The sequence below is a fragment of the Pezoporus wallicus genome, unplaced genomic scaffold, assembly GCF_028554395.1.
Source record: "Pezoporus wallicus isolate ANWC-B61680 ecotype Strahan unplaced genomic scaffold, APGP_CSIRO_Pwel_v1 scaffold_8224, whole genome shotgun sequence".
Taxonomy (NCBI): Eukaryota; Metazoa; Chordata; class Aves; order Psittaciformes; family Psittacidae; genus Pezoporus; species Pezoporus wallicus.
Window position 1 is genome coordinate 1,001,308 of NW_026641935.1, and position 71,747 is coordinate 1,073,054.

General features: G+C 39.0%; 1 protein-coding gene and 1 long non-coding RNA gene across 9 annotated transcripts; one reads left to right on the forward strand and one right to left on the reverse strand.

Moving 5' to 3' along the window:
• Positions 1-9,940: 9,940 nt before the first annotated feature.
• On the reverse strand, positions 9,941-11,863 carry LOC130608250 (uncharacterized). The gene is made up of 2 exons (XR_008974484.1): positions 11,771-11,863; positions 9,941-10,438 (listed from the first exon to the last, which is right to left on the reverse strand). It is a non-coding gene; the product is annotated as an uncharacterized LOC130608250 (long non-coding RNA).
• A 561-nt stretch (positions 11,864-12,424) lies between these two features.
• On the forward strand, positions 12,425-56,071 carry SUSD1 (sushi domain containing 1). 8 transcript variants are annotated; one of them, XM_057426042.1, is made up of 16 exons: positions 12,425-12,647; positions 14,343-14,474; positions 15,626-15,781; positions 16,417-16,569; positions 17,865-18,041; positions 20,131-20,310; positions 22,315-22,494; positions 32,006-32,100; positions 33,506-33,695; positions 34,660-34,754; positions 35,856-36,042; positions 47,078-47,171; positions 48,257-48,512; positions 50,575-50,614; positions 52,959-53,055; positions 55,669-56,071. In XM_057426042.1, exons 1-16 carry the CDS (start codon positions 12,569-12,571, stop codon positions 55,805-55,807), a joined length of 2,250 nt encoding a protein of 749 aa, XP_057282025.1. In that variant the 5' UTR covers positions 12,425-12,568; the 3' UTR covers positions 55,808-56,071. The 8 variants fall into 8 exon arrangements, with proteins under 8 accessions (XP_057282025.1, XP_057282018.1, XP_057282019.1 ...); XM_057426035.1 differs by lacking the exons at positions 50,575-50,614; positions 52,959-53,055; XM_057426036.1 differs by lacking the exons at positions 50,575-50,614; positions 52,959-53,055 and having other exon boundaries at positions 14,346-14,474.
• Positions 56,072-71,747: the final 15,676 nt, after the last annotated feature.

The window sequence follows — 71,747 nt, forward strand, 5'->3', positions numbered from 1 at the left end:
TCACCAGGATACTTAATTCTAATTCATGTCTATGTTTTACCTTGTTAGCAGTCACACTGATATAGAGAATTTTGCTGGACTGGGAACATTCCTTGTTTATTGCACATAAATTGCTTTGATAATACCACACCATTATCCATAAAATATGGTTTGTCACTTTTCTCAAGAATTACAGCTACATCGGAGAGGAATCGTATTAGATATGAATGTAACTCTAAAGCAGGAAAAATGGAACATTAAGTTTGAGATCTAATACTGACATGTGCAATATCAGGAGTGGTACAGGGATACTGATAATATGTGTATACAAACATGTGAATCATGCATTTTAATTAATTGACTGACAGCAAAAGATGGGAAAGCTTAAGCATAAAGGGATGAGGGCTTCTGACTTTCTCTGAAAAAGAGAAAGGATTAATTTCTCTTTTAACTTAGTGTTAGAATACAGCTAATATCAGCTCTGGACTCTTTGCTGTTTGAAATGTAGACACCTGTAGTTTAAATTAGAAGACATTTATGGTTTTTTAGTGTAAGATAACTCTGAGTGTGTTAAAAATTAAAAAACAATAAAGGATTTTTGGTTTTGTTACAAATTTATTGTGTGTCTTGTTTTCATTCTCCTTTGTTGTACTTCTGTATTTGAGCTATTTCTGTCAACTTAATTTTAGATTTGTGTATATTTTAAAGATGCTGCTTCTTAGGGAGATTTGCTTTTACAGGAAGTGCAGACAAGCTTCAAAACTAACAGTGCATCTTAGTGTTTGGTTTGCAGAAAGAAGGCACTAGTTAAGGCTAGTTTATCTCAATCAGTAGTCTGCCTTAAATAATTTAAAGCAAACCCATAACCCCTTGTTTATCATAATGAATTGTTAGTGAAGGATCAGGAAAAAAGGAGTAATTCTTAGACTTTTGTGTTTGGCTCTTTAGTACCTGGCTGTTAAAGCACAGTTGCATCTCATGTCTTGGTTCTCTGAAGCATATATGAGCAGTGATACCTATGGGGGGAAAAAAAAAGAAAAAAAGCAAGATATGGGAAAGAATGGGATTATTCTACAGATTCTTAGTGATGTAGGTTGGAAAGGATCCTCTGGAGGCCTTAATATTGACTCAAAGTTGGATTAGGGCCAACTTTGAGCAGTTGCTCAGGGAATTGTCCAGTTAAGTTTTCAGTTATTTCCAAGAATTGAGATTTTACAAATTCCTTATTCTCCTCACTGTTCCAGTGCTGGACTGCCCTCATTTTTTATCTAATATGCAAATAGGCTTTAAACATACTGCATCCTATGACTGTTGCCTTTTGTCCTGTCGTTGTGCAAACTTCTTGTGTAACAAGAAGATTCTGGCCCCATTTTCTCTATACAGTGGCCTTAAGTTGTTGAAGGTAGGTTCATGATTTCTTTAATGTAAGTTCTCAATTTCTGTTTAAATTATTTGTGAATCATAGTGTAACCCAGAACTTGTACTCTAAGCCACTAGTGGTTATATCCTGACTACAATTACTGGAATGGTTGAGGGCAGAGTTCTCTGCCTATGTATGTATTAAATCCACCAATCGGCTTTGGATTACCTCTAGCTCTGTATTTTTTTTGCGAATTCACCCTCAGTTCAAAGCGTACAATAGCCTTTTTAACAACCTAGGACCAGCTTAGTGCCTTTCAAATGACCTGTGATTTGTTGCATAATGTTAGAACTTTTGGTTCTTTGAATTTTTTCAAAGGTCTTTGAACATCAGAAGAATTTCTGAAACTTCGGTTTGTGATTTGACATGGTTGCCTTGTCTGCTGGTCCTGTCAGCTGTACTTATTTTTTGTGCACTGATTTTATGCCCAAGATATTTCACATACCTGAGATGATTTGCCTACATATGACACTTTACGATTATAGACGGCAAACTTGTCTGCATGTTGAGAAGACTATTCACCTCTCTGATAATACTGCCAGTGTGGTTTGTGAAATCAAGTATCTTGCCATCCTCTGATTCACATCAGTAGGAAAGTGATGAGTTTTTTTCTTATAAGGGGTATGGACCTACTTCTTGTATACTGTTTGGTCATACTGCTGTTTTCAAATGAGAGGTCAACTGCTTACAAAATGAATTGTTTTCGCTTTACCTTTTGTCCTGTATGTTGTTATCTACAGCAGAACTACCTTTTCTTTGTATTAACTTTATCTTCTGTCTTCTGAAGATTTGTTTGCTATATGCAAGATGGTTTGCCTGCTCTTTTCAAAGCAAATCTGAACAGTTAGGGATTGTGAATTATTTCAAGAAAGAATGGAGAATTTCAGACGTATTTACATTCAGGGTTTATTGCGGGGAGGGGGAGTGATGGTACGCAAAATTGGACCAAAATTTATGTGCCTTCAGTAGTTTTAGATGTAGAGTTTTTTCGTATCTATTGCTGGCTTAAGTCTAACACATTATCTTCCCCTATAAGTTGTATATTTACATTGTTAAAAATGAATGTTGTCTACTGACTATACAAGAAGTGAATTACAGCTGTTTCAGCTTTTTTTACCATTGCAGTTTTATCTTTCGTACCACAATATGCAGGAATCCAAGCATAACCCACCTATTTCTAACTTTGGATAGTAATAACATGTTGTCCCAAATAAATTAAATGCCTACACACAGATGAAGAAAGATTTTACCTTAGCAGGGTTATTTTGTTGCTGTAAGCAGTTTTTCAGTTCTTGGAAACTGCACGTTGTTTATGAGTGGGAAGCTATCACCTATGTACTTAGTTGATTTTAAGTGCTTTCCAATTATTTTTGAATATGTTACCCACTTTCTGCAAAGGTTCACCCTAGAACTGCAGCAGCACAAGACAAAGGTTGCTAGCCACTTCGATTCTTGCATCAGAACATCACCTCATTCTCTGACCAAAGACTGATGGTTCTGGTTTTACTGAGACATCTTCTGGAAAACCTGTGTTCTATCTCATGCTCATTTCTGATGGGAAGACCCAATGCAAAGTGGCCTTTACCTGAGATCACTATTGGTGGATGAAACCCAGTGGAAAATGAGTGTGAGATAAGAAAAAGGTTAATGGACTACTTTTAGTGCAGTATTAAAGACATGTAAAGCATGGCTAAGAATTGCTGACATGCCCTCATTTTACATGATCTGTTCATAGATGTTCCCTTTCAGTTTATAAAAATGTTCATCTAACAAAAGAAAATGCTGTAAATACTTGTAACATCACATTTTGTGTTTTTTTTAAACCTGGCAAAAGTGTTCCGGAGAACAAATGGAAGTGTAAAGTGTTTTATATAAAAAAATAACGTGTAAGTTAATAAGCAACAGCTTTAATTTCTAAAGCATCTTTGTGTCATTGCATAAAAAGTATTCCATGTCTGTTGATATGACTTAGAACTGAAAAGAAGATGTAGTATTAAAGAAATCTATTTTCTGACCAGGTAGTGCATGTTTAATTAGTTTTTTTTTTTTTAATGCTGTTTCTTTTAGTTTAGTGTATTTGCTGATTGCTTGGTATCAATACTTTTTTCCTAACTCTAGTTGTAGTAGCATACCTTTTAATAAATCTCATTACAACTGTACTCTCCTAAATTTTCCTGTGTTCTTGTCTATTGCTATGGGGTTTGGTGTTTTTGGGGGGTTGTGTGTGTTTTTTGGTTTTTTTTTTGTTTTTTTTTGCCTTATAATTATGCAGCTAATAATCTCTTATTTTCTGGTTGTTTTTTTGTTGTTGTTTTTTTTCTTTTAGCATACACAGCCATGTAAGCAAAAGCTATTTATCAAAAGTATTTTAAAAGGACTAATGCACATCTTCAGACAGCTGAAGTTCAGCAGCATCTAAACTTTCCCCTGAGCAGGAAAGAAGTTGTAATTTTCAGGAGGATGGAAATCTATTCTACAGCTGTGAGCCAATACAGCAGTTGAAGATTGCTTCATTCTTTGAGACTTTAAGCCTTAGGGCCTCATCAGTTAGAATTCTTTTTTTATATTACTACGCCATACTCCTTTCTAGCCTTAGGATTCAAGTTTGTATCATTTGCACAGACTTTAAAAACCTTAAATAGTGGCTGAAAAAAGATGGTTTGCTGTCAGCATTCTGCTTCTCAATTTTCCTGCTGATTGATTTTCTTTCATATTCTTCTGCTTGTCCTTCTCTGTGTTACACAACACTAATTTAAACGATTTTATTCTTGCACCCAAAATTCAGGATTGATGGTAAACTGGCAGTAGTCTAAAGCAATAGAGGTATATCGGGAGCGCAGTGCCTCTTACTGACCTAAAAATCTGAGTCAGTCTGGCAAGAATTTGTTTATCACTAAGTACAAGCCCAGCAGATCTTGAAGCCTCTGAAGTCTTGTATATGTCTCAAGGCTAGGACTAGAGCAGTGAGCAAATCTAGTGAAAACTATGCTGCTACCAATCACTGAATGCAGATGCTTTTGTAGGGAGAAAAATCTAATTCAGTTTAGACTGGACTGAAGCTTTCAGCAAAATGCATATTCTCCAAATGTTAGGTACATAGTCCCCAAGTGCAACTCCTGATTTTCCAGAGGAAGTGTGGTAGGAGAGTGGAATTCCTACTTCTTTTCCTCCTCAACCAAAAAGTAAATCCCATCTCAAATTATTGCCTGCTGTACCCCTGTAATACAATCACAGGTAATTATTTTTCCCTAAATAGTTAATATAAGTGTCCATCTTGGAAAATGAAAAATCACTTGTAAAAGCATGAGTATAATTTTTCTGGTACCAGAATTTCTTCTCTTACTTGTACCTGAAATAGAAAGGTCAGTAAGTGGTGGATTTGCCATCAGATAAAATCTCATATGTTTTTTATCAGTGCCGAAAGATTACTCTGCAGCCTTGGGGCTCACCCATTTACACAGCTGGACACAAGATACGGTATTTTTTTTAAATAAAATAAAACCTTCTTGCATTTTCTTAAGTGCTCTTGGATATTTGGCTCAAGTTCTTCAGAGTGTAGCAGGTGAGTACAAGGCTATGAAACAGAAGATGTGAAAGTGGAAATCATGTGGTAGAATACATAGGTGAGGGGAAGCATGGGAAATAGATGCAGAGGAGAAGAAACCTTGAAGTGAATCCTCTCAGAGACTATTTCCAGATCAATGCTTTCGCTGTTGACCAGAAACTCAGCTCAGATGCTGAAAAAAAAAACAAACAAAAAAAACATAGCAGGAAATGTCCATTGACAATGACGACAAACCTCTTTAGGATACTGTAGGGTAGCAACATGAGTTGCTTGACCCCAAAAGAGCTCTTATAAGGAGAATACTACTTCAGTCTCAAGTTTACTTTAGTTTACTTTATTAGAGAATAATACTTTAGTCTCAGTCCTTAGTATTTGCTGCTTAGACTAAATCAGTTTATCCGGCTAACACTTTTAGGCCCTGTTTTTTATTTTCAACCTGCTTCAAGTACAGCTAGTCACTGTCCATCTGAGAGAATCTTAGCTTTTAACCCAAGTGTTACAAATTATTTGGTTGAAAAGCAATGGCATACCTTCTGTGGCACCTGTATTAAATGTCTTTTGTAACATATTTCTAGCTATGGTTTAACTGGTTCTCTTCTGTGTCCTTCTGTGATGAAGGGTTTATAATAGTTTTTATTGAGGGTTCCATGTGGGTTTTCCTCCCCTCCAGAGCCCATCTTGGTCTGAAAAGCCACATTATTCCATGCTTGGAAACTTCAGAGGACTAACTGAAGGATATTGCATAATGCTGCAGGCTCTGTGGTTGGATGCAGGCTCTATTTCTACTCTGCTATGGTGGTATCTAGTACACCCCGAGAGCACGTATTTGCAAATGTTGTTTGGTGAATAAGTATCGTTGCCTGTAAAAATAGAAAACGACATAAAGTTATTTCAAAAGCTAAGGAAAGAAGGATAAGCCTTCTGCTCAGTTCAATGAATTCTGTTGATCATTTGGGAGGAACTCTCTGCAGCTCCATTATTTTAGTCACTGCAGTGTGGATGGGTGCTTGGATGGAGGACTGTGGGTTATTTTCTCATTAAAACCTTTCAGTTAAGACTTGACAAAAAATGAAATTGTTGGGTTTAGTTCTTACCAAAGAACATAGCAACATTGCTGGTTGATTTTTCAGCATTTCTAAACCATTCTTGCCTTCCCTTCCCTCTTCTTTTCAATTGCCTCCCAAAGCCAAATTGCCCCAAAGCAGTATGAGATCTAACAGCACCAACAGAGCGCGTTCAGCAAAATGTCATTTCTGTATATGCAGATTTGGCTCATCTCAACAGATTTAGAAATACCTTGTGAATTGTGTAATTAAGGTTCCTCATTTTACAAAGCTGTGAAAGCAGTTTCTCTATTTAAGAACACAGTAATTTTCTGGAAAAGGTTTGCTACCTAAGTACTTCTTCTATCACATCTATTAACTGAAAGTTGTTTCTACACCTTCCTTCACAATGAAGTTTGGTTGTGTTACCTTTGGTTACATGGTTATTTTCCTTCTGTATGTATGTTCTCAGTGTGACTGGATAACTTCAAATTCTCTCTTTCTGAGGATTTAATTATCCTGCAGAAAGCATAAAGTGTTCACTCTTTCCCTGTATGTGTTACAAGCAGCTCATCCTTTCTCAGAGACTTCACTCGTCTATCAGATGATGAACTAGTTGAAGATTTTGGAAGGAGACCTATCCCAATTGCTGAGTGCCTTCTGCTTCAACAGTAAATGTCAATATACTCTGCTCTTTGAGTTCTCAAGCTTAAGCATCTCTCAGGATAAGATCTTTCAATGTTAATTCAACCACAGGGATACACAACACTGTGCTTCTTGATGCTAAGATCTGTTAATGGCATAAATGTCTTTTTCCCTCTTTCTACTCTGGGTTGGCAATGTTGGTTACAACCTGCCTGTCACAAGATGGCATGGGCTAATTTCACTTTCAGGGCATGCTATCTGTGCTTGTAAAATTCCCAAAAAACTTCCTGGAACTCTTTATAAAGCCCTTTATTCAGCACTCAGTGCAGGACTGTGGCTGCTGCCTGTGTAAACTGTTTTTCTTTGAGTAATGTGTTCTATTACTATGTATCTTCCGCTGTTATACAAGCTGTTTATTCTGTGGACCTTAGATTCTCCCAAATTTACATCATGGGAAGGTCACAACTGTCACTTAGTTTTTATTTTGATGCACTGCATTAGACTTCAATAAAGGCCCTTAAGAAATACTTTCACAGTCATATTGCTACCCATCAGTAGGAAAATAGACAAGGAAAAAATGGCTTCTTAAGGGTCAGACACAACCACAAGATGTTACCAACAACATCCTCTCTTGCTGGGGTATCTTGGTCACTTAACTGTCTCATTTAATCTAGCAGAAAAATTACATGTTTCTGGACAAATCTGTCCTTCAGAGGCGGTTTAGAAAAGCACAGTTAATATGCATAATATTTTAATCTCATGATAACCTGAAATGAAACATGCAGCCATTGTATTTTTATGGTGCAATAACAAATGTTCAGTACTAGACAGAATTTAACCTTCAGTTACTGTGGTAAGTGGTCTCCTACCGACAATCTATTTCTGAACAGCAGTATTACTGATCGTCTTGGAGAGTCTTGTGGGAATATCGCAAACTGTTTGAAGATAAATAAGGCTGTCAGCCTTGCAATAAATACATAAAAAAAGAAAAAGACCTTCTATTTCCCTAGAAATGTCAGTCTTATGTCTTTACTACAATTTATAATAACATACGAATGTCATCACCCAGGGTCTCTTTCTCTTCTGATTTCCAGTAACTGTAGAAATAATGGTTATATACCTAATTGAATTTTGAGAGACCAGACAAAGCTCTCACTTTTTGTATGCCAAAAATTAATGCATCATGTTATGAATCTGAAATCCAACTTGTCCTGCTGGCCTTGTGCTCCTGGAGTCTAAAACCACAGTAACTCGTGGTACTTTCTAACTGAGGTAACAACAGTTTCTTTAAAACCAGATAAACAACACGTGAAAGCTGGATTGCTTACAAAACAACTCAGGGAGGGAAAGTCAAGGTATTTACTGGGAAATGTTTGGTTATTAGATTCTTCCCATCTTCTTTCCCATTTCAAAGTGTTGATGCAAATATGAGATTGACAGGTGGCAAAATACAGTTTTGGTCTGCAGGGAAAGAAGCTGTGGGTAAAGGATGTCCAGCTGCCTGGACAGCTTGAGGAGAACTGTTTGGTTTAGAGTCTCTAGTCAGTATTTGAGTTTCCCTTCTTATACGATATGTGTATGGATTTTTTTTTTAATAGATAATATACTTTGACAAGTTGCTATGTGTCTCATCTAAGCATTATAGCACATGTACACTGAACTTGTCCCAAAATATAGCAAAGCTAATGGCGAGAGAAGGATAATAGAGTCAGTGGGATTTGGTGTTCTTTCTGTACCTATCAAAGAAATTATCATTAATTGTTGCCTTATCTCTAAGTTGTTATTAAGTTTTGTGCTGCTGCAAGAGTAAGGCCAACACCCCTGTGGACAAGCTTGGGGAATCTGGCAGAGAAAGAAGAATTAATCTTATTGCCAGTTCTTTCTCTTCTGATTTTAGCAGGTACTGGTAGGATCAGAAAGGAAAAGATGGCTGATCATTTATCTGGAGTTAATAAAATCACAGCACTAGGTTGTGTTTTTTGAGTTTGTTTTTTTCTCTTTTTTTTTTTTCTTTTTTACAGTCTATGAAAGGAATGCTGTTACTCTGCCTCTCTCTCTTAACTATTGCCTTCAGTTAGCATAGCTCTCAAAATAATGGCACAGCTTGTATATAAGCATGGAACAATCAGAACCAATGACTAGTCAGCAGCTTTCTCGCATGATATTCCAAGATACAGCAACGTTAGGATACTGCCCCATAAGCTCTCTGATGCTAAGTCTTTGTGGTTTAAAATTGAGGCAGATTGTAGTGACGTCAAAGCTTCTATCAGAGAAGTTTACATTGCATCATCTCAGGCCTGCTTTTATGGTATTATGCCTGAACACACCTATGTAGGAATATTATCCCAGTTTTACAATTAGGTGGGAGGGATAAGCATAGAGAAACACAAAGTGGTTTTCTTATCAAAGATTACAGTGAGTTTGTGGCAAAGCTCAGTTTGGGCTCCTGCTCCTATGCTAAAACCCCCCCGACAGCAGCTCCTTTGCTTTGTAGAATCACTCTTCTGATTAGCAGCAACTGTCAGCAGGCTTTATCACCTACCATGCTCTTGCTATGAGATGTACATGGTATGCTCTCATATCTGTTTCATCCAAAGCCTATTCTTGAGGGAGAAGCATTCAATATTTTAGGTTCAAATTCAGGTATTTCTCAGTTCAGTTCTTTTGCAGAAATCCCATTTCTTTTTTTCATTTGACTTCATTTGTCAGGAGTTGAGACAACTGAGAGTACAGAAATGCTGCAAACAACTCAAGCAGTAACATTTCCTTTGTAGCAAAATTCACTATAAGGGAATGCTTTCTTCTGCACCATATTTACTGAAGCATTTTCATTAGAAGCTAAAGAGGGTCAGCCAATTTTTCTGTTACTTCTGCTTCAACAATTGCTGTTGCTTATTCTGGAAATAAAGAGGATAACCAGAAACCAGTTATTAATCTGTTTCACTTTAAATAGGCAAGAGAGGTAGAACTCAGATGGGAAGAACCTTCTATCAAGTTGCAGTTACTCTTTTCATTGCCAGCTGGGAAGAAGTACCTGCTAGCAAGCTGTTTAAGAATGCAACTTCATTATGAATAGCTGAGAAATCTGTTAACAAGGATGAATTACATTTATTCACTCTGGTTGAAGATGTTTGCTGTATTTTTAAAAATATGTTTGATGAAGGAGTCATTAGTAAAAAATATTTTGCCTTTATGTGTCAGAGTAAGTAGTGAAATCTATGCCAAATATCCTTGCAAAAGAACGTGATTTAGACATTCACTGTCTGTAAAGGAGACAGAACAAATCCAGATGGCTGAGGAGCTGTTTAATTCTATTTGCCTTTCTGATTTTCAATTACCTTCATTTAAACAGCTGCAAGGAAAAACTGCACAGGAAACTTCCAAGTGCGTCTGGATGAATTAAATTACTTTGACCATAACAACTGTTTTCTTATCACAAGAGAAATGGAAGCAAATACTGGTACAGATGTCTTCTGAGTAGTGAAACTGAATGCTAATAGGGACAAAGGAAATATTGTAATTACAAACTAGGTCCTTGAAGTTTGACAGTGAAAAGATTCAAAACCTTTTCCTATCCAGAACAGAGAATCTATGTGGACATTATCCTGTGTTTTCATACTAGGACACTGACCTGTCCTACCCTCCTAAATCTTTAATTGTCTTCCTGAAGGAATGAACTCAGGACTTGTGCAGGTGACTTCAGAGCAGAAGTGACCTGTGACTCATTTCAGTGGCTGATTCAAACCTTTGTCTAGATCTTGAAGGGTGTTGGGAGTCTGTTGTGAACTGAAAAAAAGAGACTTAATTTAACTTAACGTTAAATTGATTTAACTGAAAGTTGAATCTTAGATTACCATTTTCAGATTACAAAGAGAGCAAAGTAGTTGAACAGATTGCTTGGGATTGCTGTGAATTCCACATCACTGCCACTGTAAACAGCAAGTTAGACAAGTATGTCAGGAATCATTTAAGTAGAGCCTACATTGTCATAAAGGAAAAAGAATAGATGACCTCTCAACATCTTTCAACACTTCATATGACTGTGCTTTAAATTTAGATATGCAATTAACATATATGTAATTTGAAGGAGCCATTCTGAGTAGTTTAATTATGCAGTTCTGAAGAATGTCTTTAAGAAGCAACTAATCAGCTGTTGAATACATACTAGACTGGAACAAAGCAAGGAGTTCCACTCTGGGCCTTGTATTTTCTTCAGCTGATACACTTCCTTGTTACTTTCTTTAAAGAACGTTTATAGTATATTTTTTAACTTACTCTATAATATAATGAGGCTTGCTGCCAAAATTATTTTCCTGTTTGCTGTGTGAGGTGTTCATAATTACAAGCAGTTGCTCCCACTACTTTTTTATGAAAGGAACAGCAGAAATTGCAGCTGTTAGTGGCTCTGCAACTTGGTGGGCTGCTATGAGAGAGAAAAAAACCCTCTAAACCACTTTTAATATGTGGTGCAGAATAATTCCTCTCTGAGTTGTTCCTTATTGTAGTAAACTACTTGCCACCACTGAGAATGCATGCCTCCAATTTCAGTGATTTAAGATAGAAATATGCAGTACTGACGTCTATAGACTGTTGTTCCAAAAATAAGGTCAATCGCAATGTAACTGGCGTCTGCTGAAGATGCAGGTCACTTTGTGGCCTGATCGAGGTGAATAAGGATAGCAGAAGCTGGTTTAAAATGTAGGCAGAACAATAATTAAAAACCAGTGGCACAGGGAAGCTTACATAAATCAATAAAACTGGTAGTTTTATGAAACTGTGTTTTGCTTCCAGTAAAATCAGACACAGATTGTTCAGTTTTTGTCATCGTAACTCCACAGATGCAGCGTAAGATGAGGTTATGTCACTTAAATGCAGTGCTGGTGGAGGAACTGACTGTGTTAACATTGAAAGGCATTAATGTAAAGCCAACATAGCACATGAGCAAAGCCTTGTTGGGAAGCTCTTTAGAGTGTATCAAGTATGCCTCAATCTACCTTTGTGTTAGGCTTCCCCCATTCATCTCTTTGGCAGTCCCCTACTGGAGCTGTGATAACTGGTCAACTGCATTTGCAGATAAATACGAGTTTACACAGCTCTCTAAAACTGCGGCTCACAGACCTGAATGAGGATGGTTAGCTTCAGGAGGATCACCTTTCTTCTAGAAAACTCTTCAGGCAGTGTCACTGGTACTCATTAAAAACCAACTTTCTGTGGTGAAGGCCTACAAGGAGAAAGTGTTACTTCATTTCAGTTACAACGGCTGGTGGTTTACAAGGTTTTCATCCATTTGTAGCATGGGGAGCGTGCAGATGGTACCAGCAGCACTGTGCAGTAGTGTAGCAGAATGCTGGCCCTTCCAGATGGTAGGCACAAGGACCTGCTGATGGCCACCTTTCCTCCACACCACGGCCCGGGAGGTGCTGCACAGTCCCATATGCTGCCGGGAGAGGAGGAGCCCACCGCGGCCAGGCCCGTAGCAGCACAGCTGCCACATACGAAGAGGGCTAACCTCCCAGATGCCTTTCCCCCTTTCCCAGGAATCATAAATAGCCCTTCCCTCTGCTTCTTCCCCCTCCCGGGGTGAGGGCCCGCTGCTGCACACACCAACAGCCCTTATCAGCTCTGCCACTCGCCTGGCCGGGGAGAGGCGGTGTCCTGGGGAAGGAAAGGGGTTGTGCCAGGGCTCTGCGGGCAAGGGCTCTTCGGCCGCAGTAGGAAAGGGGCCTCATCGAGGGGAAAGCCGGGGGGGGGGGGGGCGAGGGCTCAGAGACAGTGTTGATAAGGGGTGCCCCCGCCCCACCGGGAGGCAGCGCGACGCCCTCCCTTAGGGCTCCCGTCCCACCCTCCACCCGCGAGGAGGATGCGGAGGCACCGCGGCCGTGCAGCATCGTGGGGCGTGAAGCCGGCGGCGGGGACATGAGCCCGGGGTCCGGTTGGGCCCTGGGGCCGCTCCTGCTGCTGCTGGCACTGCTGCAGTGCGCAGCGCGGCGGAAGGGTAAGTGCCGCCCCGACCCGGCTCTGTTCGCTCTGGGCTGCGGCGGGACCTCGGGCCGTGAGGGCGGTGTCCTGCGGTCGAGGCGCGAAGGAAACGGAGGCCATGGGCTAGGGGAGTTGCGGCGGAAGGGAGGTGGGCAGACCGGGCGGCAGCGGCACCGGGGCGGCGGCGGGGGGGATGCCTCATGCGCCCGCGGGCGAGAGGGCTGGGCTGGACCCGTGAGGTGGCTTTGGTGCCGGGGTGGAAAATGGCGTGTTTCTGAGGAGTCGCCAAGTTTGATACGTAGCAGCGGGGGGGGGGGGGGGGGGGGGGGGGGGCTGAGGGGGTGGAGAGGGGGGTGTTTTATCTTCTGGAGCAGCAATCTGAGGAGGACACTCACATGGCTTATCGGAAGATTGAGGCATCGTGAGAAAATTGTTCCGTTCGCTGTTTTTAAATTTAGTTTTATGATTACGTGGAATGCTGTGGCATGCTGACGGGTTGTATTGTCTGTGCTTACTAGGTGCACACACATAAGTATATAAAAACATGGAGAGTTAGGAGGGGGAATCTGTGATGCTTCCCGCGAGCCTTAACGCACTCAGAAACGTGCTGTGAGGAGAGCCGGGACACTGCATGCAGAGGGGCAGTGTTACCGCACTGATAAATTTTGCCTGTAAAAGAAGCTGGCTAGAGTGTTCATGGGCCTTCTCCTTCCAGTTATGGTTATGTGTTTAAACACCATGTGAAGACAGGCAAAAATTGGTCATATGCACAGGGAGATTTGTATTCTATCAAAACCTCACCCTCTTTATTAATCTGAGCTTAGAAGAGTAAAAGAATTCTGTATTGTTGTGCTCAGCATCATGAGACAACATCAGCTTGTGTACTGTTATTTCTTAAAAAATATACAAAGGGTGTAAGCATATGCATGTTTTGTCTACATTCAAGCTGTCTGTTCTGAGGTTTATCATTTGGAAAGCCAGTGCATGTGTGAAGATAACAAAAAGAGCTTTCAGAAAATGGAGGGAAATGCAAACAGTACGCTGAAAGTATGAATACAAATTAGGCAGTAAGTTCACATTTTGTTCTAGTTTCGTGTATATTTATAGCTGTATCAAATTGCGGTAAATTAGGTTGTGTGTCATATGCTGTAAACTACTTCTAATATAAATTAATTTCTAAAACAATGTTTCTATATAAGTCATTTTCCTCCTGGCAGCATTCTCAACACTGGTTTTACGAATAGCATTTTTACCATATACATGTTGATGATACAGGTTACAAATAGATTGATAAATAGCCCAAATGTCTGTGTGTAAATAATAGAAACAAAATAATAGAATAAATGAAGAAACAGAAATCAAAAATGGGAAATAAAATTAATATGGAGAAAAGATTTGATAATATTGGATAGAACTATTTATTAAATGTCTCACAGGCTTTAGTGACTAGCTGGTTTGCTTATTGTAAAAGGATAGATGAAAAAAAATGTTCAGTGTAGTTATTTTGTTTAATCCTTTCTTTTATTTTTTTTGTCTTTGAATACTATGGCTGTGGTTTTCCTGCAAGTTTGAAAAAGAGATGTGGGGAGATAGGATTTTATTCTATGTGTTTTAACCTGGGTTGTATCTCCAGTTTAAATTCTGTTTCAGTTACCAGTTAGTCTGTTAAAAAAAAAATTTAAAAAGTAATTTTGTCTTTTTGTTCTTAAAGCAGTTGTAAAGAGATCAGTTCCAGATGTCTGTGCAACTTGCCACGTTCATGCTACATGTCATCAAATTGAAGGAAAAAGTGTCTGCATCTGTAACTATGGATTTGTAGGCAATGGAAGAACCCATTGTCAAGGTAGGCTGCCATTTTTTAAAATGGCAAGAAACCGTGTACATTCCTAAAATGTTTTTTTCTCAAGTAATATTACTGAATTGTTCAAAGTGTAGTAAAAGCTTTATCATTTCCTGGCAGAATTTGTGTGGATGCTTTTGACTTTTTTACTTTTTTTCCATCAGCTAACCATGAGCTGTACTGGATACAAATGCTTAACTGTTTTATTCAGTTTCTGCTATATAGTGAAGGATTTTAATTAATTTTGTCTTGATAAATGTAGGGTTGTATCAATTACTTTTAAAATCTGTATTGGAATGGTTTATTATTTTTTATCCTAGCTTCAGGAAAAAAAAAATCAGTATGGTGGCCTTCAGTTTATTATTCTTTTCAACCTATGCATCGTTGAGCTGAAAGCTAGACAATAAAACTTACAATTAAAATTGTAAGCACATCTTTTGCTCATTTTTCCAGTTATCTCAGATTACTGGCTAACTGAAAATTAATCAGTTGAATGTTCTTAATAACAGTGTGCATATATGCACATTTCTTAAGGGCGGATGTCTTGTTACATGGAAAGTGGTGTTTAGCGTTTTTTTATTACTGTAGCTGATGGTGTCCTTTTAATACTATCTTGTACGTGAGAAATCAATATGTGAATTAAAGGGTGATGTCAAACATTGTGTCTGAGTGTATGTAATAGTTTACCCCTTTAAGGGAAAGGTCCTCCACCTCTAATCTCTTCCACAAGCAGTGGCACCCTCTTGGGCCCTGCACAGAGTTCATTTATGTCATTATTGTGGAAGATGACAAGCTGCATATTTTGCCATGTTAATTCTCTGCCAGTTGAGTGAGTTGGTAAGATCAGCACAAGCTCCATCAGGTGCTGCAGACAGTGCATTATGTAAGGAAAAGCAGAAGCAAAGGACACGGCTTTCTGGTTTCAACAGCTCTTAGATCAGCTTAAGCTGTGTCATGAAACTTTATTCACATCTGTTCCACTTAGGAACGGCAGCCTCTGTTGGTTCAAATGGTCTAGCTTACTAGCAGTGTTTACATCACAAATAACTTGGAAAAACGGTAAGGGGAAGTTTGTTTACCCAAGAATGAGTGAGGAGGGGAGGATACCTTACTTTTCTTAATCTCTGTCTGATGTGTTTTAAATGTGCTGACAGATAAAGATGAATGCCAGATTGGAGCCAGCAAGATCTGTGGAAATCATACACTGTGTCATAATACACACGGAAGCTTTTACTGTGTTTGCCTTGATGGATACCGAGCCTCCAACAACAACAAGACATTTATCCCTAATGATGGCACAAACTGTACAGGTAGACATCACAGAGTCTTGAGCACCAGGAATCCAAAACTATTACAACACAGATCTTTTTTCCTGTCACTTTGGAATTTACTTTTTAAAACTGTATCACAGCACTTTCTGTTCTGCCAACACTTACTTGACAATTAGGTTCTAGCAGCTGTGAATCAGTTCTATTTTGCATTCTTTTCTGTGTTACAAATCATTGCTTTGCAGTCACATTCAAGCAAGAATGTTTCCAAAAGAAACTAGGTTAAAGAAAATAAGATGATACTTATCTTTCCCCCAGAATGCCATATTTGTGTTTAGAGCAGAATATTAGCCAGTTCTGTGTTACAGTAATGAACTGTTGTAACTGATTAAGATATTTGCAGATATGGGATTTTTCTGGGATTGTTGTAGCAGGACATTAGAAAATATTTGTCACGTCAAACAGGAAAAAAAAAATTGAAAGATAGCTAGCTACAAAATTGAGAGTCTTCTCCTTCCAGATGCTGGAATGCTAGGTAATAATACGCCATCAGAAGCTACATAGAACCCTTCACAGATTACTGTATTTGTTTAAGCTTGGGTCCTACATTAATTAATTAAAAAAAAAAACAAACAAACCCTATTATGCAGTGCATATATTTTTCTCTGAATTTTTAGATATAGATGAATGTGAGGAGTCTGGGCTGTGTGGTCACAATGCAAAATGTGTGAATACTGAAGGAAGCTACAAGTGTTACTGCAATGATGGTTATAAATTAGAAAATGGAGAGCATTCTTTTCATCCAGATGGGAATACAGTTTCATGCAGAGGTGAGAGTCTCTGGATGCTGTTTTTACTAGCAGATAAAATCAGATCTTCTGTGATATAGTAATACCTGCTCTGACCTGTGCTTTTAAGTCTGCAGAGCGGAAGCCCTCTGCGGGTTTTGCTTGCTGTATGATTTTCTTTCTTCCTGGGTTCAGTTTGTTCTAATGATGTCTGAATGGTAGAGTTGACAGCAGATATGATTTCTACAGGCTCTCAGAAGTTGATCAGATCTGCAGGGTCAAGGAGGCTTAATAATGCCATGAAGGTGATGTAGTTAGTTTCTGAATAGTAAGGAAGTATGGTATAATCCACTGGTTTATAAAACCACACTGCATTATAATCCACTGGTTTATAAAACCACCCTGCATGAAGGGAAAGCGAAGAGAGGATACAGTAACAATAACATAGCAGTTTCACTATTTGTTATGTATTCTGCCAACTGCATAAATAAGCCTTTCTGTTTATCTTGCCATAACAACAACAAAAAAATTATTTTGAAACTTTCTCCTTTCCTCTCTAGTATAGGTTTTCATAGATGCAAAGTGCTAGCAGTGAAAGCTGTAGCTGTCACAGTATTTAATGAAGCTGGGCATCCCAGGCTCACATGCTTCTGTTGTATCCAGCTCTCATTTCTGAATTATTGTAAGAACCATCAGTAAAGCTCACTGTCTGTAGCTTGTCCAGTTTTTCCAGCTGGACTGTTCCACTTAATTTTGGCAAAGGTGCTGACAGCCCTGCTTATCTCACCAACTTCCCCCTCCACATGCTGTGGTAAAGAAGTGCTGACTGTGTTGCTTGCGGAATTGGACAAGGAAGCCCTGTCACAGAGAGGAATGTAGCTTTTTTTTATGCAGGCTGGTTCAGTGAAGTGGATCAATTGAGGGGCAGACTGTTTAATTTCAGCCTGTGTGCAGTGCTTCGCTTTTCCCAGGCACAGGGAAATGAAACTCCACATTGGGGCCTTAAATTTTCATCTGGTGTTGAAGGATTATTTATCCATTGCTGTAGTGAGAGTAGCACACACAGAGCACTGTCTGACTGTAGTGTCTCCTCTTTGGTGTTGTGAATGACACCAGCTGTACGTTAGTAAAGGTGTAGCTGAATACACGGATCACTGTGTTTCTCCAGCTGTGGCCAGTAAAAGTTTTCTGCTCTAATCTTGTACCTCTTTGGCAACCTCTCAGATTCATCTGATGGGGCATATTTTATGACGTGACCATCCAATTCAGCCCATTTTAAAATGGTCATGTGTTGTGATTTTCATACTGTGTGATCTTCTAACACAGTCTCTTTGCAGAAATTGGATGTGGTTCCCCTCCTAAAATGAAGCATGGCTACGTTGTGGGGAACTACAGCTTGCTACCAGGAAGTGCGGTTCATTATGAATGTAAAGAAGGGTTTTACAGCAACGAGGGGAAGTTCTCATATTGCACTGCAAATGAAACTTGGGAACCTGCCACTTTAAGCTGTAAAGGTGAAAAGAGTCTTAAGTCGTTCTTAAATTCTTCATTAAGCTGGTTTATGCATGGGGAAGTGTGTTCGTGAAAGATAGTAGACTGTTTCCTTGGTCCAAAGAATAATTATTTCACAAGATCTCGCTATTTGCAAAAAAAAAAAAAGAAAAGAAAAAGAAAGAAAAGGACAGGTTATAAAACGGTGTTACCTCTTCCTATTAGTGAGTGACATTTTTGTTACTGGTCCTTCCACTTTTACAGACACTGCAGTGTGTCCTTCTACCTGTGAACCAAGGCGTAGAAAACAAGTTGACTTCTGTTCTGTAGCCTTTTCTTTCAGGGAACAAGACAGTGAGTTAGAAGGCATTAGTGACCTCTCATGAAATGATCAATTTTTATGACAGCTTATGAAGTTTTTCCAGAAGGTTGGCTGTAGATACAAAAGAGAGGCATCATACCACCTTTCATCCCTGGGTAGCCTTCATGATTTTAAGAGCATTTGTGCATGAGCAATTGGTTTTACATCTCTGAAGTGTTAAGATTCCTGAGAGTGTCTTTAAAACTTCCACTTGCTTTGGTGTTCTAACTGCCCATTTTGTTGAAATATTTGCTCCTTACATGTGCAGAATTTTATGTTCCTGTGAGGAGTTACTAACTCTGTATATTAGTTAAATGACACTTGGAAGTGCTAGCTAATGGAAGTTACGCAGTGTATAACAGTTCTATAGGGCAGAATGTCATCCTGAAAATCATCACTTAGTGGGGAGAGTTCCTTCTTCCTTTCCTCAAGATACAAAAGCCCTCTTGGTTTCTCATTCTTTCATGATTCTTTTGTTTGTGTGTTTTCTTTGAGAGAGGATAGAAATGTAATGTTTTAATGTGTGTCTGTGGGAAGTGACAAGCTTATTTCTCATTTGTGTTGCAAGCTCTTTTCCTGGATTTCAGTTAGGACTTCTCTTTTCGTAAAACTAGCAAGTCTGAATATTTATTTATTTATTTATTTTAAAATATTAGTAAAGGCACCTTTAAATAATTCTTTAAACTCTGAGAATGTCCCTGGTAAGTCTTTATCACTTATTTTTCTCCTGGCCAAGTGTAACGTCATCCTTTTTTCGAAAATCAGTAAGTGTGTCTTTTGTCTTCCTTCGTATGGTAATTTAGGACTTTATTTTATGTAGTCATGATGAAACTGGCCATTGAAGGTAGGTCAGACTTGGTAAGATGTGTGACCTAACATCAGGGTACTGTAAATGGAGCAGATCCTCTTTTTTTGTTTAAATACAAGTGTATGGCTATACTCTGTCTTTGAAGGTTATAGCTTTCTTTGAATATTAATAAAGGAATTGTTTTGAGATGGTAAGTCAGATAGCTTAATGGGAAGGTGTGATGTATGTGAAGAGGTGGTTAACATGACACAGCCCTCACATTCAAGTTTGACATGAAAGCGTTTTAGATGGTGGCTTACCTTAGAAAATGGATAGCATATCAAACAAGCTGCTTTTTTGTGCTACTTGACTTCTTTGTTTTAGGCACTTGTAAATGACAGCTCTGCATGTTTGTGGGTAGAGCAACTATTACAACACATTTTGAACAGATGTAGACTTTTGGTTTAACAGGAAGCTTTTATGTTGTATGTTGTAAACTTGTGTGGTTTTGCATTTCTCCAGTCCTTGTGCACTTTTAAAAATTTTGTCATCCTAAAGGCAGTTTCTGCTCAACTCCCTCCCTCTGACTGTTGTTCACTGCAAATGGTATAGAACCAGCTTGGCATCTGTAATCAGGTTTGTAAAAGCAGGAGAATCCTAACTTCTTGTTCTTAAAAAAGACGTTTTCAATATACTAGCAGCTAAGCTGAGGAGAGAGTCACAGATTTAGCATGCCATTCTGAGACAAAAGCAGAAGGAAGTTATTTTATATGGAAGCAGCTCTGGAGTAGCTAGGAGTAGCTACAGCACTCTTGGTCACGGGATGTCACAGAGGGCATCTGGGGAGTGTTAGATTAACACAGAACAGGGTTAGTTGGTAACAATGAAAGAAATACAGGAGTGCAGCTGTCACTGCTTCTGCTGCTTGAATTAAGTTTATCTTCCTCTTTCTTCCTCTTTCTAGGTGTGGATTGTGGGATTCCACCCTCTGTTTTAAATGCACATCCAGCATCTGTAAGTGGGACTACATATGGAAGTGAAGTTACTTACAATTGTGCTCATGGTTACTTTATGGCAAGTGGCAATCAGACTGCAGTCTGCAATGCCAAAGGACAGTGGGATGGTACTGATCTGGTGTGCAAAGGTAAATCAAATCTGCCTTCAGATTTACTTAGCATAGATACTGTTTCAGACACCAAAATAAATAGCAGTTGTCAGTTAGAGACATCCTCTTTGGACAGTCAGAAGACAGCTTCTGGCATGTTCAGTCACAAAACAGAAGCCACATATTAAACAGTATGTTTGTTGTTTGTTTTTTTTTTTTAACCTGTGTTGCTAATGAGGTTGCAATAAATTGTTAAAAGTTACCATTCTAGGGACTAAATCCCAGTGCATGTCAGACATCAGGATTAACATGAGATGAAAATCTATCCTAAATTGCTGCCATTTTTTTTAGCTCAGTATCTACTCTGTGGTTGAAGCCGCTACGTGGAAATTGAACCACTATTAGCAGTTATCCCTAAAAAATTCCATATTCAGACAGTTTCCAGTTGCAAACTGTGATTGCTCAAGCAAGCTATTGTTACTTGACATGAGTCCTAAATCCTTCATGTTACTATGATCTAGAAGAATGTAGCCCAACAAGTTTCTTGATGAGAAGAAGCTCAAAGGTACATTTAAAAGTGAGTTATTTTGCCCAACAATATTTTCACTCTATTTTTACTCTGATCTGATACTTTAACTAATGTGACCTCAGGATCGTTAGTCTTTAGTCAGTTTTTATATTGACACAACTTCACTTTTCCATTCACTGGGTGCTTAATATCTTTTCAACTTGATCCAGCAGGGTCAAGTCTTCCATTTATTGCAATCAAATGTAGTGACTTTTTTTGAATGTGCAATGTGTATGTTACAACCGCTCTCTACTTTTAGAATCTTCTCTAATATTCTTATTCTGGGTCACCAGTCCAAATAGAAGGTTCACTGTGTTACACAGAAACACATTTCTGCTTTCCAGTCTAATTAGAGGGTGGCTTTGGGCAGATAGCTGGAGTTAAGCAGCAGTAATCTTTTTATCTCATCACATACTGTCCTAGAATTTAAGCATGCTCTTTGCATGTGCATTAATTATTCTAAAGCTTCTTCTGATGTTTTATAATAGATGCATATGTTCATACATTGGTGTATGAAAAGGGAGGTAGTCATGACGGTGGATGTATTACCTGTTGCAAAACATATGTTTACTTTTAAAGGTTGTACATGTCACAATTATAAAATTTGTTTTTATGTCTTTTTTTCCTCTTTTTTGAGTTAAATTTCAGAATTGCTTACGATTATTTATTAAACATTTTTAAATGCACAGCATATAAGCTATAATGAAGGTAAGATTTCAATTCTTACATTGTTTACTTCTTGTAAGTTAAGTGATGCAGAATCTTTTATTGGGGTGCCATGTTCACTGTGGATTTGGGAATTTGAACCCTAAACAATATTTGTCCATTTGCTTGTTCTTCACTCTTTATTCTTTTTTGTTTCCTCATTTTATTATGAAGGCCTTGGAAACAGTTGAGCAAATTTATTGATTTATAAGTGCATTATCCCAGCTTTCTAGTTACCTCTAAAGTGGTCTGACTAACCCCCCAAATATGCCCCCATAGGTGTTCTTTCTCATGTCCGTAGCAGCTTCTCCTGTTTTCCAATGCTTGAATTAAATCCACTGGCAAAGGATCAGTGGATTCTGTTCTTGATGCAGTTCTTCCATGTTACTGCTTGTGTCATTTTTCAGATTTGTTGTTACTCATGGTAGGTAAAATAAAGGAATAAATAGCATGTGGGGGCTAAAAGAATGTTATAGGATGATAGATGTGTTAGTAAAAATTTTCTTAGAGATCTTTGTTCTCCATTTTTAAACAGGACACTGTTCTATTTTATGGCTTATCTTGAAGGATGAATGCCCCACCCTACTGGAAATTCTCCACTTACAAAATTCAGGGTTCTAAAGGGCTGGCCTGGCTTCTAGAAGTCACTAGAAGTGAAAACAAGTGAAGCGTTACTTGTTGGGACAATTCATCTCTCTTCCTTAAACACTTTGATATGCCATACTTGTTTTAATTTTCTGGTTTTGTTACCCTCTTTTATTCTGTTCCAGAAATAGACTGTGGCAAACCTTTGCTGATTCCACATACAGAAATGACCTGGGACAACTCTACCACCCTAAGGAGCAGAGTGTACTATCAGTGTAAAGAAGGATATTATTCTAATGGAGGCAGGAATTTTTCAGAATGCACAATAGATCAGTCGTGGGAGAATATTACATTCGTATGCAAAGGTACATATTATGTAGGAGGCTGGTGTGGGGTATGCTGTTTATATATTTTCACATTCCTGTTCTGAAGGTAGGAACAGGAGGAAGGATGAAGGCAAGAAATCCCTGCCTAGTTTACCATGTAGGGCATGTGGTGGTACTTTTGTATGGAAAGGTTACAGAAGAGAATGTTAACTGTGCAACATTTTCTAGTAGATGCCACAGATCTTTCTCTAGTTGTCTTCCTTTTTATTTCAAATTGAAAGGGGCTAATGGAATTGGAGTTAGGCTGCTGCACTGAGAATCTTGAACTTTAAAAGCCAGGGGAACTATATGAGCAGAAGACATTTAATAATATTTTGTTGTGGGTCTAATACTGTGAAGTGCACTGTGATGAAAGTAGGGGCAGTGGAATTCAAAACTCCTTTCTTTTTTTTTTTTTCCCCCCCTTCTCTCATAATGTCCTAAGTAAAATTTGCTCAAGGATGTCTTTCCAGCATCCAGTTGTCTGAATTTTCAGCCCAGAAGGATTTTCTTAGAAAAGAATGAGTTCCGAGAAGGGAGATCTGTAATGAAGGTGGTGTCATACTGTGGGCTTGGAAACAGGATATACTAACATTTTAATAACAGCAAAAAAATAGCAGATGTTTTGGACTATGTCTGTTGGGCTCCTTAGTGTTCTTCCCTATCCTTAGAAAGAGATGTCACAGGTCATAGATCACTGTCCATCTCTTGTTCTTAAGTAGCAGTGTTGTCTTTTGCAGATGGCAGTGTTTATGTAGCTTTGTTATAGCCACATGCTTTTCAAAAGGACTGGAAGTGTGTCTTTGACTGCTACAACTTCACAGACAAAGCCTTTACACAAAGATTTGCTGCTTGATACCTCTCTTGCCTCACTTGATGTCTTCAGCATTCACTGCGAATATAACACATGACATCAAATAAAATGGGCATGCAGAAAAGAAGTTCTCTCACTTTTGACAGAGCCCTAATAAAAACGTTACTGCTGTTGTTAGAGGGCAGAATTCGTATTTCATTTAGACAATTTGCATAGCTGTACTTTATGAATTGGCTTTGAAGCCAGCATTGTGTAGAGTGGCTAAGTTGGTCAAGTGTGTCAGTCTTTGTAATGCTGAGAGTTTGGTCTTGAGCACTCTGAAGCTTAGAAGGGCTTCTAAGCAGAGGACTTCTGCAGACTGCATTCACGGGATTTCAGCGAGACCTTTGCCAGAGGCAAAAATGTATACACCAGCTCTAGCTGTTGGATCAAAAGAGTTATGGGCAAAGAGAATGGGAAAAAAAAACCTTTAAAGAGCAGCCTAACTAGTCCAGGCTCCTATTTAAAAAAAAACAAAACACAAACCACGAAATATTATGAATAGGAAATTAGCAGCAAGGTCTTCAGCTTTTTAATTTCTACATTTTTTACACTTACTAGAGGAAAAAAATGACTTTCAAATGAAACGACATTTCTGTTTCAGTAATGATGTGTTTCAGATGTATGTAATCTTAAGGGTGCGTGTAATTAATCAGTAATTCCTATTAAAATAAAAGAAAATCATGTACCATTCCAAAATAACTTAGGATAGAGCTGGAAAACTGTTTGTCTTCCGACTGCCTGAGAAATCTCATTAGAAGCAGAGAAGTTGAGAAATTCCCCTGAGCGTGTTCCCTTTGACAAATAATCACTTCTTTGTTTCTTAGGCAGGGATTGCTATGGAACGCCCTTTATTTGTGTTGTCTGTTGCATTGTCTGTTGAGGTATATAGCATGTGTATATATGTATTCAAGTACATTTAGTAGTATCTGGTTTATATGTTTCAAAATTGCTTAACAAAATTAATTTTACTGAGAGATGCTGACTGGATTAGTGAAGTCTGGCAATAGTCAGCTGAATAGCAATCTTCCTTTCCCAGCCCTTGATCTGTATACGTAAGCTTAAGACACTAAAGTGCAGAGAACATACCAACAGTTAAATGCCTGCTGTGCAGTACGCTCAACATGTGAGTCTGGGCATTCTCTATAGCTTGTCTTGGAAGAACTTCTGTTTCTCCTGTGGAGCAGGAATGTATGGTTTATTTTATTTTCATTTTCAGAAATGGTGTGATATTATTTCAGGCACTTACTGTGTTGACCTCTGGTGGGTTTTCATGGTAAACCTTAGAAGTTTTTTACAGAGTGGAAAAATTATCATCTTATAGGAATAACGTTTCAGTTTGCTTCAAAGGAGGGCTCTGACTATAAAGCACCGTAGCATGAAATGGTGGAATGCAAGGTAGTCTGACACAGTAAGATAGTTTTTCCCATTGTGCATTTCAGAGGAGAAAATGTTAACTTGAGCTTTTTTTGTTAGTAATACTTACCTTACCAAGTGAGATTGTTCTGGATGTGATGTCTCGAAATGAGACATCAGGTAACCCAAGACTTAGAGTTGCTTTTCATAGAAAAGAAAAGTATGAAGTCTTCCCACTCATGTTTTACTTTTTGAGTGAATTCTGGCCATAAGATCGATCAATCAGTCAGTCTGTCTGTCTGTCTAGCTGTCTATGTATCTATTTATTATGGCTGTAAGAAGGCCAGAAAAAAGGTGATCTGTGCCTTGGCTGTCTGATGCTTGTTCCTAACAAGCTGAAGTGAAATATATGTATACTGTGTATGTGCATGCATGTAAACACACACACACACATCTATACAGTTCTTGAGAACTTGTATCTTGGTCATCCAGAGAAAGTTAAGATGAATTATGGTGAATAAGGTGCTTATGAGGTTGCCTTGCTCTTAATACCAGGTACTTTTTCCAATCTTCTTCAGTTACAAAGGTGTCAGTTCCTGCACAAAGGGAACAGTGTGTCTGATGCTTTTTCTATGTTAATTGGACAATTGTTAGGGATATTTTGTAGGGAAACATTCTCTTCACCTACTGCAGCTCTCCTCATCCTGTTCGCAGAGTCCTCCCTTCTACGATTCATCAAGCTTTTTTGAATTTCCCAGTCCCAAGTCCTAGAGATATCCTTGTCCGGAAGAGCATTTTCACTGCATCTTAAACCATGACATCTATCTTTTCTGTAACAATTGGCTGTAGTCCAGCTATAAGCACACAGGCTGGGTTGGCTGCTGCTCATTATTCTGATCCTTGAAGACTCTTTCTCTAGAAAACTCCTCTACATCTCTTGTCTTTGGAGGTTGCTAGTATTCTGTTTGTTCGCCTTATTTTTATCCAAGGAGAAGAAAATACAAGTCTGGATTAAAGAACAACTTTCAGTATTTAAATAAGTCTTCAGTACCACAATTCACTGTTATTAGAAATGCATTCATTAAAGTGGTTTTGATGTGTTAAGTGAAACACTGTCCTTGCAAAAGAAGCAACTATTGCACATGGGTGGAAAAAGTCCATGGGTATGTAAAACAGCTGGAGGGAGGGAGTTAATCTGGCCTGCATAGAAAAGTAACGCACATTATTAGTAAAACATTCCAAAACTCAAGTAGGGGGAAGCAGCTGTTGTAGAGAACAGGGGAAATTGACCTCTGTTTCCCTTTGATGCTGAGTATGACAGCATGGCAATCTTACTGGTAGGTTCTAAGAGCCTTCAAAGTCATGTTAGGCAGTAAGGGCAGTAAGCACTTGAAAACATTGCAGAAGAGGAAAATAATACTGTGAAAATAATTTAAAAAAGGCCTTGAAAAAATCAAAAGTGAAATCTGAATCCAGTCTGGAATAAATGGGGCATATTCATCCATTAGGTGTAATCTAACTGTAGACCTACAGCAAAGGTAATTTCCATGCAGCTGAGAGGGTCTCATTGCTTTCTTTTCAATACACAGTTGTTTTCCCTTTGCTTTCACTTTCCCTTCTTCTGCAGTGCTTTATCCCTGTTCCCAATGGCAGATTTCCTCTCTAGCTGGAATTCTGTGGGATGTCAGTTTTTACTCTCTTGTACAATCATTACCTGTACAATAAGAGATGATACAGAAGGGCAGCTGGAATGTTTCTGGGGGGGCAGTATCAGTAATTTCCTCACAACAATGAATGAGTAACTGTCACTGTCCTAATTTCTATTCCCAGCTGTAGTGTGAGTAATTCATGTCAACAGTTATGAGTTTAATGGAAAAGGTGTCACTTGCATCTGTTGGCACTGATTCAAAACCCATGGTCCTGTAGGAATAAGAACCCCACCAAACAATTAGGATAATTATAGTCATCAGTGAAAAGAATCTTGTAAAGTTCTTGTAAAGGCCTAATTTGATACGTTAAATCCAGACATCTGGTAATCTAGTAATTTCTTTAATTGCCTGGAAAAACAGGTGTATTCTGTGTTATGGGAGGTGCTGCTTCTTAAAGTGATGAAACCAGTGACAGTTAAAACAAATAAAAAAGTATAGCTTTTTGCAGGGCTTATTTAGGCTTTTGTTTATTTGTTTTGTTTGAAACCAGTTTAATAATTACCAAGTTTGTGATGACAAATAGTAATCTTGGGATTCTCCTTCAATTTGGGAGTAAATCATATGCATCTCTAATCCCAGTCTATCTAATCCTGGCTAGTCTGACACCCTTGATTGGTACATCTTTCCTTTGTAAGTGTGCTCACAATTGCATCTCTTGTGTTTTTTGTCAGTCTGGTTCAGTGCATGAATTACTCTGCTCCTGGATGTCTCCTGGTAATATTTTTTGACCAAAGGAAGTAGTAAATTGTTAGCTGTCTGTCTGCTCCTTCCTGAATGACTGTCTGCTTGCAGCTTTGCTGTTTCTTTGTGGATTTCTTCTGTGTAAAGTTTGGGGCTGAAGGTGAAAACCTGCTGAAATTTTACAATCCTAGTTAAAATGGAAGCAAGTATGTTACTCAAAATGTGAAAAAAAAATCATAAAAACTTACCATGCTGCCTTAAAAGGTATGAATACTGAAGATATGTGTTTGTAAAATAAACTCCATGTGTGTTTGCAAAAGCTCCTGTGCAAGAGGAATTTGCCTGTGTGCTATGGAACAGGTGCCTTGAAACAATCTGGACAGAAGTTGTCTTTAAAATATTGTTTGCACTTGTTTCATTTCTCTATCTGAACATAAGTGTGGTACATGTTAATAGCAGATGGCATTTGCAGCATCATTCACAGTTTTCACAGAATTGAACAGGCAAAACATACAAAAAAGCTAATATTTGGATTTTATTTTTTCCTAAATTGCATGTATGTGTGGGGATTGGTGGGAAGAGATTAGTAAATGAATTTGTACATGTGGATGCTCTTTTAGCTACTTGCAGAAGATGAAATGTTAGATTTGAGCTGATTCTATCTGATTTCTGATAAATACCATCTTCCCATGCAAGTCCAGAAATACTTCACTGATAAGATGTATCTCAAGCTGAGGTCAGTTGTAGTTAAGGGCTCTTTCAATTGAGGACTAGTGGATTGTATATGTGAAAGAAGTCATGTGGTTTTAAACATAAAGTTTAAACGTAAAGTTCTCTCTGAGTTAAGGTTTAAACATAAAGTTCTCTCTGAGTTCAGGTTTATTTCTGAATCAGCAAATAATAACACTGAGTACTAGGACCTAAACTTGCAGAGGATAAGTGAAGGATTAAGGTTGGTCTTCCTAGAACAGGGTTAAGGCAGAAGAGCGTAACACTACAGGCATTAATGCACTGGCTGTAATTACTATGATTTTCCCACTTGCTCATGCATAGAGAGACCCCCTCCTTCCTAGCAGAGCTTTTAAAGGTGAAGTAAAGAAGACTGAGATGTCCACTCTGTGTTTTCCTTTTTAGAAATAATCTCTTTGGTATTCTTAACATCAACTTTCTTAACATTGTCGTCCTCTAATGGTCACTGAATCCCTTTGATGCTCACTTTTTGCATTCTCCCATTTGTGTTCTCTTTCCCAGTACCTGTCTTTCCTTGCTATTTGCATCTCTGTACCCTCTCCCAAATTTGCCTTTCAGTATTTGACTCCTCCAGGATCTTTTTACAGCCTTCTGTTCTGGACTCCAGCCATTTGCATGTTGTTTCTAGGACCTTATCCCTTGGCATGTGAAGGAGATTGAGGTTAACGTAGAGGTCTGTGGAGCAGCAGTGACATCCAGTGGTCTTCTCGCTTAATCAAAGGATGAAATTTCTAGTGCTGAAGTATGGGTAAATTGAGGGTCTTCAGTCCTCCCATCTCACTTCTGAGTCTGAGTGAAAGCTTTTGATCAAAATCAGGTATGTTGAAGACTCAACTGCTGAGGCCAGGCAGGTACAGAGAGTTCCTAGGCTCTGTAAGTCCCTGGTACTGTTAGATTTCACAGTAGAATTAAACTGTCAGAAAACCTGGGGCCCTTTAGGTGCGAAAATAGTTCTTTCAGAGATACTTTTGTGCTGTTACTGGGTACTGTGTTTAATCTATTGGGATTAGTATTAAACCAGACACTTACTGTACATTTGATTATCCCTAGTGTATGATCAGTAAGAGGGAGAGAAAGCAGGCTCCTTAGAAAATCCATAATGTTACAGTGTTTGCTCTGTGCATGCTTTTCATCCTCTTTCACTCCTCCCCTTTTAGAGTGGAAACTTCTGAGGAAAAGTCTGCCAGGTATTATTTGGATGTATAGTAATTGCATGGTGGCCTTACCCTTCTGAAAGTTCAGAAGGCATAACAGAAAAAGTGATGTAGATACAGAAAAAATTCTGTTAGTTCTGCCCTCTTCCTTCCAAGGAGACCACTTTGTAAGATTTCTTTCCTTAATACATGCCATAATCACTTTTTTGTTGTTTGCTGCTTTCTTTTTCTTTTTTTTTTTCCCCATGAGTAGTTTATAAACTCATGAATCAAGTGCCTGATTTTCTTGCTGGGCAGTCTCAGAGATTACTTTTCTGGTTATGCATTTTGATTCAGATCTCATGGCTATGCAGACTTCTCCCTCTGGCTGTGGTCTGATGAGTTATTTTTACCATCCAGTCTTTCAATAAAAATGTATCTGATTTAAAGAATACATCTGATGACAGCAGTGAGGAAACTGCCTAAAAAAGAACAGATGAGTTGATCTACCTGGCTGTGCTTTTTCTGTAAGGCATAAGCCAACTCTTCTGAGTGTAAATTAACACAGGTTTGTTGAGGGGTGTATCTCTGGTTGCTACAACTCTACTCCACACAGGCTTAATTCTGTGGACTTCATTCTTTTTATCTAATGTTTGTTCTGAAAAGTTATTTTATAAACTCGTGAATCAAGTGCCTGATTTTCTTGCTGGGCAGTCTCAGAGATTACTTTTCTGGTTATGCATTTTTATTCAGATCTCATGGCTATGCAGACTTCTCTCCCTGGCTGTGCTCTAATGAGTTAATTTTGCCATCCAGTCTCTCAATAAAAATGTATCTGATTTAAGAACACAACAGCTGAACATGCTTTTTTTGCTCTGTGTTGGTACAGAAGTCTTAATACTATGGAGTTTCTAGACATTACTGTGAAACATAATAATAAGTATCATTTAGAGACATCTAATCACACAGCCATGTGTGTGGAAATTTGTTCTGAAGGACATGCAGATTAATCTCTTCTGTTTCTAGAAGAGGAAGGTTTCAATAGCATTTCCATATTTAACCACAGTTTGGCGTTGGGGTAACAACAGGTCTAGGGAGTGGGGCATCTATTTTTTGAATATGTGGAGAGGGAGATATTATTAGAAAACAGTTTATGATGGTTTTTATAAAAAAAAGTGCTGCAAAATACTTAAGCAGTTACACTTTAGTTCTGAATGAACTGCCTGTATGTAGGAATTTTAGAGACTATTGATGTATTGATTTATTTCAGTGTCGGTGTCTTGTCCATGTGCTCCATGTGAAATGGCGATTGAAGTTTACATACAGAGGAACGAGTGCCCTGAACTGTGCTTGCTTTTACAGCAGGACATTACTCCCAAGTATTGAGTGAATGTTTCTCAAGTATCTACCAAGGCTGTCATGTAAAATCCCTTAATTTTTTTCAGCACCTAGTAAGGGCGTTTTAGCTTGGAGTGTGTATGAGGTTAGATTTGTATGACCCTGGTCTTGTACTGGAAATAACAAGAAAATATGGTAGTAGGGCAAAGGAATGAATGTTTGAAGGCTGGTGAAAGAAAGAAGAGGAGCAAATACATTTATTGTCAGTCTGAATTGTGACCAGAAGAAGCTTTGTTCTTAGCTCTGGGGCGATTCTTCATTACCTTGTCATGTGAAGGCAACTGCTCTGTCTGATGACAGCAGTGAGAGAATTGCCTGAAAAAAACATACGAGTTGATCTGCCTGGCTGTGTTTTTTCTGTGAGCCATAAGCCAGCTCTTCAGAGGTTTGTTGAAGGATGTAGCTCTGGTTTCTACAACTATACTCCACACATGCTTAATTCTGTGGGCTTCATTCTTTTAATCTAGCGTTTGTTCTGAAAAGCATTTCACTGTGACTATGTTGTATAATTTTGTTTATAATCAAACAATGAAAAATGTTGACATCTTTTAAAAAAGCAACCCAAACAGATAAGGAACCAAAGACATTAATTCAGCTACAAAAAGCTCTTTTCCAATCTTACATAGAAGCTTTCTTGAATAGCTTTGATGCAGGTTGTTGTATTTAGAAGAGCATTTTTTTTAAGTTTGTTGGCTTATAGGCAGGCTCTTTTTCTTAGACAGCTCTTTTAAATCTACACTACTTTTTTTATTTGCTGTTTAATGAGCCTTTTAATCCATGAGATCCAGTGGTCTACAAAGTCTTCAAGTTGACTTGTGAGTGGTTCATTCTTTAGAAGACAGATCGTTGCATATCAAGAGATCCAGTCTCTGGCACTCAGGTTCAAGGAGAATACAGAATGGGTGGCAGTAGTGGAAGTGGGGTGTTTATTGTTCTTCATTTCAGGTGGTGTAATGCTGTCATAAGCAACATCAGCCAGAACTGTTGGAATACCTGGATGTGGTGCAAGTTCAGTGTATTATGCCTAGGAGGAAAGTATGAAGCAGAGCAAAATGTGTTTTCTCATTGACTATTTTGTCTGCATTGGTCACATGGTATGAAAGATTCTAGTCTTCAGCATATGCTGAAAATCCTTGTGCAAGAAGCAGCACTGTTGTATATGTATGCTTTTATATAACAGAACATATTAGTGGTCTGATAGAGTTAATGAGCTTATTCCTTTGCTAAGAGGAAATTGTAATGTAGTTTTAATGTCCTCTTCAAAGTCATTAGGATTGAAATGTTCTACTAAAATGCAAGCCTAGCAAAATATTTTGTTTTTACTGGTCGGTAGTTTACTTAATGCTCATTCTGTGTTTAAGGACTTTGCAGTCATTTGTTTGGAACATACTTCTTCAGTTAGCCTTGTATTTTAATTTTAGCAGCTGACACACTTAAGGTAAAAATTGCTACCTGCCTTCTGTCTGCGTCATTTTTTTTTTTTTCAAGCGTGAAAAAAGACCCCCACTAAAACAAACCAACAATTTCCCTCCTCCCCCAAACAGAGAAAAAGAAATAAACAATTGCTCCAAACATGTTAAGATTTGCATGAGAAATAACTTTTCATTCCATGTTCATGTTTTTGCTCACAGAGGAGGAATTATTCAGTAATTTGTCCATATTCAATGAAACGTGTGTGAAGTGGGAAAGGAAAACTGGAAGACTAGGAGTGCAGAAAACATACACAGTAAGTGGGGCAGTATTTGAGTTTGGGAGTAGCTTTGTCCTGGTTAATTCTGGTGAGGCAGCAGTGGAGATTAGTTTTGTGGCTTTCTTTAATTGTTTCTCTTGCTCTTCCATAGAAACCTAAAAGTGTTAGGAAAGAAACAAGTAGCTATTCTAAAGTTAGGTGAAAAACTCAAAAGTAAATCACCTAAATATCTTCTTGAAAGTATCTAAGAAGTGTTTCAGCACAACTTGGTTTTAGCAAAATTCTGTTGTAGAGCTCAAGGTCACATTGACATAGAAAACATTGCAAAACTTGGGCTCTGTCCCCCTCTGTGATGCAAACATTTCAAGTAAACAGTGTATCTGTCACTTGCAGATACTGGATGTAAGTTGTTAGAAATGCAGGGTATACTGAAATACCATACTTTGCTCATGAGGTTCAACTATCTTTTATTTGGACGTTTTGGAACTGTTTTCCATGGAAATAGGAAACAACCTTGGTAACTATTTTTTACCCCATTTATAAACATAAGAATAAAAGTTAAGGTATAAATTCTCAGAAACAAATAGTTCAATCATTGTTACCAAAAGCCAGTACAACATAAGAATTAGTATGTTTTGAGAATGACAAGATCCCAAGAAAGGTTGGGTTGGTTTTTTTGTTTTTCTGGTGGGGTTTTTTTGTGTGTTGTTTTGGGGGCTTTGTTTGTTTGTTTGTTTGTAGTTTTGGTGTGGGCTTTTTTTTAGTTTAGTTTTGTTCTGTTTTTTGTTTTTTTTTTTAAATGTACAAGTAGGGGGCAAAAGAAAAAGGATTTCCAGGATAGGGAAAATACTAAGGTTGAGTAATAATTTTGGAAAACAATCTGTCTTTCTCTTCCTGTGTTAAAATTTATTTTTAGTTTCTGTGCCTTTATGAGGGACTGCTGAGATGGAAAAGCCAAATTCCCAATTGACCTAATGGTTCAAAAGTAGAGCTTTTCATATACCAGTGGCAACTGGCAAGCTGTGTATCTCTGATGTAATGTGCTCTGTGCACATGCTTTTTCCTGAATTCGGCTATCTGCAAGATGCTTCACAATAGTGAAAACTGCGTATCAGTTTTTAGGTAGTACAAACTTACTAGTACAAACAAGTATTAGTTTGCATGTAGGTAGGCATAGGATGCATGCAGTAAAGTCCAGAACACAGTCTGGACCTGGACTGCCTTGAGCTCAACTAGATGAGTTAAGGATTAATTTATTAAGCCATCTTGTTGTACCAAAACAGTTAATCACAAGCTTTTTTTTTTTTGGTTTTTTTTTTTAATTGAGCTGATACTCTAAATCGGATGTAATCCTAGGTTCTCAAGGCTTAATTGAACTAGTATTCTGAATTTTGGAAAGCCACAACCACTTGTACCATCGTTTTTGTTAATCCTTCAATAGTTTCACATACTGGGCCAGAGATGGGATGAGAAGATGTTCTCAGAAGATGTGATATTTAACATCACGACAAATGAAGATAATCCAAAGGTGTGTTTAGATCTCGACTCTGGCAGTAACTACGTGGTGAATATTACTACAATTTCTTCCACAGACATCCCTGTCTCAGTTATATTAGCAGTTCAAACAAAGGGTAGGTTGTGTTTTCTATTCTCTGTGCTTATAGAAGAATTTACTGTGCTGCAGAATTGACTGTTTTGAGTCTAGCAGACAGGATAACAGGCTGTCTCCTAGACGATCGCATTCTTTATGCTGGCTACACTCACATAGCCATCAGCAGCATTTTATTTTCCTGCAAGAGGTTTTTCTGCACACTGTGGCCATTGAATCTGTGAGCAAACATAGCAGTGGCAGTAAGTGCCCTTCAGAAAGGTTTGGCAAATTCACTTCTTCAGGATTTGTCTTCCAGCTCAGGCATGATTGGTGCAGTGGCATTCCTGGCTACATGCTGGAATTTCAGTCCGTGGTACAATGCTTACTGGTTTCTCTTCCTTGTCTTGAAAACCTATTCTCTGCCTATGGGGGGATTTGCTGTTGCTGAGCTGTGTGATACTAATCTAAATGTGGGCATTATAGATAATGTTCCTATGTTTAGCAGTGATGAGCAGTGTTCTGGCAATTTTCCAGTAATTGTAGAGAAAACATGTTCTAATAGCAGGTTTCTGTAGCATTTTGGTCATGGAAACTTTAATCTTGCTGTCTGACATATTAATTCTGATGAACAGACCTTGAGAAATGTGTCAAATTGTTCTATGATAACTTTACTTGCATCAGAAGGTCCGAACCCCTGGAACATTCTGTCATTTTAACCTCCCTAAGTCTGGACAAATAAGTCATACCTTGATTTCCTGAACAGCATGCTTGGCTTTTCCAAAAGCCATTTTCCCTGGAAAATGTTTGTGCTTTATTTGCTGTGTTTGTTCATTCAAAAAGGTTCTACCTCCTTCTCAGAACAGAATTAAAATAGCCCCCCTACCCCGTTTTGTTGTTTGTTTGTTGTTTTTTTTTGTTGTTTAGTTTCAGCTGCTCGTATTCAATTAAGTTGAAGAGGTGAAGTTTTTGTAATAAATTGTTCCCATTTTTTATTGTCTTTACAGTAAAGGAAGCTTTCAATAATGTACTAATTTTTAATGATACCTGCTTGAAATGGCAGAGAAATGTCAGGGGAACTGATGTGGAAGACAGATATTCGGTAAGTGTATTTTGAATCTAGAAAACAATTGTAGCGATCACCTATGTGAAAAAAAATTCAGACACTCACTGCTAGCAGTGTTCCTCATTCTAATAACAGCTCATAAAACCTCAGGGAGTAAGCTTGCACAGCAACCTTCAGCAAAGAAAGCAGCCACTATCCTCTTTTGTACTCTCCTATTTCTTGTTTAATTTTTTCCCCGTTCTACTCTATTTTGCCCTTCCTATGTGTACTTTCAGCTTTGTCATGTTCAGGGCTCAGACAGCTTTATTCCAGTTCCACAAAGACAGTCCACTGCCTGGTGACAAGTCTTCAATCTTCTCTCATCCCAGGAGGGCGTTTCTACATGAGCTGTCTCTGACAGGACTCTTGACCATCTGCTGTTGTCTCAGATATCTGTGCTGAGGTGCTCAGAGATAATCTAGAAGCACAAGATCTATTTAGAGGAAAATTAACACATTATTAAAATACAGCAGGCATTTTAGTTTTCATTAACAGTAATGGTCACGAGAGGTCTTAATAATTTCATGATAATTTGGAACATCAACAACAAATACACACAAAATCCAACTGAAACAAAAAAAAAAAACACAACAACCCCATGTCTGTAAGTTTGCCTGGAAACAGAGCTGTCTGTAAGCAGATCCTGGAGAGGGTATTTAGCATTTTGACATAGGTCAGAATGACTTGATTTTGACTTGTTGTTAGGGTCAGGCAAGGTGTTCATGTGAGGTTACTTCTGTAACTTTTCACCATTTGGGTGTACAGTAGTGAAAATACACTATTACTGGAAGCCTGCATGTTAGCAGGAAATCAAGACTTAGAGGAAACCACATTATAATAAAAAAGACTCTAGACTAGGAGGAGAAGAAATGAAAGAACTAGGACAATGTCAGAGATGGTCAAGAGGGACTGCAATTCCTATCAAATTTAGGAAGCATTTGAATTTGAGTAACTGTCAGTGCCAACATTTTTTGCAGTCTCTATGCAGTGGTGTGTTTTTCTGCTCTTTCTTCTAATTTAGAGCATGACATGACTGAATGCAAGTGATTTTTTTTTTTTAAACATTGGAATTTCCATGCTGTGATTGTTTCGTTACAGTTTCATGTGCAAGGCCAGCGTTGGTATCAGAAAGAGTTCTTTCATGAAATGATCTTTGACCTTACTACACACAAGCAGGCTCCAGAAGTTTGTTTTGATTTGCAGCCAGGCACCAATTACTCTGTTAATATTTCCATGGCAGCTTTGAATTTTTCATTGCTTGTTTCCATAACAACACAAATCACAGGTAAGTCCTGCCATTTATTTTATGTATTTATAAAAGCACCTACTGGGTCTGAGAGGCTCAAGTGAAACAGCATGGTTGACTTAGTATTGTATGGTGGGTTGTTAAAGTGCTCTTTCCACGCTCAAAATTTTCATTGCTGTTTGTTTTCACAAATTTCATATTGTTAATAGTCCAGCAGCAGAAGAGGGAGAGAAATGAGGGTGGAGTGTTTGGCACAGCAGAGATAAAGATGGTTTGATGGGTTAGACAGAAGATTGGTATCTAGAGGAGCTATCATTGTAGAGGCTAAGTCACTTTTTCAGTAGAAGTTCTCTCCACTGTGGAGATAGAAGCACAACTACACTTCCTATGGGTATTTTTAACAACAGATTCTCACTAAAGTCTGCAAGGATCCAGAGTGCATAGAGTCCTGCAAGTACCTCAGACAGATACCTTAATCTCTAATTAGTAGAGTACAAAACATGAAAGGCATGTGAGCAAATAACATTCTGTAGGGAGAGTCTCAGCTTCACTATTTAGCAAGATATTCTTATGGCACTGAAATGCTACAATAAAAACTGTGTGTCATTTTTTAGCTCATTTTTTTGTTTAGAACAGTTTTACACAATCCCAGTGCTGTCAGATTTTTTGTATTAGGTTGTGAAGTGTAGTGTTTGGTGCTAGTATCATTCTTCGCACTGGGGCCACAAATTGGAATGGCAAGAAACATGAAAATTCTCTGAATGCCTTTAACTCTGATCAGCCACTAGATGGAACCAATTCTCTTCGATTGCTTACGAAGTCCACCCACCATGGGATTGTGATGGTTTTGAAATGGATAAATGACCATATTTTTAACAGTGAATGTAAAGTTTTTAAGTGTCATGAAAGGCAGAACATCCCTTTAAACATCTTTAAGTTTTTTAAAGCTACTGTTTAGGATATACAATGACTGGGAGTTTTGTGGGGATTTGGCAATGAAATTACGCAATTAGTTTTTGGAAGTTGACTTGCTGCCACTCAGAAGTAGCATCCATGAGTTCATGAGTATATGTAGCTTTGTATAAGCTAATAAGCTGTCTCAGAATTTGGTTGACTGAGGTAATTTTTGAATACATACTCAGAGTAAAGATATAGCTCTTTACTCTTTCATCCTGTGATATTTCCTAAACTCTGCAAGATTGCATCATGTCACTTACTCAGCAGAGCTCTAGAGAGCACTTTGCAGCAGGTGCTATGTGAAGTGGTATTCGTGCAGCTGGCATGTTTCCGTCTCTGCTGACTTAGTGCTTAATAAATGTACATGCATAGCCCCAGAAAATGTCTTCATGTAAAAGTCAGGTCACTTAGAAGATCCTGCTATGCGAGCCATTTTGTATCTGGTAGGTAGTTTTTTCAATAAGCAATAAAAGATAGGTGCTGTTCTGTCATTAGGAATCTTCATCCAAAACTTGTCATGCAGACAATTCATATTGTAGGTTTGTTTTTTTTTTTAATAGAAGCCAAAAAATAAAAATAGGTGGTTTTCTTTTTATGGTGGTTGAAATTGAGTGAAAATTAAAAAGCTAGCAGTGATCATGCTGAAAAGCTCACCAAATAATGAGAATTTTCAAAAGTGTTGAATTTGTTGCTATTTCAGTTTAACCAAGATGAAAATGATAGAGTTAAGATAATTCTTCTGGCAGTGTCCCTTTGACTTCTGTGCCTTATGTTTTGGGAATTGCATTATCTATACAAGCAACTTTATATAAAAGTAGTTTTAATTTTAGAGTAGGCGTATAATTTGCTTCTTCATTTGTCCAATTATTTTGTAATCATGTATGTTGTTATACCAGATGGTTGTGTTTCCATGGTGGGTGGAATGATCTCATCTGCCACCTTAAGCCTGAAACGTGTTTTTTGGCTCTGTTGGGTTTCTGGCTAAATGGTACTGTGTAAGTGTAAGATATTCCTGAAGCAAAGAGGCTCTAAGGAACCTGAGGCTTACAGAAGTGTTTCACTGTTAATGTACTGGAGGTGGCCTCATTTGTTGTCCAAGGTTTCATACAGCATCCTTTAACAAATGCACCATCAGTTGGTCTGTTTCCCCATCTGGGGGCAAATCCAGATGTTGCGCCTCCTTGTCTTCCACATGCTTCCCACATTTTGAGACTTTGGGAAATCTTGACTGTAGAGTTTGAACTGCTGTGAAGAGGCATGTCCCAGGCAGTTGAATGAACACTGCCTAAGAGACTTAATTTCCTGACAAGGATAGACATCTGTAAATTATTAAAGACTGCTGCAGAATACAGTAAGCATGTAAATGTTAGCCATAAGTCTTTGCCTTTTTTCAAAAAGGAAGATTTGAAAATGCATGTTAAGAAAGCTATTTCTATATGCTGAATATCTGTATCTACATTTGTATCTCCTTTGAATGAGGATATATTACATCCATAGTATTTCTAAGGGAAAAAAGCAAACATATGGGACTTAAAAGCCTGCTTTTATCCCTGGCAAGTAGCAGCCTTTAAAAATAGTTCAGTGCTGAATACAAAATTGATGTTGCCCATCATCTTGTGGATGGTAAGTATACTCTAGCAAATGCTTCATGGATCATTGAAATTCTACTCCTTTCATACTTCCAGCAACAGGCATCTTGCACAGTCTTTTATGTTGTCTTAGCTTATTTTAGACAAGCTCTCAGCACCTCTCTACTTGAGATAAGACATTGAGTCAACTATGAAAAATGATTACGCAATGATTATATTGTAGTTGTAAAAAGATGGTAGCAAGATTGTCTTTTAAGCAAGAGCGTTAGTGTCTGTTTCCAAATAAGGAAAAGAGTGTCTTGTGGGTGTACTTTTTCATTCATTACTTCTGTTGGGATTTACTCTACTTACACATGGCTTTGTTCCTTTTCCTTTATGAAGACCATTTGTTAGAGGTTTTCACATATAAATTTAAAAAGACATAATTTTGAAACCACTTTCAAGTGTTTGAAAAAAAACAAATAATAGAGAAAGATGTAATGCTTTTGCTTTTGCTTCTAATATCCTAAAAGAAACTTCTTCAGTTGAGCTGTTTTAAAATACTGTTGATGTTTGAATCTGTTTATATCTGCAGGATATGTATCTGCAGGCCACATACTCTTGTGTGTGTATACTCTCTCTCTTATTATGAACACATAAGTCAGAAAGTGGGCTTGCAAGCAGAGAGTCTAGAAAGTGACTTGAATTAGAATTAATTCTATCATGTACTGAGTATAATCTTATGGAGCCCTGCACTTTCATCTGAGTTTGCAAGAAACGTACTGCATTACAGATCAGGTTGCGATGACTAATTTGTTTGCTTGCCCATAGATGTACACACAAACAGAAAAGATGTTATTGTTCTGCTCTGTTTGTATGATGAAAAAGATTTACCCTCATCCTTTCATAGGAGGACTTCTTTAAAGTCTGGGAAAAGATGGACAAAACAAATTACTCTGCAGTGAGGAAGTGAAAGGCTGTTGGAGAGCTCTTAGCCTGAGATTTACTCTGACAGCATATCATGTTCCTTCAGAGAGACAGTCCATGATAGTGTGCAGCTTCAAAGCACCAGTACTGCAGAGGAGGGAGTTTCTGATTTATGTAATAGCGAACGTGAGGTGATTAAAACCTGAGTCTGGTTTATTTATTTTTATTTTTAATGTAAGGAGAAAATTAGCTGCCAATCCTGTAAACACTTTCATAGGATCATAGAATAGTCAGTGTTGGAAAGGACCTTAAGATCATCAAGTTCCAACCCCCCTGCCATGGACAGGGACACCTCACACTAAACCGTATCACCCAAGGCCTCGTCCAGCCTGGTCTTGAAAACTGCCAGGGATGGAGCATTCACAACCTCCCTGGGCAACCTATTCCAGTGCCTCACCACCCTAACAGGAAAGAATTTCCTCCTTATATCCAATCTAAACTTCCCCTCTTTAAGTTTTAACCTGTTATTCCTTGTCCTGTCACTACAGTCTGTAGTGGAGTCCCTCACCAGCATCCTTACAGGCCTCAGTCAGATACTGGAAGGCTGCTGTGAGGTCTCCATGCAGCCTTCTCTTCTCCAAGCTGAACAACCCCAACTTTCTCAGCCTGTCTTCATATGGGAGGTGTTCCAGTCCCCTGATCATCCTCGTGGCCCTCCTCTGGACTTGTTCCAACAGTTCCATGTCCTTTTCATGTTGAGGACACCAGAACCGCACACAATAATCCAGGTGAGGTCTCACAAGAGCAGAGTAGAGGGGCAGGATCACCTCCTTCAACCTGCTGGTCACCCTCCTTTTGATGCAGCCCAAGATACAGTTGGCTTTCTGGGCTGCAAGTGCACACTGCCGGCTCATGCTCATTTTCTCATCGACCAGCACTCCCAAGCCCTTCTCCGCAGGGCTGCTCTGAATCTCTTCTTTGCCCAACCTGTAGCTGTGCCTGGGATTGCTCCGACCCAGGTGTAGGACTTTGCACTTGGCATTGTTAAACTTCTTAGGGTTGGCATCAACCCACCTCACAAGCGTGTCCAGGTCCCTCTGGATGGCATTCCTTCCCTCCAGCATATCAACCAAACCACACAGCTTGGTGTCATTGGCAAAATTGCTGAGGGCGCATACATTTCATATGTATGTTCATGCGTGCACTTTGTATTCCTATGCAGGCTGTACAAATGCATGATACTTAAGTTCATATCCATGCCTCCGTTATCTAGTCCAGTCCCTCCTACAGTGAGCTGGGACATCTTCAACTAGACCAGGTGGCTCAGAGCCCTGTGAATACAACTTTGAACACTTCCGGGGATGGGGCACCTACCACCTCTGTGGGCAATCTGTGCCAGTGTTTCTTTACCCTCATAATAAAAAATTTATTCTAATACCTAGTCTGAATCTCCCCTTTTTCAGTTTAAAACCATTACCCCTTGTCCTTTTGTAACAAGCCCTGCTAAGAAGTGTCTCCCCATCTTTCTTACAAGCCCCTTTTAAGGCCACAATAATATCTCCCTGAAGTCTTTGCTTCTCCAGGCTGAAAAAGCTCAACTCTCTCAGGCTTTCATGATAAGAGAGGTGTTCCAGTCCTCTGATCACTTCTGTGGCCCCCTCTGGACCATCTCCAACAGAACCATGTCTTTCCTGTACTAAGGAGTCCAGAACTGAATTCAGTATCTATGTGGGTTCTCACGAAAGCGGAATAGAGGGGGATAATTACTTCCCTTGACCTGCTGGTCATGCTCCTTTGGGTGCAGCCCAACATACATTTGGCTTAATGGGCTGCAAGACCACGTTGCAGGCTCATGTCCAATCTCTCATCCACAAGCACCCCCAAATCCTCATCCCTCAGCCTGTATAGATACCAGGTTGCCCTGACCCAGGTGCAGGACCTTGCACCTTGGCATTGTTAAACCTGATGGCGTTTGCAGGGGGCCACTTCTCAAACCTGTCCAGGTCCCTCTGGATGAAACCCCTTCCCCTCAGGTGTTTCAGCTGCAAGAACTCAGCTTGGAGTCATCAGACCCAGGGCTTAGATCCCAACAGTTTACTAAAGCTCAGTTGTTCGCAGCTCCACTTCCTGTTTTGCTGAGCTGCTGACAGTGCTACCTTTCACTGACTTCAGCGTTACCTGTGTAAGACAGCAAGGCTTACTGAAGCAGTTAAACACATCTGAAAACGCGTACCCCATCTCCTTTGTGAGGAAGCAAGGAAACGCTTTCTGTTTATGCTCTGCCTGGCTCTAAAAAGTCACTCAGGAAGCCTTGAAGTTGGTTGTTTCTGGGCACAGATGAGCTTTGGATCCTCAGCAGGGAGAGGGCACAGCAGCTGGGCAGCTGTTGCAGTTCCCATATCCTGGATCTTACCAGCCTGCTTGCCTTCCCATCCTGCCCACCCCGGTGTGGAGCAGTGCAGCGTGGGCTTTCCTGCTGCGGCTTACTCCCAGGTTTGCTCCTTGGCCCAGCATTGCTGTGATAGGAGCTGCAGGTCCTGCAGCTCTTGCTGCAATAAGGGGGCAGTGCCGGTGAGTGCCTCTGTCAGCGTGAAAGCTGCAACCAGCAAACTCTTCCCCAGCCTGCCGCTACAAGGAACTGAGTTGATTTCCATACTGTTTGCTTTTGGGTGGACGTTTCACAGATGAGAAGGAAGAAAAAGTGCATTTCCTCATGCCTCTTAGCTGAACAGGCCCCTTGCTGCGTGTTCTCTGGGCAGAGTTTCCTGCTCTCGCATGGCCAGTGCTGTTTCAGTGCCTTCCCCTTTGTGTGTCTGAAGAGCTGCTCATCCCAGTGTCACATGTCCTGTCCAGCCAGGGACAGGACTTTTTGCAAAGCAGAGCTCAGTGTCACACAATGCAGGAGCCAAACCTGCAGGAGGCCAAACAGCAGCACAGCCAGCAGAGCTTTGCCTGGCTGGTGGCATGGCAGTGGGCAGTAGTTCCCTTCCTGGTTTTACTGTCACCCTCACTGAATTCGTACCTTTCCTATGAGGAACGGGAGAGTGTGACGTTTAGCACAGATCAGGAGAACAAAGGTCACAGTCAGCAGAAGAAATCACATGAGTGATATTTCCACAGATGACCAGTCTTTGAAGAAGGTTTATATGGTCATTTTGTGTTAGATGTGGTCTTGGTTTTTTCAAGCTTCTTCCTTTTGTCCCTTCTTTAAGTAATGTCTTTCTCCAAATTAAAAACGTCTTCTCACTCTTGTTAAAACAAGTGTGCTTAATATGTACAGTAAACTTTATTGGCTCTTCAGACAGTAATACATATGAACCTTTTCTATTTATCTGTATCTCCTTTTTTTTAATTTATTTTGTATTTTACAGTGCTGTTTTTTACTTAGTTGGTTAAAATTTAGTATTTTGGTCGTTAAGTCCTGAAATAACCATTAAAAAAAAATCACTTGTTTGAAGGAAGTGATTGTCACCGAAACTGTGTTACTTCAGCTAGTACTTGGCCTTAAGAGGAATCTTTGATTTGATTTCCCTGATCTTGGGAAGAACTCTCTTGTTCATTTCTATTTGTATTTTTAAAGCTTTATCATCAACACAAAATAATGAAGGCAGTCTGTGAGGAGGGCGGTGCCGGCACCAAGCTGGCACCTTATTTTAATATGCTACAAATCATTCAGTTTAACAGGTTTTGTACATATCAATGTATAGGGTAGGATAAAAATAGATCTGTGCATTCATTTTTCTCCTTACTGTGTATAGGAAACTTACAACCTTTCTTGCATGCATTGTGTATTCAAAGCTAAGTAGTGTTGTCCCAGAGTTACAGGTTCAGAGCTGTACAAGTGGTCAGATGATGGGAAAGGCGTTAAATATTCTTGTTATCACTACTGGAGAATGTCACAGAACTGCCCGTGTTCCTTGTATTGCAGCTGTTTGCCTGTGAAGTCTTCAGACTGCCATAGTAAATCATATTGGCAACAAACAGGAATTTAAAACGAGAAGTAAACAGTTCATTTCCAGGATTAAATGAAGAAATGCAGCTGTTCCATTGCTTTTACAGCAGCTAATAGGGAACTGCTAGGTTTTTCTGAAGGGCATGATTACAGTGAAGCTGGCTTTTCCTCCAGCTTTGAGTCATGTGCTGTATCCCAGGGCTGTTGCAATGAAATTCTTGGTGTGTACCTTCTTTCCTGTTGTCTGCCTTCACATTTAGAGACAAACTCAGCAAGTGCACTCTGACTGTGGAAGACAAGCCAGTATATGAAATGTCCAGGTGTTAGTAACATAGCATTGCTATGACAAGGAGGTGCTTAGAGTAGGGCTATCTTAGGACATATTTGCATTTCTTTCTATGTTCTTCTGTATTTACCTGGTGCTGCTACAGTTATGTTAGTCTGTTCTGCTGGTGAAGAGTTAAAAAGTCCCAAAACCTTTAACGAAGACAGCACTAGAACAGACTGAAAGATCTTGCTTGCTTCTTACAGTTCACTTAGTGCAAACACCCCTTCTTCGTAGCATTCCCCTTTTCCCTCCCACTGTTCTAGATGATGTTAAGTCAGTATTTTTTCCATTGGATTTTTAAATCTGGAATTTATGATGACCTCAGAGCAGACATTTTAAAAAAATGTTAAATTGCTGGAAAGGTGCTTTATTAAAAGTTCGCAGTGGACAAATACTTTGTAGGGAATAGCTCCTTCAGTTTCTTTTCTGGTTACTGAAACAAAAATTAAATTAATTCCTTTCATTCTTTCTCTTATTTCATCTGTTCACTTTTCTTACTAAAAGAGGCAGATTGCCTTTTGATATTTGTAGTCGTTTGTATTTCTTACCAAGAAGTAAAAATGGTAAAAGACTCCCAAGTGTTAAGAGCACTCTGTGTGTGTGTGTGTGATGTAACATTTTGCTCTCTTTTGCCCACTTACTAGCACTGGCAGTACTGGATGGCTGCTTATTTTCATGTTCTGCATTTTTCCTATCAAATTACAGAAAATAAAAAGATGAAATTGTTACTAACTTAGCAGTCTTTTTGCCCTATGTTCACCCTTGCACTGCTTATCTGGAAAAAAGGATTCAAAACTCTTGCATACAGTGCACAAAATGTTTGTCATTAAAGAGGAAATTCTCAAGTTTTTCTTACAAATTGGAACATTCTCAAGACAAATTAGTAACAGTGTCTCCTGCTGGTATTGGATGCCAAAAGAGAGGAAGGTAGGAGTAATGTACTAGATGAATCTACTTGGACAGATGTATTTGCCTTTCACACCATCCTCTGGCAATGTATGTGCTGAGGAATGACCGAAATTATAGGCAGGGTTTACAGTTCTTAAGTTCTATTTGCTTATGTTTGCAAGGTGCAAAGGACAAAAAGGTTGCCAGACAAATATTATTTGTTTGTTCATTTTGTTCTGATAGAAATACTGACTATATATTTTTCAATATAAGCAGTTGCAGAAGTGTTGAAAAGACCCTCTGAAGTAAATACCATTTTCTGTTCTTGCAGGCAGCCATGCAATACACTTCATTAACTCAGACAACTATCTGAAAGAGTTTTCTGTCGTATCTCTGCTAGGGGAAGGCCACTGTAGAACATTAAGGCTTTCCTAGATATAAATCTTACTCTGATTTCAACCTTAAACTTTCCTAGCTGTTTACAGGAATTGAACTACTGGTAGTTCAGCTATAGCATGTTTTTGAAGAGGACCTGTTAAAGGCAGCTACCAGAGCAATTCAGTTGGCTAGGTAGGCTTTCAGGAGGTTCTCTTAAGAATGGTTTTTGCCAAGGGCAAAGTGGGTTTTTTTTCTTTTAGGGATGCTTCATATGGACTGTTGTATTTATTTTGGGCATACTGTGCTTAAGTTGTTCCTGTCCCATGTTTTACCTGTTCAAAGCAAAGATCATGTAGGCCTTATTTCTCATAGGATACAAAGACCAGGTTTTGGTTCCCTTATACATGACAATTTCTCTTTTGTTTGTCTCTTTCTTGCCATCCTCTGCACTGGTTTCACTTAGCTCTGTTGAACTGATGATTGGAACTTCAGACACTGTGAAACGACACACCTGGGCCCTCTGTGCCTCTAGTGTACTATTCTAGTGTTAGAGAAATCTCTTTCTTGTACTTTTTAGAGCAGTCTTTTTTCTTTTTTTTTTTTTTTTTCCCTGTGATCATTTTGGTTATAAACATTCATTCTGAGATGTACTGATACACTCTTCCTGCTACTCAAAGAAGCTTAGAATAGATAGGAATATATAGAGAGAATATATAGAATATATTTATAGTCCCAACTACTTCACCATTATGTACTTCATACTGGTGAATTTCATCCCATTTCTGCAAAACAGATGTAAAGGTGATTCAGCTCTTCTTGCATAATGTCTCCATTCTGCTTTTGTTTTACACTAACATTGTTTAAGCAGCAAAATGCATCTGTATGCACAAGGATTTTGCACGATGATTGTTAGCAGAATGGCAGACTTGGCACTTACTTTAGTCTTGGAGGAACTCTTCTAGCAACTTTCCTGCATCCCAGTACTTCTGCTTCCAACATGGTGTATTTTGACAGCTCTTTATTTACCAGTTATTTACCCACTTAACATTTTTTCTAATGCTGAACTAATGATTTCCTATATTTCAATATATATGTGCAGCAATCCATATTCCAGCTGTTTGAAAACTCCATGTGTCTCAGCAAGACATCATTTTGTCTGATGTGTCTTAGCTTTGGCAGATCTTCATTTATTTACTTTTGTTTGCCTCCATGACATTGATTATTCTTTCTAACGGTGCTCTGAAGCTTTGTTTTTGTACATAAGCACTGCATTTGTTACTCTTTAGTCAGATACCACATCAGTAGCTTGATAGAGCAGTTTTCAAACAGCCTAGCCATACCTGTAAATATCTGTGCTAGTTCTTTCAGACTTCTGGGGTAAATAGTATCCATGCTTCACACTCTTGCCCCCTTGGTTGTACATACTGAATCTCTTTTCATTTTTGCTGCCAGGCTGATAGTGGTAATTTCCATATCAGTGTGCAGCTGTCATCATTGCCATTGAAATTAGGGGAAGAAGCATTTGTTCCATTTTGGCCTTGATGCAAATTCCACTAGACCAAATTGGAGCTGTGTGTGTATCCATACTGAAATCCAGTTTAAGGCACGGGATATTGCCAGCTGACTGTGAGTACTAACTGGGAAAGTTGCTTTCTTGAAAGCACATTTGGCACGAACAGATACTCCTTTATTTCTTGTAGTGGGCTGTGTGCCTGGAGTTTCAACTTTTTCTTGTCCTTGACCATTTCAGTTAGTTTAATAAATGATACTGCTTCCTCCAGCTGTTTCCTGTCTCAGTTGTCCATAGTCTACCATCATTTTGGGGCATCTCTGTTATTCCCAGTTAGCAGATACATATGTCAGTACAGAGGTTTGAGTTAGGGCTGCCATGCCATCATGCTCATATTCACTTTGTGTTTTCCTTGACCAGACTGTTCATGTTGCCTGCAGATTTCAGCTGTCAGGGGTTTGAGGCTCAGTTAACGTAGGAGTTTGGGGGGAAGAAATAGCTAGGAACCCTCATGCTGAAGTATTTCTAAAATCTCTCTGAAGTGCTGGTATTTTTTTATTTTCTAGATCCCCCTTTCCCAGCTGTAGAATTTGTTTCAGTAACAGGTTCTGCACCTTTGCTCAGACTTCGGAAAGCAGAAGATCAAAATGGACCAGTCAGGTTTGTCTCTGTGCACTCTTCACCCTTTCAAAAAATATTCTGCAGATTTATGTTACTTACATATTGAAACTTTCTGTGGGAGTTAGATTGGTTTTGTTAGCAATGGGAGAAAACTTAAGCTGTAACTCCCAGTTTCTTTTCCCTTAGCAGAGTAGTATTTGGTTTCAGACTCTTCCCTGCTTTCTGAAGCAAAATTCTATGGTTTATAATTATGTGTTTTCACTGTTGTTTTGTGGAATTTTTTTGTGGGTTTTTTTTTTTTTTTTCACCTTTATCTGCAGTGAAACCACAGTAGATTTTTGTTGATGGATCCAAGCACAGGTCTACCCATGTGATTTTTTTTTTCCAGCAAACTCATGCAGCAGTACATTTGTTTTTTCTAGGAGCCAGAGAAAATGAACAATATCTGTATTTTGGCATATTCTGAAGTAGTGTTTTACTATTAGTGTATTACTGCCAAAATATGATTTACACCTTTCTAAGTGGTGCTGTCGGTGATAAAAGGAAAAGGTAATTGTAATTCAACATTGCACTAGAACAGAAAATACTTGAAAGCTAATAACATTTCAGGATAGCATTGGTGTAACAACCTGGTACTTAAATCTTTCTATGGTTGGATACTATAGATAAAACACTGTTTTGAGATGTCTGAAGACAAATTTGATCTTGTTTTTTTTTTTTTTTTTGCAAATGATATCTGTCCTCTCATGCTTTAAACAGTATAACTTGTTTCAGGGGCTCATTTTGTATGTATTGTTTCGTAGGTGAACTTATGCATTAGATGAGAGGAGCAAAAGATAGCCTGCAATAACTCATTTCGATGCTCTTCTGAACATGAATGAACATGTAAAGTTAACATGTTTGTCGGGAGAACAAGCTCTGATCTGTTCATGCATTGCTTTTGTTCAAAATGTGATGGTACACACAGAGAAATATTTTAGTATGAAAATCATTTGTATTGGACATCGACAATAGAAGGCAGTTAAGATGCTACAAATATGTGTGAAAAGACATTGTGAATTAATGTATTGTGAATTAGTACATTGAAGTGAGAGCTAATGTTTACTTTTTTTGTTTCACTCTAGTTTTTATCAAGTCATTGTGCTTCCTCTGGATTTGCAGAGCACCTTTATTTGTGACTCCTTTGCTGCTGCAACTTTCTTTAGTAACACCACTGATGTTAAAGGATATGTGGCAGCTGAATTTCTGGCGAAGGATGTTGCCGATAACATGCCAGTTTCTCTTGGAGACAGACATTACTACGGAAAATTCTATAATGCTCCTTTAAAGCTGGGAGAAGAGTATTGCGTGTTTTTAAGGGTAATAAGTGAATGGAATAAGGTAATGCATGTTTTAAAACCTTTCCTTTACACCTGTTGAATGAAATGTTGCTGGGAGAAGAAGAGGAAGATGTTAGCTTTGTGTTAAATTTTTTCGTGATGTTGCAGGGATCGTAGTTGACAGATTAAATCTGAAGGTCTTTAACACTTGTAATTCCTTACAGATATTACTGTAATGGTGGAGCAACTCTGAATGCCAAAAGGCAAAAATGGAAAAACCTAAAAATAAAGGGCCATCATAAATACTAGGATTGCAAATACCAAAAAGCTTTGGTTCCAAGCACTGCTTCTTTGAAATGGAACTTAAACCTGTGGCTCAAAGTACTGGTTTATCTTCAATTCTTACGCTCTTGTTTTTTGTACAGATGTTGGTATTAAGGAGTTAAGAAGTTCAGAATTATAAATTGAGGGTTGTTGGGTTTTGAGAATTTCTGAAAATCTGATTACTTAAGTAACTGAATTTTGATTCAAAAGGTAGTATTTAGAAGTCTGCTTTTTAAAAATATCTGCTCTTTAATTGGCCCTCAATTATTAATACATGTGAAATCAGCATTTCTCTAATGGATTTTACTTGTGAATATATTCCCATTTGACACATTTCACATACAGACACATTTCTAATGTGTCTGTATCATAGACTCCTAACTAATCTTCTCATTTTATACTTCTATTTTCTGGCATCCTCCAGAGTCCCCTCTGGCTCCAGACCCTTTCATGCTGATAATGGTACAATTCGTACCATACTGCTTCAAAATCATGGCTTGGTTGTGACTTTTTATTGCCGTTATTTCTTAATATACCTTATGTATTTTCTTTGTGGTAAGGGTGGGAAAATCAGTTCAGATAAAATTTTGTGGACACAGTTAAAGCAAGCTGTTCCCTTCCACTGAGTCCACATTCATTTATCCCTTGCTGAGATTTGGAGGCCCTCAGAAAGGTGTCTGCTGTGCAGTATTTATTTTTCAAGATTTAAAATGCATATTTCAGTTGTGCAGAACAATAAAATGTGTTAAAAGGCTGGTCAGATGATCTGAGGAGATCATTGGGAAATTGGAGGATAATGAAAATTCGAAGATGATAGAAATTACTATTTTTCGTATTGATTAATTTGGCGATTGGAATACAGGGATAATAGAGACCAGGGGAGGATTTGGGAACAAATTGTAGAATCACAGAATGGTTAGGATTGGAAAGGACCTTAAGATCATCTAGTTCCAACCCTCCTGACATGGGCAGGAACACCTCATACTAAACTATGTCACCCAAGGTTTTGTCCAACCTGGCAATGAATTCTTAAATGGGAATTTACTGTCATTATGATGAAAGCCTTACTTCAGTGGAACAACTTGTCCTTTGTATGAAAGTGTCCTTCTCCATGAGGGACTACTTAAATAACTCCGATCCATTGGTTATCTGTTTTAATCTCTAGTGATTACTTTATAGATTCCATGCTGTGCAGAGAGTCCAGGCTCATAGTGAAGGGCAAGAACTAAAAAACATGTTTGGAGTTTAAATTTATTTGAGAATAATTTAACATAGCTTTTTTTCAGTCTCAGCATCAGTTTTTTTTTATCAAACAATTTATGCCTGTAACAGAAGTAAAAGCAGGACTGCGGAAGGTGGAGATGACATGCAGTCTTTTCAGGAAAAAAGCTGTGAGCTCTTTTGAAAATTGGAATCAAAGTGACTCCTGCTGTGAGAAAAGCCTGCTAAAATTAGCCTAATAAAAAGTCATCTGAGAAAAGTGTATATGCCTGGCAAAATGTTTTCTTGTTTCTGCAGAACTCTTTCAAGTGTACAGATGTGGAAGGAAAGGTTCTATCTCCAATTTAGATAACTGCGAATATCCAGACACTAGAGCCAGCCTTTCATCAAAGCTCTATTTCTAATTCTGTCTTTGTAATCTTTACAGACAAGCTAGAGGCTGTTATCAGGGGAATAATAAATTCTACTCCAAATAGCAATAAAATACAGTATGTTGTGGATGGCTACTCTTGCAGAGGGTGTTAATGATAATAAATTCTTTTTATGCAAAACAGTGATTTTTATGTTTTCATTTTCAGGTGAGAACACAGTCCTGTGCTATTTGGGCACAAATTAAAAGTAAGTCGATTTTTCCTTCAAAGAGAAAACAGAAGTTGTCATGGCTGTGCTTAACAGCATGATCTAATAGTTGCTGTGGCTGTTTCTAAATTTGCCATTAATTTTTGGTTGACTGTGAGGAGTGGAAAGGTTAGTGGCAGAAAATGTGTAAACATTCGCCTCACCTAACAAAGGAAATGGCACCACTCCCTAAAGACTAAATTGTGCTTTTGAGTTGGAAGACTTGCAAATTGGTGTTTGGAAATGCAGTGACATTGAAGAGTGAGACAGTACTTTGGAGTGAGACTGAATTATGTGGTGCATGGAGGGCTTGAGGTTCATCTCCTCCCCTGTTCACAAAACCCATGTCTGACTGTTGCTATTACTGTTCTGGTGACGGTCGTGTTTTTATTTCTAGGTTGCCTTTGGCTGTTTATTCTTGTTGCTTAGTTCATTTACCACCGCACTTAGAATATAATCTAGGCAGTTTGGTTGTGGAGACTTGGCTGTAATAAAGGATTCCCTAGGTTTCAGGGCTCTATTGCTAGAACAGTATAGGCAAGAGGTCTGGAAAGACAGAAAACTGACCTCTTCTGAATTTGTCATTTTTCTGCTTACAGAGCATCATCAGAGACTGCCTTATGTGTAGGTGGATTTTGGGTTTGGGATTAAAAGAATGGCCATTAGAAGATGGGAGTAGGCCAGACCAGGCCTTTGCCTTTCTATTGTAAATCTGTTTGCCTTTATATTGAATATACTTCTAGACAGTGTCCTTGGCCTAATGTAATTCTGGAGCTGGAGAGCATGAGAGGGTTTTTTTGGTTCACTGAATTCTTTGACGAGTATTTCTTAATTCACATTGTGTGGAAGGAAAATGTGTACATAAATCTAAACCAAATGGGCGTGTTTCAGATGGTGTCTAGACAAAGCTACGTTGTATGATAAATCATTGTCATAGACAGTGGTAGGAAGCTGTTAGAAGCACACTTCTGTCACAAATAAGTAAAATGCATTTTGAGGATTTTTCACCACATACATAATAATGTTTAGGGAAGACAGTTTTGTCATTTTTGTAGACATCTGACATCTGCTCTAGAGATGCATAACTTCTGTATGGAAACCTGTGTTACAGTGATACGAGGACAAGTATAACTTTTACCAAAAGTGAACATGCCTTCAGGATGAGCATAGTCTCCTTGTAGGGTCCTTGTCTGAAATTCTTTATTTTACTGTACTTACAGTAAGTTTATAGGTGTGGTGCTACACAGATACAAGCCTTGCTTCACTGAGCAGTGCTAGAGAAGGATGGTAAACTGGTCAGGTCCTCCTTAACGCTTTGTGTGACATTTTGTGCTTCATATCGGTTGTTGAGGGTGTTTTGGGTGCATGCCCAATCAGTTTTGTGCCTGTACATTCAGATGAGCCAAAAAATAATTCAAGTAACAGAAGTTACTTTCCTGATATTCAGGTGCTTAGATTCTTATTTCGACATACACAGCAATTTCACTGAAAAAATGCTGCTCTTTTGAGAATTCAAATTTTTGATAAAATATTAAATACCTGTGGTTGCAAGATTTAACAGCATGTGGAGTTATGGAATCTTGCAGAAATAAGATCCAGCATCCTAGATGTCTGTGGGAAGCCCAGTAAGGAATAGGTAACCTTTGACTAATGCTGAAAATGGAATAGAGGTGACTGGAAGGGATTGATTGAGTTCCTGTCTTCTCAAGTTACCTTTAACAGTACTTCTGAGTAATTCTGGTTTTGACAGCAAATCACTGTTAGCCTTCTGTTCTATCCCTGCATGACTTCTGATATTATGGGCTTGGGTAAAGTTGTTGATGCCAGTTTTATTTCTATTCTGTCACTTGGAAAAAAGTATAAATAAATAAAAGAATGGGGAGGAGAAGTCTTGCCTAGATTGCACAATTTTTAAAGGAAATGCGTTGAGCCATTTCATAAAGCACTAGGATTTTCTGGCACCAGAGACCACTTTAGAATATGATTTAGACTGAAATTGACAGTGATGAGAGGGAAAAATGTTGGCATTGAGTATCTGAAATTTAAAAAAAGAAAAAGGAAAGAAAGGAAAAGACAGGAAACTGAGGAATGGAGAATCATAGAATCACAGAATAGTTAGGGTAGAGTAGTTAGAAGTGTAATTACTTTTGAGAAATACAGCATTTAATCCTACTTCCTCAACTGGATGGTAACTACTAGATAGTCAGCTCCATTACTACTTGACTGAGCAGTCAGTCCAGCATCTGGGTTTTGTTAAGAGTACTGTAGCTTTGAGCAGACTCAGTTACCGGGCAGAAGCTACACTATTTGATATTTGTTTGAATTGTTTGATATTTTCTTTCAGATTTAGCACCCACTCCTACTCACTACATGACTGCTGTTGGATTAGGGTCAGTTGCTACTGTCTGCCTTATACTGTTTCTGACATTCTCAGCAGCTCGGTATGTATTGTTATGAACTCCAATTTCATAGTCCTTCTGCACAAGGCTTACGTATTTTTCTTGCCAATCTGCTTGGTTTAGACTTATTAGAAACTATTATCATATTAGAAGCTATTATCAAAAGTTCCTTCAGTGGTGCGAGCACTGCCATTGCTTAAACTGATGCCCTCTGATGTACTTTTCGTATAATAAGAGCCGATTTCTAGTCTTTCCAACTTTATTCAAAAGGCCTAAAAGGACAGGTTTTCAGTAGCAGTTGATCTTGGACACAATAAAAAGACAATAAAGGACACAATAAAAACATGTTAGAACATGAATTGATTTATTTTTGTTTTGTGATCCTTCATGCAGTAACTTTCTAACTGTCTTTCTTTCAAAGGTAAGACAAGTATGTGCCTATAAGTAACCATGAATGTCTGTATGTGTGAAATCTCTTGACTATGAAGTATGTCTTTGACTTTGACTTTAAAGTACGTCTTCTGTTTTAATATGAAGACCACTCTTGGGAGCTGGGAAGTATAGAACAATGATCAGTTGAAATTTTTATTTGGCATTCTGAAATAAGAGCTAGTCTTCTACAGGGCTGGAGAAAGTAGAATTATTTGGATTGTCTGTAGTTGTCTAAATTTCAAATCAGTTCTTACAATCTAGATTTCAAACTAAAGATTCCATGGTGTCTGTCTTTTTGTAATTAAAGAGAGGAATCTCAGGGTTGCCTTGGCAATAGGATCCAGTGGTAACTTGAGCTTGCAGTCTTACTTGTTTTGAGTTTTTTAGAAAAATATTGTCAGATTCAGTTTTGCCATGTGAGGCAGAAGGACCATTAACTAACTGCCTTTGTGTCTAAACCAGCACACCTGGCAGAGGGAGGGCTTGTTGCAGGAGGAAGGGCATCCCTGGGCTGTCATGGTCTGAAAGGCTCCTCAGTTATTACAGTTTCTCTTGTGAAAATTCATCAGAAGTATAGAAATACTTGATGCTAATTGGTGTTAGATCAATTAGCATCACAGTGATTGGAAAGCTATTTAAGATAATAGACAGTACTAGAAGATTCACGTGTGAGTCTAAACTAGTTGTGAGTGAGTGTAGAGAAAATTAGGTACTGAATTTCCATTTTGGTCTTCTTTTAGAAGGAGTGAGAGCAAAAAAAGACCCATACTCAGGGAGCTGAGTATGTTGAGTACATTTGACAGGAGTCATGCTGTAATGTAGGGTAATGTTGGGGGATGTGACTTGATAATTCAACAAGTATCTTTTAGGCCCATGTTCCCCTGTACAGAAAAATCCTTGGATCCGTTTGCCCATTTTAGAGAATATCAGGCAGAATCCTTTGCAGAAATTAAAGCTGCCCCATCTCAGTAGGAGGCAGAGAAGGAAAATCCCAGATGTTAGTCATGGGATTCACAGTGCTTGCAAGTAGATGTAATGTTGATAAATAAAAAATACTCTTAGTTTTAAATAAGCATCAGTTTCATGCATTTCTGATTAAGAACGTAATTTGAAAAAAACATGCAAAGTCAGCCTTTTGTCCTGCCAGTTGTAAAGCCATGGCCCTGTTTTAGGCAGTGTACTCCAAGAAGGATGTGGCCCATCAGGAGAAACAGAGGAACTCAACAAGAGAGAGATGAGATCTTTCTGATCTAGCTGTGACTAAAAATGTGCTAGTAGGTTGCCTAACCTGGCAGAGAAGAGACTGCCAAAAAACACATGATAAACGAGTATACAAAAAGCCATTATAGAAAGACCAACTTCCTCCTGTCCATATTTCCTGTGATATGTGTACCATCCATGGGCATTATACCTGTGTGCTTCTGAACAGTAGGAGGAGGGGCATGGGAACAGATTGCTGTGAATGCTGTGAGACTTTGGCTTCTGGGAGTCTGCAAGAGCAGGTTAAACATAGTCAGGAATGACACAGCTACAGCTGGTCTTGCCATGGCATCGGGTGAATGGTCTTGGATTATTTCTTGGCATCCCTGTAAGCTTTCCTGTTCTGCAGCTTCTGTCACAGAAAACTGCTGTATTCATCAGCTTGCCACATGTCTGCCACCTCAGGGGTTATATTACCACAGTGGGACAGATTGTGAATTCCTACTGTGATGATTGCTGACAGCAGTTTTAACTGTTCCTCAGTGAGTAGAAGTCTGACACTGGATTCACAAAATGCACAGCCTGACTACTGAAGTCCTTAGATATTATGAATTTTTTCATTAAAAAAAAAAAAGCGTTAGCCTGTAGTTCTTATTATTAAGTTGTTTTGTCACATTCTCACTTACTTCATTCCTCTTTTAATTCCTTTTATATGTGATGCCCATAAGGACAGTGCCAAAACTTCAGCTTTCTGGAGTTCTGCACTGGACATGATTGTTGTCAATGCCAAGGGTAATATAGGTCAGGTAGTGATCAGACCCTATGGGAATGCTTCCTACCCATCTTGCGCTAGCTGTAATATTAAGAATTGATACCAGCAACCTTAGGTCTTCAGAAAACTTCAGAAACTCTGTTGTTTATCTCATCACTATGAATGATGCAAATTCTCTGTCAGGTCAAGAGTTGAGTCTTGAATGTTTTTTAACTATTTTCTTTTAACTGGGTTTTTTTCTCATTCTCCAGCTCTTATCTCCACAACACAGTGAGCTCCCCACCTGCTGCTTTAGCCTGCGAAGCTGTGTATTTATCTGCCACAGTGGACACATCACAAATGGGGATTACATCGTCATTCCTAGAGACTGAAAATGTGTCTCTTCTCTGAAGTGTTAGCCCCTGAAGTCAGCATAGAGAAAATGCGCTCTTCTTGCTAAAGCCAGCATCTGATGAATATAGATGTATCTGCATAGCATATAGATACTACAGCACGGGCAGTTAAAATGTGTGTTACTGGAAGTGAGATATTTATTGTCTCCCCTTTTTCCAGGTGATGTGGTATGTGAAAGAGAATCTTCCTTCACAAACAGGCTTGTGTCAGGGACATTATCATGCATCCCGTGCGTTGGCCAAAGGCTTTCAGCTATTACAGCTACATAATTTAATAATGCCTGATAATGAGTGTCTGTATTGTACTTTATTACATGAATAATCTCCTGATCCATTTGAGACTGTTGTGAGGATCAACTGCTACTTCACATACTTTAGGACACATAAACTGGTCCATTATGAGAAAAATCACAGATTAACACTTATGTCAGATAAAGTGCCTATTGTATTTCCAAGTATAAAGGTAGATGTTCATCAGTCACTTAGGAGTAATAGTACTTCAGTAATAAGTACAGAGTTGTTAGCCATAAAGTTGTCACATTCAAACAGTGTCAGCAGTAAATATGTTCCAGAGGCATTGCAATCATTGCTCATAGCAGTTAGCAATAATTGCAAATAATATACCAATCTATAAAAATGCAGTTTGCTGAAAAGTTGAGTAGCCTTAATGGCATGTGAAATTAATTTAAGTAAGGAGCTACCTGTGATAAATGCAATTTTGTTAATATCTGTTCTGTAATTACTTCTGAGTAGAGTCATTAAATCATTATCTGGTTAATGAGCTGGTGTGTAACATCTGGTTAGAGTCACTTAATAAAGTACAATTAACCAATTTCCTATGTCATATTCCCAGTTAATATTTTTTCCTTCTGTAAGAAAGAATCAAATCCCTTTGATTATTTCCACTCCTGATCAGAAGTTGCTTTGAGATATATTAGCAAAATCATTCTGTTAACTGGTGAAATAAAGAAGCAAGAGTTTTGGTTTTTAGTTAGTTTTTTTCATTTTTATTTCCAAGTTATGTTTTGTGTGTTTTCTGTTTGAATGTTAATAATCATACCCATTTTTGGAATTCTGAGTGTTCCTGCTTCCTGCTGGCTTTATAATTTTAGACTGGATGTGTAATTCCCTTTTTGGTGTGTTAGAAGGGTATTTTAAAGCATAACAGCAGACTTCATAGCAGAGAGGAATTACAATCAAAGTTACATGAGAGAATTTTTAACTGCTGTAGCTATCTGGGGGTTCTTTTTCAGATCTGGGCAGATATAATTTCTGTTAGCCAGCATTTCTACTGCTTACTAAATCTTCCTTCAAGTTCAGAAGTTTTCTGTAGTTAGTAACTGAGTAAGAACACCTTTGTCTATGTTAGAGGTTAAGGGTTGGTAATATTTTTCTTTGCTGATTGAAAAAGAACAGCTTAACTGTTCATACTGGGCTACTGTTACTTTTTTTCTGTTGTTTTTGTTTCTCCAGTAGAATTCATTCTCACACATTCTGCTCAGAATTTCCTTTCTCAGTGGAATAGGTTGCCAAGGTTTGGCATAGCGGCACAAACTGCACCACTTCATTCTGGTTTATTCTCCTGCTGGTCCTGGAATAAAGTTCATGAACAGCTGTAACTAAGTAAGGGAGAGCTGGAGAGGAAGGGAATGATTTGAAGAGACAGACATGACATCCTCTGTTAAAGAAAACTTCTTTCACCTTTTACTAAGACCAGCAGTGTTCCAGTACATTATGCGGGACCAGGAGCAGAAAGTCCATCTTGTCAGTAGGTGTAGTTGGAAAGTTAGGTCTTCATGTAACCTTCAACAAGTGATTTATTTTCTGTGTGTCTCTTCTTTACCTAGCTTGTCTTTTCATAATGTAAAGTTTTCAGAGCAGGGTTTCTTCTTAACAAATACCCCACTTCTGCTTGGGCTTACATAATGTATGTGATGACTTGTTTGGTATCTCTGCACAGTAGAGCAGTGCAGCATATGGTATCATTCAGTAATACCCAGGAATAGACCGATAAGGGAGAAGCAATGAGGTAGGACTCCCTGCCATCTTAAGTTCTCCAAAACAGCTGATGTCCTGTAAGTTTCCCTCTTTCCCTATGTAAGTTTCCTCCTCCTTTGTCACTCTTACTAGACTCACTCTGGCTGTGGGCCTGTCTTCATCTGTCATATACTTATCTTTCTTCCATCTACATCTGTTTCAGTTTAATGTGGGAAGCGTAGAGAAATAATTTAGCCTTGTGCTCCTCAGATGATTGTTCAGATGTTAGCTCATTTGTTGTAGTCCTTCTCTTTCAGAAACATTGCTGTATTGCTCCCAAGCTTTCCAATTATATCTTTAAAATTCTTTTTAAGGGAAAGTAAAAAGATTCAAACAGTAGGAAATTAAGAAGTAGCTAGATTAGAGAAAGGTTGTTAAAGGTCCTACTTAGAAGAACTATTGTAGGACCGGACAAAAAGCACAATACGAAATTACAGTGGCTGTAGTTAAAAGTACAGTTGTAGAAACAGGCTAGTACAGTGAAATTGTACAGCTAATGAAGGCCAGTTTTCTGACATTTCATCCATTGTGATAGGGTGTCACTGCAAATACAAACTTAGATTTCTGATTTACAAAAATACTTCTTAGGAAAATATAATCCTAATAGGTGCCACTTTGAATGAAGCTTTGGAATTAGGAGTGTGTCTTTAGGGGTACTTTTGTTGCTCAGACTTATAATCCTTATACACTTTATGGAATGATCTAGTGGCTCTGTATTTTACACATAGCATCCTGCCAAACTAAGTGCAACATTGACATAATCACACCCTCACAGTCTGAGAAATTATAGTCATTTCTCATGATCCTTCACTGCTGTACCTTGAGTTAACACTGAAATTCTCCTTTTTCTTCCAATGTTTTTTGCTCTGCCTCCTCAGGTACATCACACCCAAGCCTAGTAAGGTAAAGCCAACTGAAGCTGGTCTGCCTCACCTTCTGATCTGTTACCCATTCATGGTGCTATATTGAGAAACTGGTTTAGCTACACACCAGTGTCTGCATTATCTCTGAAGTTTTTTTGTCTATAGAGGAAACAGGAAATTGTTACCCCTGGATAAACAATGCTGTTTAAGCTTAAGTCAAACCTATTTTTATGTTTTATTTTGTAATAGTGAGAGAACATGCAGATTACTGTAAAAATCCAGCATGTAATTGTAATGGTGTAATTGTAATGGTGTAATTGTAATGGTGTAATTGTAATGGTGTGTCAAATGAAAAACCTTTTATTGTAAAATACACTTTCTACTACATGTCACTAATGGGTCCTTTAAATCTTCTGGTGAGATTTCTTTGTTCTGGGCACGATAGAGACAGACAGAAGCTATCCAGGCTTTTTTGTTTGTTTTGGTATTTATAGTCACAGTTAGTTGTATGTACAGGGCCAGGTCTGAGGGCCAGTATGCTCCTTGTTTCTACACACGGTCTCAGATTTAACTGTTCTTAGTCACCGTTCCTTTTTCCCAGGTCTTGTACTGTTTTGCAGAGCTATTTCATATTCTGCAGCATTCAGTCAGAGAACAGCATGAGTGGGCAGATCCATGATCTCTAGTTCAGATGGAAGTATTTCTGTTCCTAGTAATAGCATTGCTAGGAAGTTATGAAAGTGTCTGAAAAATCTAGGGCTGGTGCCTCAGGATGACTTTCTGAGAGGACTGTGAAATCAGTTGATGATCTCAGTACTGAGCTCTAATGGAAAGGGACAAGTGTCAGCATTGCAAAAGCACACCTCCACAGCTGTAGATCCTGGCAGCAGGAGAAATGGGTCTATGAACAGCAGAGACACTCATTCCTTTCAGCTATGTCAGAGATGAGATGACAGTATCTGTGGTATGGCTATTATGGAATTATTTCCATTTTGAGGCTAAACAAAAATGGCACCTTTACAGTCACAATAAAAAGGGGGACCTGCTCTGAAGTTATCGCCTTCCCTCCTTCCCCAAATGTTTGTGTGTATTTTTTCCAGAAATACTGCTTTTGTTCCTGTAGTCTTGCTGAATAAGGTAGTGTGAACTTTTGTGTTTTTCCACCTAGAGGCAGCACAATTGATGTACTTCAGTTGCAGTTTATATTTTATGTTCCTTGTTGGATCACCACGTTGTGAAAAACTATAAAATTATATATGAATAATGTATGCGTGTGTGTGTCTATGTAGTTTGTTCTGTTTCTTCTGTTTCACTTAAGAAGCAACTGAAAATACAGTCAGAATTTGACAGCAAGGGTGGGGAAGTTCAGTTTCTGACCCCAAGAGTATAAAAGGATTAATAAAGTGAAAGCAACAGAGAAAGTATTACAGAAGTAAAGCCAGTTCTTAATAGCAGGTAATTTCCAGGCCTGCATTTTCCTGAGCAGCTTTTAGCCTGTAATGTTTTAGCTTGACTTTGAAGACAATTCATATAAAAGTCTCTCCTGCAGACATCCTGGGAGAAGCGAAAAGAGAGCAGAGTGGGTTGCGGTAGTCTGATGAAGATGTTTCAGGCTAATGGGCACAAATGCGCTATGCCAATACACTAGATAAAGACTAACGTTAACAAGAACATAGCGGTGGTCTAAGTCAGTCCTCAGCTTTTTCTTTTAGTTGCATAAAATAACCTACACAATTTTGCTTTTGGCTAATGAAGATGTGTCTTTTTGCATTCCTGTGAATTCTGACCTGTTCTAGGTATGTTATTTCCATGTGTACAATTGGCCAGTCCTTTCCTAGAACCTGGAATAGGGTTATTCAGGCACACAGAAGCAGAGCTAAGTGAATGTGGAATGCCAAATGAGTAGTAATTGTAAATAGAAATTTCTCAGCAGTGCTTCAACAGCAGTTCATTTTTGCAATATTCCAGTCTTTTACTGGGAAATGAATAAAATGTGATTATTACATGATTATGCAGCATTTTTCAGAACAGTGATTTGACTGATTTGTGGCTAAATGAAATCTGGCTCCTTCCAGTTCTGTTAAATACTACCTTACCCGTTTTATTCTTCATGGCTTTTAATCTGCCAGATTTTAATTTTTATTACAATAAACAGGGTCAAAATTGAGCATACATCCAGATATTCTGAGGAATTCCGCTTTCTGCTGCAGATTTTCATTAAATTCCCTTGAAATTGTAGAATTACTCAGGTTCTCACCCCATGCCACTTCTTTCTAAATGTAGCACAATGGTGTATGCTTGCATTGGTTCAGAATTTTCTCTTATATTTTAACTCAAGCCAGAAAGATGAGAACAGAGAGACAAATAACATTCTGCATTTTCACAAAAAGATTGAAAGGAGTAGCTGTAAGAAGGATTCCTAGTATGGCCACAGCAATATCCAAAGGTTCTTCAGCAGTACTATTACACTGTCTACACAGGTCAGTGTGAAGCAAGGTAGGTGGGAATTTCTAGGTGCACATTGCCTTTGTGGCAATTTCCTTTTCTTGTTCAAAGATGAAATTTCATCCTTTTTTGTTTTTGTTTTTTTTTTTTTTTTTGTTAAGTCTCACCAGATTTTTGTATTGTTCAGTCCAACAGCATTTGAGATCATGGATCATGTAGTTAGGATCCTGCTGATCCGTTCTGCTTTCTGGTGGGATTCCTGGGAGTTTGCCTTTTCATCCCACATCCCTATAATTACCACAGCAGGACTGATTCATGTTTTTCAAACAGACCAGAATGTTTGAACAGATTTTCATGTATTAGCTTTGGGCATTTTGCAGTGAAAAGCCATGCCGTCCTTGACAAGGTATAACAAGTGTTTCTTTATCCCATAATATGGTTATAATAATAATTCAAGTGCCCATTCTGGCTTTGACCAGATTCATCCTCCAAAACAAAAGGCAAAGTTCATGCATTGAAAAGGATTGCATTTTGAGTGACAAAGTAAGTCTTAAAAGACAATGACTTTGTAATCACAGAAGTGATGAACTCAGAATACTTTGTAGAGTATCAGCAAGCAAGAATACTACTGTAGTATGACCCAATTTATTACCATTTAGATTTCACTTTGTTTTGCCTTTATCCATAAACATGTCCCAGCAGACGATAGTAAATCAGTATGATAGTAAAATACTTTTGGCTCTGGGTGTTTTATCTGGTACCTGGCATTTCCTTTCCCAGATATTTTCCTTGTAAGTCTGCCTTGGGTATTGAGTAATTGCTTCCTGTGTTTAGTCATACCCTGAAATGCTCTTTCTGGATGGATAAAGTCTCTGAAATCAGGATATGGTTCTCCATCAGAGTAATGGCCTGGTGAAAATTGTTGGAAGTGCTCTGGTACAGTGTGTGGAAGCTGCAATACCTAAAAGAGACCATATTTCACAGCTGGCTCTGTGTATCAGGTGCCCTTTTTTTTTTTTTTTTTTTTAATTTCCTTTTCCTTTTGAAAATCTTAGCTCTGCAGTCTCTAAGAACCTGGAGTGCTTGCCCTGAATTACACTCCTATACCCCTTTCCATTGTTAAGGTATGCTTTACTGCGATTGACTACATGACAAGATTCAGAATCGTGGAGTCATAGAATCTCTCAAGTTGGAAGAGACTCATAAGGATCAAGTCCAACTCCCTGCTCCTTACAGGATTGCCTGAAACTAGACCATATGATTAAAGGTGTCATCAAGATGCTCCTTAAACTCTGACAGGCTTTGTGCCAAGACCACTTCCCTGGGGAGCCTGTTCCAGTGACCGACCACCCTCTCAGTGAAGAGCCTTTCCTAATGTCCCATCTGAACTTCCTCTGATGCAGATTCATTCTATTTGCTTGTGTCTATCGGTGGTCACCAGAGAGAGGTCAGCACCTCTCCCTCCACTGACGCCTACTGCCCCCATTTGTGTGCTTGGGTCACTGTCCAAGTTTGTGTTGGCTGAATTCTGCATTGCTTATGGTAATTGTTTCACAGTTTCACCATTTTCTAAAGAAAAGAGCTTGTTACAAATTCCCTCCGTTTTCCCATAATAATGTCTTTTCCTGCAGGCACATCCAAGAGGAATAGGAATCACAAAGTCATCAAGTTTGGTGTAAGCAGGTAGTTGAGAAAAACTAGAGTCCAGCCTGTATTTTTGTCAGATACCAGAGAGTCCATTATACAAGTAAAGGATGTTATAAATGCTCTGTCCATGCTTTAGGAAACATGCAATACAGAAGAATCCATTGCACAGTCAATTTTCTTTCTCTTGCATGTAAGCAGGAGCGAAAGTCTTTTACTGCTTAGTATGTGATTAGTCTCCTGTGCCTGCTAGGAGCTAGCTCATTTAACAGCAATGCTCAAGTTCTGTTAGAAATTCAGGTCAATTGAAAGGTACAAATCCAAGGAAAACCAGGCTTGGCTGAGCCCAGTATTCGCAGGTCTGCTTGTTATCTAAACTCTTTCAGCATGCCTGCAGGCTGTTTTCTGCAGAGAAATTTAAACAATTACGGAGTAGTGTTTTTTTTCAATACTCATTTGCCGTCTGTTAATTCTTAAAACCTGTTATGAGCATCAGAAAGCCAATGAAGCTGAAAGTGGCTGTCACAGAGAATCACAGAAGTGTTTTTCGCTAGAAAAGAACAGTGACGTTCTCCAAACTCATCTCTCTGAATTGAAGAGAAAAAAAAATATCAATGCAACTGAAAGCTTTCCTTAAGTATGTCTTATGTGAGAGCTGCTGGTCTGGAATGATGACCTGTAAGCAGAAGAGATTACAGGCAGACTCAGGCTTCATCGAAGTACGTGGTTACCCAACACTCTGGTATTCTGCAAAAGATGAACACTGCACAAACATCCAGGAAGCATGCAGTGCATAGAATGTTTACAAGCTAAATCTTAGTGTTCATATGAATAGAGAAAGCAGATGGGTTTATGCAGATGTGCTGTAATGAAGTGATCAGTGTAGAAGATTTTAAATGCGAAGTAAGAAAATTACTAGATTCATTCAATTAACTTTGAGTTTCAGACTTTTACAGTGAGCTTTGAAAGACGGCCTTTAACCATTCTCTTCACGCCACATTCATCCTCTTACACATTTATATTCTTTGCAGAAGTGTGCCGAGTCTGCAGGTACCTACCTATGTCTCTAACGCTCCGTATTAGAGGCTGCTGATTACGTGTCCTAGTGAGTTAGCTGCAATTCGGCATTGGTTTTGCAGCTTGTAGTTTTATATGCTAATTCCTCTGTTTCCTGGCTCTAGCAAAACTTTGCTGCTTTTTAATGAGAAATGAGTAATCTAGGAGTCTTCACTTCAGTTTTAGCCTTTCTCACAGCTGTAGAGATCTGCCCACCAGCTGCTGGGAAATCACAGGCTACAGATACAAGTCCTGAAACTGCAGAAGCAGCAGGTTTCTTTCCAGCCATCCTGAGTGCAAATGACTATAATCAGTCCTTGTTTTTCCAAGTAAACAAGCAGCTTGCAAAATTGATATAAATCTCTCTTCCTGCCTTTGACATCCTTAAACAAACATACTGTTCTTTGACTTTCACTTTGTTACCTTTTTATCGTGTACTCATTTTCTCCTACAAGTTACATTTATTTCCCTTTGTCTTTTTTCCCAATGGAATCAACATCCTGTGAGAGCGTATGACACTTTTTTCCCTTTTTGTGGGAGGGGGGAGTGATGACTCTTTTCTGTTGGGGGAAAACAAAAATCATCAGTTACCCCCTAGGAAATACATTGTATTTAAAAGGTCTTTGAGTTAGAGATGAGGATTTCAAATGTGCTTTCTGTACACGTGCTCTTTTGCACTGCTCCTTTTATATTTCAAATCAAGGCAGAAAATGGGCATGGATACACTTTGAATTTGGAACTTTATGTATAGTAGCAGGACCAGAGAGGGAAAAAAGTGCCTGTTAATGTAATTTCAGTCCTTATCTTCCAGTCTGATACTAACAAAACTTTGCTGATTCTTCATGATAAATGATTGTTCTAAGAAAAATTCCTAGGGAGGGTTGATAATTAAAATGCACAGTGAAGAGTCAGACTGTCCAAAACTGCTTCAGATCATCATCCCCAAAGAATTGCCTCTTTTGCTGATGGAATTTTGCAAAGGAATTGCTTCCTCTACTGCCAGTCAGTTGGATCTGCCTTTATCATGATTCACTGCAGACTCTTAGGATGCTTACCATCACATTTAAGAATGCATTTTTTGGAATCACAGGATCTGCTGCTTACCTAGCCTGCACATTTCATCATGGCACTCTTAACAGATTGTCTCAAGACTCATGGCTGTTTATCTGTCTAGTGTGTTTGGCAGAAAGAGTTATCAGATACTTGCTTTTGAGCTCATCTTCACCAGTAGATTTTTAACCAAGTCATCAGCAAATGAAGTGTGGAGCAAATGACAGAACACTCTGTTCGCTTTAATTGAGGCTGCCAAAGGCTGCCTTACAGACAGCAACTTTCATATGTGTCAGTAGAGAAGCATTACCACACTTAGAATTTAGAGACCCAACTAAATAAAGAGGAAGTGGCCTGACACCATTAGAGGAGTTCTTTTGTGTAATTGTTGAGCTTTTTGAGAAAAACAGTCTTGTTGTTAAGACTGAACATTTCTGTCCAAACAGGTCACTTCCTGACAGAAGATTGAAGATGTGCTGGTTTTTTGAAGCTGCAGTTTTGCTATGACTGGCTCAGGGGGAGTCTTTGTCTCCTAACATTGTTAGATTTCTTTTGAGTAGCCTGTGTGCTTCCTTTCTCTCTTTCCTTTTAAAAAAAAAAAAAAAAAAAAAAAAAGAGAAAACTTGATTAAGAAGGAAAACAATAAGGTAGACAAGATCTTAAGATACTGCTGAAGTAAATTAGGGTTTGCTCCAAGGCAGTGCTGGTAAGTTTTACTTGGAAGGTAAGTCTGGGGCATGTACCTTTAGCAAGAGGAGAGCCTCAGTGGTTTTGATGTGCGACTTGGATATCTGTTTGTGGTCAGGGTTTGTGCATTTGGTTATGCTACTCTGCATGGCTGGGGCACTGGCATCCCTTTGAATCATTTATGGATTCATCCATTTGAAAAATATTGATAAAAAACATGTATTTTGAGAGGCTTTTAAAACAAATACCAAGGTTTGTTCAATTAATTAAACCACACAGTTTTGCTTTAAAAAAGCAAGAAACACAGATGGTGTGGACAAACTGTGTTTTTAGGCATTGCTGAGTTCACTTCTGTATTTGTTTTTAAACTGCTGCTGCTTCTTTGTACTCGGGAAAAATGTTGTCACTACTCAATGCTCTTTCTTCCCTTTGTACAAAAACCCTGTAACGTCTCCTCTGCTGGTTAGCTGGGATTAGTTATCCTACACTGCATCTCAGTGGGATGAAGAACCTTGTCTCTGGTTCTGAATATAGATAGTCATCTTACTCCCACACTTGTCAATCTATTCCTGCCTTCATTATCTGTTCTTTATACATCTTTTTTTCTGAAGAACTCAAAACACTTTTCCATAAGAAAGCATGAGGATCAGAGACGTTAGGGGTTGTACTGGCTGCTACAGGGTGAATTAGTAAAAAAACAAAAGTGGAACAGTTGTAGTTTGACTGTCAGTTTTGTACCAAGAGCATTGATTTAGACAAAGCTATCCCATTTTCTTATGATTCCTGTCTTTCATAAGAGGTGATTCTGCCAAATGTGCTTATCTGTGACCAAGACCTGATTTTTGGTGGCACGATACAGATTGGGTTTATATTATATTGGTGAATGAGGTTACGTAAAGTGCTTTCTAATTACAGGGGTATTTCACATGGATTTTTAGCCACCTGTGTGCTCCTGATTAAAGCAATACATTTTGAGAGTAGGTGGAAAATAGCAATATTCCGTGCTCTAAGAATGAATGCACTATTTTTGATCTGTTTGGTGAAAATTATTTGTGTGAATGTTACACTGAAGGGTATTATACCTATGGAAAAATATTAAAATGCTGTGGGGCTGATATTTGTCTGGACAAGAGGAGGAGGTCATAGGCATCTGCTAGATCTGTTAGCGTACTCACATAAAGAAACAACAAGTAGAACAACCTGTCTGTATTCTGTAAACATGGTGTTGGCAGCGGGCAGTGTTACCTGTGCAGTTCCGCCTAGCCATGACGTGCTCTTTGCAGTTTCTGTTGCATTAAGTTGGATACCAGATAAGCCCCTAGTACCCTGGTTTCCACAACTCCAAAGGGTAGTGGGAGGCTGAACAGGGCAGTACTTGCTGTGGGACTTTACTGAAGTTATCTGCTCTCTCTGATACTCTGTCTGCTAGTATGTGGTACAAGGTGACAGATGCAGAGACTAAAATACCAGAAGCACCTACTAGCAGAGCCTTAAGCTTTTGAGCATATGTTTGGGGTCTGAATACTGTGGCTACTGCAGGACAAATGTCTGAAACTTCTTTGGGCCCAAGGCGGAGTAAGGACAATAAATGCAGCCAAATCTAATGAAACTTAAATTTTTCCTTTCTCCTGCTTTATGAGGAATGCCTCATTGACAACTGCAAAACAGTGCTAAGCTGCAGCTGACAGTCATCTTTTTGGTCCACAGCAACATCACTGATGGAAAATACATTTTCTAGGGGAAAGGACAATTACCACTGAAGGAAACTTTGGAGAGAGGCCAGGGTAAAGAAAACTATCACAAGAATGTGAGTAAGGAGGGGAATGACTTGCACAGGAGGCAAAGGAAAAGAAAGCAGGCAGAATCTGGGAAGACACGAACGCACCACTTCTGCTTTTTGTGCTGTTTTCTGCAATATCCGTCCTCGTTGTGGCCCATCATAGCCAGCAGTGTTTAGTTGTCAGTTTGGGGAGATAGCCAGACAGGTCATTTGCAAGGCAGCAGCATGTGTGTAGTGACTGCAGCATCATGGTTGCTCAGGGTGTGCTGGTGGGGGGAAGCTGGAAGCAGAAGAAATTACATTTCGCCAGCAAAATGTTTACATACAGAGAAAAAATGGTGCATTGGGAGGAGCAGGGACAGCTCAAGTAGCCTTTGGGTTACAGCTCAGATCATAGTTTCCCCTGAACACATCCGGATTTATTTTTTCCCTCCCAGAAATATGGCAAGTTTCCTCCTGACTTATATTTTGCAAAGCTGAGAGGGGAAGCAGGTGGCAGTAGATACATTTCTAACTTGGTTGTTCAGGCCTCCATCAAAAGTCAGATCTCCTCTTGTCTCATTGAAAGCAGGAACTTCAGCTTAAATCTCTTCCCTTGCAGAAGGCCCTGAATACTATAATCTCAGCCACTTTTGTATCAACTGTAGAAAGTGCACCCACACCTGGAAACTCGTGTTTCAGTGCTTTCCATGCTAAGCTGCTTCAATCACTGAATCAATGAATGGTTTGGTTTGGAAGGGACCTTAAAGACTGTCTAGTTTCATCCTGCCGTGGACTTGGACACCTTCCACTAGACCCGGCTGATCCAAGCCCCATCCAACCTGGACTTGAGCACTTCAGGAATGGGTCACCCACACCTTCAGCCTGTTCATTGCCTCAGCAATCTCGCAATCCCTTTAAGGAAACAAGGCTTTCTGCTGCTTTTGTGCTTTTTTAATTTTCTCTTTTTTTTACCAAGCAGTGTGTTTGTACCATTTTTATATTCAAGCACACAGCCAGTGCTTGTGCTCTAGCAATCTGCAGGTATAAATGCAGCCATGGTCTGAACTTGGGCAGGAAATGCATACCTGCTGCGTGGTCAAGCCTGTGCTGGGAAGACTAGCTGCAGTCTCTGACTCCCATGGGACCAGTGTCTTGTTGTGTTCCCATGTAGAGCTCCACCACTCCATCCGTTTTGCATCTGGCACTGTAGCCCTGTCCCCTTACACAGCTCTAGTAAAAAAGAGTTTCAGAACATTGTTAAGTAAGCTGAAATAAGCTGTCTTGAAATAAAAGTGCTGAAACAAAACTACTGAAACAAAGTACCTCCTTTGGGGTAAGAAAAACCCTATGAAATTCAACAAGAACAAGTTTAAGGTCTTGCACCTGGGTAAACACAATCCACGAGTGCAGATTCAGGGGATATATTTGGCTGCTGAGCAGCTCTGTGGAAAGAGACCTGGGGGTCTTGGTGGACCAGAAGCTCAATATGAGTGAACAGTGTGCAGCTGTGGCAAAGAAAACCAACAGGATGCTGGGTTCCGTCAACAAGGGCATCACCTGCACAGATAAAGAAGACATTATTGCACTTAGCTCAGTGCTTGTCAGGGCACACCTGGATTACTGTGTCCAGTTTGGTTCCTGCTATACAAAAGGATGTGCACAGGCTGGAGAGGGTCCAGAGAAGGGCCACAAGGATGATCAAAGGACTGGGAATCCTGTCATAAGAGGAAAGGCTGAGGGAACTGGGTTTGTCAAGCCTTCAGAAGTCTCAGGTGAGACCTTGTGACCACGTTCCACTGTTTACCGGGTGGCTACAGAGAAAGTGGAGGCTCCCTTTGTACAAGAAGTCACATGGAAAAGATGTACATGCAACGATGTAATGGGTACGAGTTACTCCCAGGGAGTTTCCCATCGGACGCAAGAGGAAAACTTTTGCCAATGAGAAGATTCAGCCATTGGAAAAATCTCCCCAGGGGAGTGGTGGGTTCCCCAGCACCGAAACACTTCTAAGATTTGTCTGGACAGGGTGTTGGGACATCTTGTATAGGTCATGCTTTGCCTTGAAAGGTTGGACCAGATGATCCTTGAGGTCCCTATCAACCAATATCTTCCAATCTGCTATTCTATGATTTCCTGGTTTTGTTTAGTTTGGGTTTTTTGTTCTTTTGTTTTGTTTTGGCTGGGGAGGGGGATGTTGTTTTGTTTTGTTTGAGAGATGCTAGTGAACTGAAAAAACCCATCTCCTGCTTTGGCACTACTGACCTGTAGCAGCTTTGCTCCCAGCACGCAGCATCTCCCTAAGACTATGACTTTGATTTATTCAAGTGCTGACTTAAGTGAGAAATGTAGGTTATTAAATTCTGATACAGCTAGGTTTCACAGCCTTGTGTGATTTTTCCCAGCTTTTAAATAGTTGCTGGTAGTTACATACCCAAGGGCTTCTGCTGGCTTCAGAAATTTTTGTCAAGCATAATAATAGCTTTGTAGCAAAAATACTCCTTTTTCGATGGAGGAGCAGAGTTTTATAGAAAGATTGCTGAAATAAATAACCACATCTTTTCACAGTGTTCCCCCCGTAAGGAAACAGCTAGAGACAGGAAGGTTCATAGACTTTCATAGTACTCCCCTTCACCTCTGTGCTCACCTGAGTTTTAATCTTCACATCCAAATGCAAGCACTCAGGCCTGAGCTGCTCTGCTGGGCTATTAATCTGTGAGGTATTCTCTATGGTGTCTAGGTGCTAGGAGTTCTCTTGGGGGTTAGGCAAATGCCTGTAAGCATCTAACTGGGTATCTACATTGTTACAGATAAGGTTTCCTGAGGATGGAGATGCCTGGAGCTGCTCTGGATGAACAGGAGAGGCAAGGGCAATAGTTGTCCTTGCTTACTGCGAGTTATGGGTGGGATAAAGGTGGTTCTGATGAGAAGCAGCACAGCGACATCAGTGGCCTCTGCTGGAGCCCCACAGGGCTCTGGGCAAGTCCCCTGGCCCACTACCAGAAAAGGTGAACAGGGCAGTATCCAGAGAGGCACTTCTGGACTGCAACTCTCCATAGGAAGGGTTGCTGGTGAAAAGCTGGACCAAGCCAATCAAAAGTGCAGGTTTCACCAGCATTGAACTGTGAGGTGCAGGGACATGCTTGAGGAATATTTGTTTAATGGGTGTTTGTGCTGGCGTATGATTAATCCTTTGTAGCCGTAGGCATTGATAGAATGGGTGTTTGCCACTCTCTCTGAGTTGCATATTCAAATATACATTTGTATGTATATTGATGCTGCATTTCCTCACCTCTGGTAAATGGTTTTCCAAGTAATATAAACAATATTTTGATTGCTTAAAATTTCTTTCAATCCCTAAAGGCATCTAAACTGTAGCAAATGAAGGGGCAGTTTGGCTTTCTAACTCCTCCATTGGTGTTACCAGCACAGAGCTGTGCTGCTGAAAGCCTACTGAGAGGGCTGGATGCATACCTGCACTGCTACAGAGGTGCAGTGCAGCTGGGAGAGCTCCAGGTTCCAGTATGCATCCAGGTCATTGCCAAATGAGCTGATCTGATGTTCTTTGATACAGATTTCTCAGGGAGATGGAAGATGCTTCATGTTTTGTTCTGCCCCTCAGGATTCTCAAGGGGAAAATCTGTGTCTTGCCATAAAATCCGTGAAGGTGTCCCATGCAAATTCAAAGCCTGCCTTTTGTTTGATACCTAGCACTCGCTGAGAAACACGAGGTCTTCCCACTCCAGTTTGCTGTGGCAAAGCTCTTCTTTGGCCACTGCTTTGCGGCTTCTGCTTTTCTCAATGAAGAACTGAAAGTAGCAAAAAACAAGATCAAGTTTTATAGGAACTGAAAACAACAATAATGGTTAGAGCTACTGTACCCCAACCAGACAATTCAAGGCCTAAAAAGTTCTGGCATAAAGTGAAGAATGACTTATTGCTTACTGTCCAGCAAAAAGTCAAGCTTGACCCAAGAAAGAGTCAAGCAAACAAAGAATAGCCTAAAGCATACCTGTAAAAGAGCAATTCCTTTTAGCTCCAATGTGATAATGCCCAAACCACAGAAATGTTTGCTTAGGGGTGATTTAATTTCTTGATTATCAACCTTGTGCTGTGCCTTTAATATACATACATCTACATGGAGAAAGGATGAATGGTGGATACCATGCAGACATGTGTCCTGCACTAGCTTTGCATATATATTTTGCCATGCGTTTGATAGCACAACACCCGTTGCTTATTTTTCATTGCAGCACCTCTATATGATGCAGGACTGCACTTAATAATGCTCTCTTACTAGAGGAAGGATGGTAGAGGGAATACAGAGAGCTTAATTGCTGAGATACTTTTAGCCATTATCTTTCAAGTACCCTCTGAAAAAGGTGAACCAAAGAGAA

What these genes read in the sequence shown, in the direction of transcription:
- SUSD1 (XM_057426042.1), top strand. Translation starts at nt 12,569, where the DNA reads ATGAGCCCGGGGTCCGGTTGGGCCCTGGGGCCGCTCCTGCTGCTGCTG. An exon ending in ATGTGGAAGACAGATATTCG is followed by an intron (nt 34,755 to 35,855) that starts GTAAGTGTATTT and finishes GTTTCGTTACAG; the next exon opens with TTTCATGTGCAAGGCCAGCG. An exon ending in TAATAAGTGAATGGAATAAG is followed by an intron (nt 48,513 to 50,574) that starts GTAATGCATGTT and finishes TTTCATTTTCAG; the next exon opens with GTGAGAACACAGTCCTGTGC.